Genomic DNA, 72,089 nt, shown 5'->3' with positions numbered 1-72,089 from the left:
AGAGTCAGTTTCAAAGCCACAGAGTGGAAGGTCCTTGGGTGGAAGAAGCTATGGGCCCAGTCCTCCAAGGGGCTCTGTGGGCTTGACTCTGCAAGGTGCTCAGCATCTTTTTCTCACACTGAAATCAACAAAGGTCCCTTGGACTCAAGGTCACTAAGAAATACACAGGACGAGAACAGCTCTTTGCAAGATCAGACAATGTCAGTGCAAAGTATTACAATGACTGAGTTCTGTCACTCTATATTTAGTGCTTCGCAGAGTTGAACATTAGAAAGAGAAACTGGAATGTAGAAAATATTGGAATCATGTATAGAAAATTACTAATTAAATAATGTAAAGAATATTTGGCCAATTTGCTGAATGTGTTCAAGTATTCCCTACATTATTTCATAGATTTGTTATGGCAATGGAATCTACGTACATAGCTGACCTGCTATAATAAGGAAGAATATTTATATCAACATGGGAAGTTAGAGCCCAAGATCATTAAAAAGAACCCTAAGTCAGCTCTAGCTGTGAAGTGCAAAAGTGAAGTAAAATAATCTTACAACCACAACAGAGCTAATTCCTCCTTTCCTTTCTAAAAAAATTAATTTAGCCCTATTCAAGAAAAGCATAATAGAACATTAAGGGGGGGGGGATGGAAGTGGAAGGAGAGAGAGAATGTAACATATGGAGTATAATAAAACAAGTAATCAAAGCAGAAGTGTTCAAAGACATTTTGTACGGTAGGTGTATTCATTATATATACAGTGGAGATGTAGCATTATAACAAAAAGGAATAATTGTATTTTTCTGCTCTCCTGGTTGTTTTTGTGGGGTTGCTTCAATTATACTCTGTGACAGGAAGACTCCCTCCAAAGTGTTTGGTTTCTCAATAATTTATCATACTCAGGCTGAGAGCCTGAGTGAGGCATTTTGAAAAAAAAATGTTTACATTGAAATAAATACATTGAAATGTTCCTACTATGTATATTAAACAGTTCCTGTTGATATCTTTTTAAGGATAAAGATGGCTTAAGCTTCAGAGAGAAACCACTGAAAAGAAACACAGTAAGATGTAGAAGAGAAGAATGGTAGATATAGAGGGAAAGGTAAACAAAGAAGAAAAATCCACTTTACTAAAAATAGCCATTACCAGATAGGAGCTGCTGCTTCCAGAAGAGCTGATCCAAGCAACATGAAGTAGAGAGGATATTGTTATTTGGGACTGAATTGCCTGATAAAAGGAAGAAAAAATAAAAGCAAACATTTTAATACAACAAAGAAGATAAGGGATATATTTGTCCAAAATATTTCAGGTTTTGTTTTTAGTTGGCAAGACCAACTAACACAAACTTAGGTTTGGAATTCAAATTTTACAGGAAATCAAGCTTCCCTCCATGCCCTCTCCTTCCTTTTTCTTGTATTTCTTCATTTATTTGGCTCAGTGTAGATTCTGGATGGTCTTTGCCAAAAGTCTTTTAGGATCCAAGGCATTGTCCCAAACCTTGCCTACATTCTTCCTTTAGGGAGCCCACTGAAATTCCAGCCTGCATGTCTCACCCATGTTCTGGAAGGACCACATTTAGCATTCACTATGCCATTCAGTTTTTCTGCTTTCTGCTAGTACTTTACTGATGCTGAAACCACAGCTGATCATGCTGACCAATAGTGTCTCATTGTTTTCTTGTATTCCCCCATCAGTCTGTCTGTATCCATCTGTTGTTTCTTGTCTTATACTTACATTTAAGTTCTCTGAAGTAGGGATCCTCTTTTTGTTCTGTGTTTGTACAGCGCCTAGCACAATGAGGTGCTGGGTCATGACTGGGGCTCCTTGGTGCTACCACACTATAAATAATACAATAAATCATGGTGACAATTTGCATCAATTTGTGGTGACTTCCAGTGTGGCTTTAAAGTTTCAACCATAATGAATAGATCCTTTGGATGTCACAGTGATATTTAAAAAGATCCTATAGCTCCATTTGATTACATTCTTCCTTATGTAAGGCGAGTAAGGAAAATAGCTTTAAAAATGTAGTGCATAGAGAAACTAACAAGACAAAATCCTCCTTTTAAAAGAATTGGGGGCAGGAATGGAAACACACACACACACACACACCTTGTTTTCTACTGTTGTTTTGGCATTCAAAGTTGTGAAAGCATGTACAGATTAAATCTTCTGTTGAAATCAAAGCCTTTAAATAATTATAGATCATTTTACTGCTGGAAATACTGATGAGATGGTTTCAAGTCACAGTACTAACAAGTGTTAATCATATTTTGGAGCATTGTTCAGATCCGGGTACTCTGAGGCTTGTGTGCACTCTACCGTAATTAAGTTGCACTATCAAAACACTTCCAATAGTTTTGATATCCTTTAAGTACATGTGACAAGCTGCTATAGTGTCTCTGCGCTGTCAGTGAAATTACCATGTGCAGTACCCGTAGGTGTTTCATATCTGTTTAATGAGAATGGTGAAACTATAATTACGGTGGATTTGCTCCACTGTGTGATCACAAGAAAATAGCTTTCATTTATGTGAAAAATGAATACAAATCTTTAACATATATTTGAAGAGAAATGACATACTTCTGTCAAAATAAAACATTGTCACATTTTGTGAAAGAATCTGATTCAAACAAGTGGTAGGCAAAAAGAAAATAGTGCACAGACTAACGAACACCAGTGATTTACTGTCTGACTTTTGCTAAATATTATAGGTAAAATGTAACACATCGAGCAGCACTTCCTCCTTCCATGAGATCTCATTTTGATGTTTAGTTATGTAGAGAGAAATTGCATGAAGGACAGCATAGTCTGAGTACTATATAAGCACTGTTGGCAATTCCATAGTTAGGGCTCAGTTGAAATGTGCATTTATAAGAGAATTAAAATCCCTTTGTTTTACAGGTTGTAACAGGGCAGGCTTCACTCCATCCTGAGATCCCACACAAACAGCCTGGGATGCTTTCTGTTGATTAGCACCTCTCTGAGTTTTATTTATGTCACCTTCACCAAACCACCATTGTGATCCTATGCAGCAAGTCTACCTACAGTTTCCCCTAGTCTTCAGCCCTTTCTCCAAGGAAAGAAAGAGATCTCACCTGAGATCTTATTTCCTCTAGATTCTTCTAGCCTCTTCTCTTTTACTTCCTTCCAGTGCTGTATAGCTAGCCTTTCAGCCTATGGGATAAGTAGCTCCTTAGCTCGTCAGCCCCACCTCCTCTAGTCTGGTTAGGTAATTAAGTACTCCACTCCTCCATCAGGCCTTTTCTGGGGAAATTAATTAATGTTTAAGTGAGCAGAGAGGTGGATCAGCTACCAGTTTTCAGCGGTCTGTCACACTGCTACTGCTCAAATAAATTTGTTAGTCTCTAAGGTGCCACAAGTACTCCTTTTCTACACTTGTACAATGAAGCCCTGTGAAATCAATCCAGCTGAAAAACAGGCATTAGAGAAGGCAAGTGACACCCTCCCCCCGCCCTGCCCCAGTCTATGATAAGACTGAGGATGTGATATAATTTGTGGCTTTTTTATGTGTCTGAATCTTCCTTTTCCTCTCTCCCCAATCTCCCATCCTCCTCCTTGGTGACTTCAGTTTTCATGTTGATGTCCCACTTGAGCCATTAGCAGCCTCATCTCCTCCTGTTATTTTATATTATGGATCAACTTTCCCTCTCAGCAAAATAGCTGTTTTGTTGCTTTTGTTAGGTTCTGCATATTCTGAACATGCCATGGCAGGCACATAAATATATAATGCAGGCTGGATTCAATCCATGTATGTTTGGCACTTCTGGCACAGACACTTATTTAAGCCAAGATTTTCCAAAACAGAAGCCAAGCTGTATCCTTCCACTGATTTGCCACTTTTATGAGCTAAGGTTGAACTGGGGTTTAAAGCAAAGAGCCAACATTATTTAGACATGCAGCAGGGATACAATTAATTTGTATTTTGAGTTCTAAACATTGATCATGTCATTTTCATATATACAAAGATGGCAGAAGGGGGAAAGTCTTGTGGCCATTGAGTTTCTCATTTTTCCAGTGTACAGTACTATAGCCCTCATTATTACTATGTCACATGCACAGAATTCCATGTCTCATTACACATAAAAAGAGGGTCAGATAAATGAAACAGCAATAAGGAGTTCATAGATAAAAGCATGCTCTGCATGTGTGGTACTTTAACTACAGATATAAACAGGAGTACAGCCAACATTATTGCTCACTGTTTCTTCTCTGTGCTGCAGGCTTGTTCTCTTCAGAAAATTAAATGGCCTACTAATATATGACCTTATTCCTAAATTATTTCATAAGAGCTAAATGTCAGCAAATAAGCTGCAATTGTTGTTGCCATGGTGAAAGTCAGTTTTCTAAGCAACAGTTTTGCACAGAATGTGATTTTTCTAAAATATGTAAACAATTCGGAGTAATAACTATTCCTTAATGCTATTGAATATCCATTGCTTAGGACAGAGGAATGGGAAGGTCAGTGGCATGTGTACTATTTATAATAGAGGCAAATTGCAATTAAATACAAACCACAGCAAAACGCCTATTGATATAATGAATCACTTTGCTATTCAAAATGTGTGTGTGTGTACACGTGTATGTACATAGAAAGACACACAGCTATAAAACACGCCCAACTAGAAGGGAAACCTTGAGGAAAGCAAAATTAAATTGCAAGTTGAGAATGGAAGTGTTCATTAAAAATAATTTTAGAAGTATGGTACTTGCCATTAAAAAGTCTAAATTTGCCAATAATAACTTGCATTTGAGACACCACAGATTTCCATTATGCTTGGAATATATAATAAATTTAATATCTCAGATACTGGTGGTAGTTGGTGGTAACTGTTGACTTCTTAATGTCTTCTGCTGTGGATAATGCAAGAAGGTTGAAGCCAAGATATAAGCACATATAAAAGGGCATGGACTTTGTAAATCCTGGTCTGGTCAATATAGTAGACTTTGATATTTGGTATATGTTGGGAAGAACACATACTGAGATAAATGTAAGAGGCAGTATGTAATATTCATAGATATTTAATAAGTGAGAGAAATATAGTTTTTCTTTTTTAAGTCATGTTGTATAAATTATATTCAAAGATGTTGATCCTGTGTGTATAAGACTGAATTTCAGCATCATAGTCTTCTTATTATTCTTACTAGCATGAGAAGTAAGATATTTCTCTTTTATTCACCTGGAAGAGCTTCTGCCTCTGGACTGGAGCACTGGCTATCTTTTATTAAGTTAGTGGGAACTGTCACTGGGTGAGAGAGAGAGAGAATGACTCTGTAATCCAGTGGCTAGGGCACCCATGTAAGAGATGGGAGACCCTGTTCTAATCACATTTTATCCAGCATGCAGCAATTTCAACTGAGGGAGCTCCCACCTCAGGATAGTCCATAGCTGAGAGGTTAGGGCCTTCTCATGAGACAGAGGAGACCCCCCTGTTCAGATCCTGCAGCCTGGACTTAGGTGTCTATCTCTGAGAGAGAAGTAGGGCTTAGTACACATGCCTGTTGTTGGCATCTCCCATTGGCTAGCGTTAAGTGGCTTCCTGCCTATTGTGCCGGCTTTTTGAATCACAGCCTACAGTACCTATCTCTCCCCATTCATTGTTTAGGAGCCTAGGTCCTTTACTCAGGCATTGCAGATTTCAGTGTTGTTCCTGTGACTTTTAGGCACCTAAAAGTTAGGCACTTGTGATGCTCAGCGTTGCAATGCCTAAGACCCTTTATGGATCCCATTGTTGGTTTCCATTCCCACCCTCCAGTATCTTTCCCAAACAACATCCACCTGCAAGCCAGTTAATGGAGTAAGGCTAAGCCCATTACAATATATTTAGATTCAAAATGAATGTTGGGAGTCCAGCTATAAGAAACCATAACATGTACAAGTCTAACCACTGTATTTGATTATGAATTTATTCTTTATATTCTGCTTGAGGGTTTGGGTCTTTTGTTGGTAACTTTTATGTTTCTTCAGATTGTTTCAGAATCTGTGGCTCCAAGCCTCTGTGTATGACGGGCTCTCTCACAGTATGCCCTTTCTTCCCTACAAACTGAGTTATTTATAACTGCCCCGCCTCTGGCAATCAATGTGAGGTGTCCGAGTTTGGCTTCATATAGGAATTGCTCACATGGCCGTTTCTCTGTCCACTCAACTCAGACTAGCTGCACACCTGTCTTTTCTAAAGCACATTCGTTCAATTAGCACTATGGCAGACCCTCCGAATTATCCTAGGTGCAGCATAGGCAGAAGCAAAGCATTTTTCCATGTACTGCCCATAAGTGGTCTTTACCCTGAACTAAAGCAGCTATCTTTGAGGGTAAGAAGGCACCTTAATTTCACTCACTTGGTCTATCTAGTGCTAATATGCTGGATTTTGTGGGAATTTATCTGCTAAACACTGAGCTAGACCATCGCTAATCCATTCCACAGAGGCAGCTTTGAGATGTTAACAACTATTGGTCAGTCTTGGATTAAAGACAGATCTTCATTTGAGGGATTGAATCCTTGGTCATGGTACCAGGGCAGCTGAAACAAAGCTGTCAGTCAAGGTAGGAATTACACAAACAAACTGCTACTTTAGAAGTTCTTCCTGTGCACTTGAAGGAAGAGCCTTTAGGAACTCTCCTTCACTCTTTTGTCCCATCTGGGCTTTTGCTGTTATCTTCAGAATGCCTTTGTTTTTAATACAAATGGCCAGGAGTGAACCTCTTATTTGATATTAATGCAAACAAAAGTATTTTCTCACACTTCTTGTTGACAGCACTATTTCTGGCTCAGTGCTTAAAAAGATTTTTCCGTCGGCCTATCTCAGCATGAGAGTTCTGTCAGCTTGCTGGGGCTAACAAGAACAAGACAAGCAGGCTAAATCTCCTGACAAACCTAGGTAAAGGTAAAGGCTAAATTCAAGAGGTACTCAACATATGTGGTTCTGCTATCTTCTTCTCACATGCAGCAATACTTCAGCATTTATGAGGGGTGAAGACATCAGTTAATGAGCCCTGGCCTACTGGAGAAGTCCTCCCAAAATGTCCATCCCACTAACCCAGAGTAAAAAATAGGCAACGTATTTGCTAATCCCTATATTGGTGCAGTACAAAGGTCTCAGGGACCCTGAAGTCATCAAGATAACAGTAGAAAAGTGTTGAGTTCCCCATAATGTAATGCTGAGTTCAAATTTGCACTTAAAGCAGGGATTCAACCTCTTCATTTTGTATGAAAAATTCAATGTATTCTCCCCAAATTTACAACATTTAATCTCTCAGTACGGAATACATTTCTAAGTAAATCCAATAATTATGTAATGAGTTAAAATTAAGAGTAAACTGGGACTTTCATAAATTTGGCATCAATGGCAGTCTTTTTCCATAATCTTAACAGAATGACACAGGAACTTTGAAATTCCCGCATTGTTAAAGTTAATTGAAAACCTGTCCATTAGGCTACATATGAAGACAATTATTAATTTGAAGCTAAATTATGAATTACTGTATCTAATTGTTATGATTATATAGGCTATAGACAACTACTGTAAATAGCTCAGGGTTATTCTCTAGTGGGACTATTGTGATATCGGAGGTAACTCAACCACCTACCAGCTTTGTTCTACAGCTAATTCGCATGCAAACATTCTATTGATTGTAATGTTTCCACCCCATGAGTAAAATTGTACAGATGTGTGAAGAAGATTTCTCATTGGTAGACTAAGAGCACACCTGCTCTTTATAGCTCTGTGGTTACATATTAGCTTGGATACCAGTGCTTGAAAAGCTTGCCCTATCTCTGCTGCCTCAGCCCTATTACACATTGAGACCACTCTGCTAGAAGAATGAGGCAGAATGGGAGGATCCCTTCAAGCACTGAGTCATTGGGATTCTGGGACTTGGCTCTCCCTGCTCCTCTTTTGCAAAGCACCAATCTCAATAGCAATCTATTAAACCAATTTCAAATTAAGGCCACATTCACTAATACAGAAGAAACTGCACCATCTGTTCAAGAAACTCCCTAAAGATACACAAGAACAAATCCACACAGACACACCCTGAGAGCTCTGACCTGGGGTATTCTATCTGCTTCCCAAGATCCATAATCCTGGGAATCCTGGATGCCCCATCATCTCAGGCGTTGGCACTCTTACAGCAGAATTGTCTGGCTATTTAGACTCTCTCCTCAGAACCTACACCGCCAGTGCTCCCAGCTATCTTCAAGACACCACTGACTTCCTCAGAAAACTACAATCCATCGGTGATTCCAGAAAACACCATCCTAGCCACTATGGATGTAGAAGCCCTCTACACCAACATTCCACACAAAGATGGATTACAAGCCGTCAGGAACAGTATCTCCGATGATGTCATGGCAAACCTGGTGACAGAACTTTGTGACTTTGTCGTCAGCCACAGCCATTTCAGATTTGGGGACGATTATACCTTCAAGTCAGTGGCACTGCTATGGGTACCTGCATGGCCCCACAGTATGCCAACATTTTTACGGCTGACTTAGAACAATGTTTCCTCATCTCTCGTACACAAGTGCCCCTCTTCTACTTGTGCTACATTGACAATATCGTCATCATCTGGACCCACAGGAAGGAGGCCCTTGAGGAATTCCACTGAGACTTCAACAATTTCCACCCCATCATCAACCTCAGCCTGGACCAGTCCACATGAAATCCATTTCTGGACACTACAGTGCAGATAAGAGATGGACACATAACCATCACCCTATACCGGAAACCTATTGACCACTATACTTACTACATGCCTCTAGCTTTCATCCAGAACACACCACACAATCCATCGTCTACAGCCAAGCCCTAAGATACAACCGCATTTGCTCCAATTCCTCAGACAGGGACTGACACCTTCAGGATCTCTTTCAAGCATTCTTAAAACTACAGTCCCCACCTAAGGAAGTGAAGAAACAGACTGACAGAGCCAGATGGGTACCCAGAAGTCACCTACTACAGGACAGGTCCAACAAAGAAAGTAATAGAACACCACTGGCCATCACCTACAGCCCCCACCTAAAGCCTCTCCAGCACATCATCAGGGATCTACAACCTACCATGGAAGACAATCCCTCACTCTCACAAACCTTGGGAGGCAGACCAGTCTTCGCTTACAGACAGCCCCCCAACCTGAGGCAAATACTCACCAGCAACCACACATCACACAACAGAAACACCAACCCAGGAACCATCCCCTGCAACAAACCATGTTGCCAACTCTGTCCACATACATACTCAAGTGACACCATCAAAGGACGTAATCACATCAGCCACACCATAAGGGGCTCGTTCACTTGCACATCCACTAATGTCATATATGCCATCATTTGCCAGCAATGCCCCTCTGCCATGTACATTGGCCAAACCAGACAGTCTCTACGCAAACGAATAAATGGACACAAATCTCACATCAGGAATCATAACATTCAAAAACCAGTAGGTATCCTGTTGTTAATTGATTTTTCTTGTTCGACTGACCTCAGACTTGGTAATGCAACCCCCATCCTTGAAGGTCTTCCAAAACTGCAATAGAGGGTGGCGCTTAAGAACTTCATTAGCCAAGTACTCCCCACAGTCTGACCACTTGCGGGAGTAAAGTGTGCAGGGGTTAACCTCAAAACCAGTATTTATGAAAGACCTCACAAACAGTGAAAATAGTTGTTAATATATGATTAGCTCAGTAGACTGTGGGAATGTCCACACTGCAATTAAGAACCTGTGGCTGGCCCATGGCAGCCAGCTCGGGCTTTTGGGGCTTGGTCTGCAGGACTGTTTTAATGCTTTGTAGACTTCTGGGTTTGGGCTGGAGCCCAAGCTCTGAGACCCTCCCACCACAAAGGGTCCCAAAGCCCAAGCTCCAGCCCAAGCTTGGAAGTGTACACCACAATGAAATAGCTCCACAGCCTGAGTCAGATGGCACAGGCCAGCTGCAGGTTTTTCTTTGCTGTATAGACATACCAAAGGGTGGGAAAGAAAACAGAAGAGTGAAGTGACTGGCTAAAGACCACACAACAGGCCAGTGGTACAGCCAGGAGTAGAGCTCCAACTTTCTGACTCCTAGTCCACTGTCCTAGTCTTGTCATATTTAAGGCCCCAGTGTAGGAAAGTACCTGAGTACATACTGAATGGTAAGTATGTGCCAAGTGCACTGCTGAACTGGGGACTAAATCAATAGCAACACTCAAATTGACTAGGTTGGAGGCAGAGCTCCAGCCAGTAGGGGCCGATACCGTAGCAGCTGCAGCAGGGACCTCCTGATGACACGGATCATATAATCTAAGTGTTTTCTATAGTCTCTGCTCTGAACATTCTTCCCCAACAGCTTACTAGCTCTTTGTTAGGAGGCCTGCCCCCCACTAGTCTCCTCATCTCTACCTACCCCCATCTGCTATCTATGCTTTATTCTTTCCCTCTATTGATCTTGCTCCCTTCACTGTCCCCTCTCTCTTCTTGTTGTCGTTCTGTGCAGTTAATTTTCACCTAATAAAATCCCACTGGTTTTATTTCCCCCAATGAAATAAAACCAAACCAACAACCTCATGGAATTAACATGATATTTGTATTCTCTGCTCACTCGGCTTGTATGTTGCATTGATTTCCGTCACTCCTTGTCTGTCTTCTCTATTTAGACTGTAAGGTCTCTCTCACTCTGTACAATGCATAGCAAAATGGGGCCACAGTCTCGGATAGCACCCTTAAGCACTACAAAGATACAAATAATAATAGACTTCCATGGGATTAGACCATAAAAACTAATTGCTCTCTCTTTTTTGCACCTAGTTTTTCTTTCCTGGAATAGTGTTTTTTTCCTTTCTCTCCCCACAATGAGTAAGCTTCAGCTTACACTATAAGCTCTTTGGGGCTTGGACTTTCTCTTTGTTATATGTATGTACAGCTGTGACAGAGTAGGAATAGCCTAGAGCTAGCTCACCAGTTTGTGTGCTTTGTTTGTGCCAAATTGGGAGATAATTCATTAGGACTTGGTGAATAACCAGTTAACAAGGCAATTCAGCTGGTCAGCTGGGGACTGTTAAATGGGAGATAGAAAGGGACAGAGGGAGGCTGGAAAGAAGGGCAAAGAAGCCTGGCTTCTCAGAGACCTCTCTCCCCACCCTCTCACTCTGTGCTTGGGGGTTACATTGAAGCTTGGGAAAAGCCTTATGGTGATGGGCCATGAAGCTTCATAAGAAGTTGTAAATAAAACACACTGTGTTGAACTTACACAAGAGCGTACGAGGAGTGCATGCAAAGAGAAATGCAGTCTGAGGGAGCATGCGCAGTGACACTAGCACAATGGTGCTTTGGCCTCTTGATGCTACAGAAACACAGGCACTAAATAATAAAAGATGTTGCAGCTGCAGAATTGACCTTTTTCTTTTATTTCTCGCTCTGTCTTGAGTTAGAAATTTGGCTTCCTTGACAGTGAAAACTTGCAAAAATCTTCAAAAAGGCACCGTGTTTACTTATTGAATGAAACTTTCTGCTGGGCTTTGGAATGTAGGAAAAGTGATTCTGCTCTATCTTCCAAACGAGATATGTCTGTCTTGTGCCTCACTAACTTTTCATCTCACATCTGTAACAGTCTTTTCCCCCCTTCTCTGTACATCTTAAATTCTCTAGCCATCTTTTATTTTCTTCTGACCTTCTGACTATGCTATTTCAATGCTTTTGGTGGTTTTGAGATAGACTTTCAGGTTTCATTACTATATTATATAAATGTAACAAGTATTTATAACTAAGATATACAAGATAGGATATATGTAGCAGAGGCACTGCCAGACTCTTCAGAGGGGAATGAGAATTTTGACCTTGATGACAAATGAGGCACTCACAAAATTTGGTGATGGGCAGAGTTTAAAAATCAAGACAGAGAATGAAGCTGGTGAAAGGATTCAAGCAGTGTGGTAACATAATCAGAACAGGCAAGAAATAAGATTTTGGAAGGCAAGTAGCATAGTGGCAAATTGGGTCCAAAAATTTAGAAAAGTCCTAATTTTCTAGACATGACCTGGTCTCGGGAGTCCCAATTAAAATATTTTAATACCTTTTACATTATATCAGGTTTCATTGCGTGCAGTGTTACATGCTGGTTTCCAGTGCATTGCTCTCTTCTATTTCATCATGGCATGCTAAGACATACATCATTTTTATTGTAATACTCACAGGCTATTTACTCTCTCATCATGTTGTCATTAAACTTCAGTCTTGTTACTAGTACATTAGATGTCACCTGGCCCTATATTTATTGGAAACAAATTTGTGAAATAGACTGAATGATTCAGGGGACTGATAATGTTTTGTACCTTTTAGGTCAATAGTTCAAGTCTATCAATTTAGTGGTGATCTGTGTCGGTGGCCTCAGCCCAGTTCCTATTCGACAGGTGTCCAGCTGAGACACCAACAACTGGTTCTAATTGGCACCCTTTATAATAGATTCTGAGCAGCAAGGCCAAGGCTAAATAAGTATGGAAAACTAACTAACCCCTAGAGGTGGATCTGCCAAGGCAAGACTGAAACATGCTGGTGGAGCAAATAAGGAATCTTGCAGTTCATCTGTGGGTACAAGAGTATCATCTCCAAGGCTATCAACAACCACCTTTGAAACCCATCACCATGAAATATCACTCAACAAATTAAAATCTCTCTCTCTCTCTCTCTCCCTCTCCCCAATTTTTAGCCCTTGGAAGCATAAATAAGGCACTTATGTCTATAGTTAGTCACCTAAATAAGCGGCCTAATTTTCAAAGGTTCTGAGCACTTTAACTCCCATTGACAACACTGAAAGCAGTTAGGCTATTTAATGGAAATTTTCTGACACTTATAGAAAGCAAGAAAAGACTATAGCTGCTCTTCTGCCAGTATAATTGTACCTAATTTACATGAGAGAGGTTGAAAAATAAAATTTTAAATGTCTAATTTAGTTTTGTGATTGAACTCTGAGTTGATGATGAGGCATATAAGGAAAGAAATGATAAATTTGTCTCTTAATTTCACAATAAACCGAGAGATTATGCTGTTTAAAAAGATGAAAAAATGAGTACAGGTAAAGTATTTGATCTTGGGAGAAATTTGCCTCAGAGGTGGGAGGAGAATATCGAGCTACAAATATAACATTTTATTTTCTGAAAGTGTATAAATAACTTCAATCAGCAATTGACAAATTTCAGATGCTTTGGTAATTTGTTTTGGATTAGCTTCAAGAAAATGTGCAATCTTATCCAAACCTTGCAGCAGTTTTATCTCTATTATTATTTATTATTAGTTGTAGTATTTATTTTCTGCCACTTGCCTGCTGGGTGATGTTGGACAAGTCATCTCCCAGCTATGTGCCTCAATTTCCACATACATAAAATGGGGATAAGACTTGACCTTTGTAAACTGCTTGAGCTCTAGTGATGGAAAATGCTGTAACAGAGCAAGATGGTATTATTATATATTTATTATTAAGTATTATTTTATTTGTATTAAAATAGCACTTAGGCATCCCAACTGAGATCTGGACTCCAGCTAGACATTGTTTACAGATAACATAAGAGACAGCTCTTTAAGACAGGGCCTTATAGTCTAAATAGACAACCTAGACAAAGGGTGAAACAAATTAAATAATATCTCAGTTTTACAGATGGGAAACTGTGGCACAAAGAGATTAAATGATTTATCCAAGGACATACAAGAAGTCTGGGACGAACCAGGAATTAAATCCAGATCACTTGAGTGTCTGTCCAGTACCTTAGCCACAGGACTATCCAATATGTCAGTGCTAGGGGATAGGAAAAATTCAGTGTGGAAGATATAGAACAGTTGGGTCCCAGTCACAAAGGATGGATTTGGATAAGGTAAGCTATCCACCAAACCAAAAGCCCAGAGGGAGGATGACTGTTGTTACAGGGAGCAGTGATATCTTTCTTTGTGCCTGGCCGCTTCTAACTGCCAGCAAGACAGGAGTGGGGCTGTGGTCCCACCTGTCCCCTGCTCCTTGTGGAGCTACAGATGCTGTTCTTGTTCACTTAAGCTTTGTAGCCCACATTCAGCAAAACACATAAATTGATGCTTAACATTAAGCACAGGCTTAACTCCCATTGACTTTAATCAGCTTTAAGTCTGTTTTTCAGTGCATTGTAAAAGCAAGAACTGCCATTGTGCCTTGCCTCTCTACAGCAGCATAACGGCGAGAAGAAGGCTCCTTTCCCTCTCTTGTTCCTTGTTCCCCCTCTTGCACCTGCCAAGCTCAACTTGGATCTTTAGTTTTTCCATATGTTAATCTACAGGTTTTGGGGAATCAGTCTGACAGTTAGTTGCTTTTGCTTTACAGCTGTTTAAATAATCTTAATTCATATAAATTTGCAGGTTAAAAGAGGATTCTGTTCAACCTGGTCTCACTACAACATGAGTCTATTGTACCAAAAAAAAAAAAAAAAAAAAAAAAGGCTGCATTCCCCCCCCTTCCTACAGGAGCTTTTTAAAGATGGAAGTCATTATTTTGAAACACTTTTACAATACTTCAGAGGACCTATAGCTTAACTTTCTGCTGACAGTCTTTTTTTTTTTTTTTTAAGAGTAGGTACCCATGGCCTCCCACTAATCAATAATACCTTCTGAGTTACTTTTTTTGAAAGACAGTAATAAAGAACACAGAGTCTGTTTTTTAACTGATGGGAGAAAGGCCAGGAGGATAAACTTTTTGCAGATTTCCCAGTCAGTTGAAATACCTGGTACTATTTCTATAACAAGTGACAGGTTTCAGAGCAGCAGTCATGTTAGTCTGTATTCACAAAAAGAAAAGGAGTACTTGTGGCACCTTAGAGACTAACCAGTAAATAAATTTGTTAGTCTCTAAGGTGCCACAAGTGCTCAAGAAACTCCCTGAAAAAGCACAAAATCAAATCCGCACAGACACACCCCTGGAACCCCGACCTGGGATATTCTATCTACTACCCAAGATCCATAAACCTGGAAATCCTGGCCGCCCCATCATCTCAGGCATTGGCACCCTGACAGCAGGAATGTCTGGTTATGTAGACTCCTTCCTCAGGCCCTACGCTACCAGCACTCCCAGCTATCTTCAAGACACCACTGACTTCCTGAGGAAAATACAATCCATCGGTGATCTTCCTGATAACACCATCCTGGCCACCATGGATGTAGAAGCCCTCTACACCAACATTCCACACAAAGATGGACTACAAGCCCTAAGGAACAGTATCCCCGATAATGTCACGGCAAACCTGGTGGCTGAACTTTGTGACTTTGTCCTCACCCATAACTATTTCACATTTGGGGACAATGTATACCTTCAAATCAGCGGCACTGCTATGGGTACCCGCATGGCCCCACAGTATGCCAACATTTTTATGGCTGACTTAGAACAACACTTCCTCAGCTCTCGTCCCCTACTGCCCCTACTCTACTTGCGCTACATTGACAACATCTTCATGATCTGGACCCATGGAAAAGAAGCCCTTGAGGAATTCCACCATGATTTCAACAATTTCCATCCCACCATCAATCTCAGCCTGGACCAGTCCACACAACAGATCCACTTCCTGGACACTACAGTGCTAATAAGCGATGGTCACATAAACACCACCCTATACCGGAAACCTACTGACCGCTATTCCTACCTACATGCCTCCAGCTTTCACCCAGACCACACCACAAGGTCCATTGTCTACAGCCAAGCTCTGCGATACAACCGCATTTGCTCCAACCCCTCAGACAGAGACAAACATCTACAAGATCTCTATCAAGCATTCTTATAACTACAATACCCACCTGCTGAAGTGAAGAAACAGATTGACAGAGCCAGAAGAGTACCCAGAAGTCACCTACTACAGGGCAGGCTTAACAAAGAAAATAACAGAACGCCACTAGCCGTCACCTTCAGCCCCCAACTAAAACCTCTCCAACGCATTATCAAGGATCTACAACCTATCCTGAAGGATGACCCATCACTCTCACAAATCTTGGGAGACAGGCCAGTCCTTGCCTACAGACAGACCCCCATCCTGAAGCAAATACTCACCAGCAACCACATACCACACAACAGAACCACTAACCCAGGAATCTATCCTTGCAACAAAGCCCGTTGCCAACTGTGCCCACATATCTATTCAGGGGACACCATCACAGGGCCTAATAACATCAGCCACACTATCAGAGGCTCGTTCACCTGCACATCTACCAATGTGATATATGCCATCATGTGCAAGCAATGCCCCTCTGCCATGTACATTGGTCAAACTGGACAGTCTCTACGTAAAAGAATAAATGGGCACAAATCAGATGTCAAGAGTTATAACATTCATAAACCAGTCGGAGAACACTTCAATCTCTCTGGTCACGCGATTACAGACATGAAAGTTGCGATATTACAACAGAAAAACTCCAAAACCAGACTCCAGCGAGAGACTGCTGAATTGGAATTCATTTGCAAATTGGATACAATTAACTTAGGCGTGAATAGAGACTGGGAGTGGCTAAGTCATTATGCAAGGTAACCTATTTCCCCTTGTTTCCCCCCCCCCCCCCCCACTGTTCCTCAGACGTTCTTGTTAAACCCTGGATTTGTGCTGGAAATGGCCCACCTTGATTATCATACACATTGTAAGGAGAATGATCACTTTAGATAAGCTATTACCAGCAGGAGAGTGGGGTGGGGGGAGAGAAAACCTTTTGTAGTGATAAACACCCATTTTTTCATGGTCTGCGTGTATAAAAACATCTTCACTGTATTTTCCACTTTATGCATCCGATGAAGTGAGCTGTAGCTCACGAAAGCTTATGCTCAAATAAATTGGTTAGTCTCTAAGGTGCCACAAGTACTCCTTTTCTTTTTGCGAATACAGACTAACCCGGCTGCTACTCTGAAACCTGTCAGATACAATGGCTCACTAGTCCAATCCACCCTAACCAGCTCATGCCTATTGGCCTGCTAGAACAGGTATCAGCAGTTCCATTCAAGTCCACTTGCACACCAAGGCTAACAAGCCTGGGCTACTTGGATTCGAAATCAGTGTTTTTCTTCTCCTCAACAGACTTGTCTGAAGAGGTTAAGTGAGCTCTGTGTGCTCTGGCTTGAATTCAGTTTCCCTTCTCCGAGATACTGTTGGTTCAGTATTCACTATTAAGATCAGGGCCCTGTACTGGGCATTGTACAAACACAAGATAAAAGCCAGTCTCTGCCCCCCCGCCAAAACTTACAATGTAAGGCCCTGATACTGCAACTTGTTCTGCACAGGTGGACCCCTGCCCATTGCGGGTAAGGGCAGCGTAAGGGTTTCTGTGTGTGGAACAAGTTGCAGGATCATAGCCTAAACAGGGTACATACTCTCAAGTACTCCAGGGCAATAATATTCAATGCAACCCTTCTGGGTTTCCACAAGCTAGGCTATCCCCTTGGGAAATGTGCCTCTGTGCTATACAGGACTGGCTATAATCAACAAAAGATTACAATGGTAAAGTTACTATGGGAGGCAGATGATAGACTGCTAAAGAAAATAACGCTGGAATGGCAACTCAAGGAAAAATATTTTTCTATGCATGGGGCAGGTGCAATATGGCCAGTAGCAATGCGAGATTCTACACATTATCCCATCAGTGTCTCAACCCTTCCTTATAGGGGGCATCTCAAGGAGTTTGACTAGTTTGTCTATTAATTCCTTAGTCTGTCTAATCAAACAGCCAGTAAGTGTGCCCATTAGTGCCAGATATGCTAGTGTTTTTGTGATGTGCAATGCTCACCTGTTGACTGGGAACTGGGCTCAGACAGCCCACTTACTCCATGGACAGAGAATCTGCAGAATAGCTTGAAATTTGCGTTTAGCAGAAATGCTTCATTTTGTAACATTACTACATTTACATAAAGTGACAACAGAAAGTGTTGTCATGCTGCAAAGTTAATCTAATTACTCCAGGTCTTCTGCCTATAATTAACATTCAGATACCAGGCATATTATGCTGAAAAAATCTTAAAACTGTACTTTACATAAAGACAGAAGGTAAAATTACTGCTATCTTTGCAGTAATTCACATTGTGCATAGAGTACAGGCATTTTGAATGCCCATCCACTATCTGGGAGTTCTAACTGATCAGCACTTCACAGGATTGAGCCCTTGGCATCTGTTTTTTAATACTGTCCCGTGAACAATATCAAACATAGAGTGGATGATTTTGTATACTTGACACTTGTAGCACTGAAGTATTTTAATGGTGTCTTAAATCCATAGTGGAACTTCCATTCTTAACCCTGGTGTATGTTGCTTAAAACACTACAAAAATTAATTTTGGAGGTTGCAGTTTCTGAGCTTGCTCTGAGCTTGCTCAGAAGTAAATTTGTTAGGGTGAAATTTTATGAAATTCCATTCAGCTCATTTCTTTCCCAAGTTTGGAGGTGGTGGTGGGGAAATCTGTTAAATTTGTTCACATTCTTTTTCTGTTCCTAGATCTCTCTAAAATGGCTTTGTTTTAAGTTTCTGGCTTTGAGCATATAAAGTTATTAGTGATTTAAAACAGGTCCCAATCAGAGGAGAAACTCACAGACTTGGGAGGTAATCATGACACTGAATTGTGGTATAATGTATTGACGTGGTATCACATCACCTTGCGGATATGGCATGCAGTATGGGGAGTGGAAAAGAACCAAAAGAAAAGATTTTACTGCAAGGGATCTCAGTCCTCAGTTAGACCTGCAATGGACTTGATTTTCAGAGGTGCTGTGAACCGTTTACTTTGAAGTCACTGATAACTGGGAGATGGTACATATAGCTATTGCTATAGAGGCCCCTGTCTTCCCATGGCTGGCTAAGCTCACTTTAGGAAAGAAACTGAAGCTGGTGTGGAATGTAAGAGTAATATCTCACTGTGACCACACTCATGATCCATGTCCCCCACAGTGGACTTCACATTTCCCAGTGAAGCTTAAGGTGTTGCTTCTGACCTATAAAACCATAATTAATGTAGGGCCTACCTACCCGCGAGACACCTCTCTCCCTGTGTAACAGGTCAGCAGAAGTGTTTGAGCTGAAGTCTTATTGGTGTACACAAGTAAGGGGCTGATGACAGGACATTCTTAGTCTGAAATAGATTAAATTCAGGGCATGCTACTCATCATTTTCCCCAGGCATTTGAGAACAGGAAGGGATTACTGAGGGTCTGCATAATCTGATTTTTAGAGTTGCCTAGTTATTGGGTTAGATGAAAGTGTACTGTTGCACTTTAATTATATTTAGATAATCATTTTTGTTGTATATTTTCAGTTACACCAATGGTGCCTAGAGCTTATGGGTAGTTGCACTTTTTGCTCATATAAATAAGTGTGTGTGTGTGTATATATATATCTATATCTAGATAGATAAATAGATATTACTTAAAACTCTGCCTCAATATACAGAAGAATCAGGGCCTTTAATAAATTAAAAGCATATACACAAACTGATTTTATGCTTGCTTTCTTTCTTTTTTTGTTCCCATTTTTCTCTTTCATGACTACTTCCAATTAATTTGTGTGCATTCTGCTTTGGTGTTCAGGAAAGGCCTAAATACATTTCTGACCTCTTGGCGTGTGGGACCTGAGGGTTTAGCCTGACAGATTTTTTTTTTTTTTTAAGAAACTGTTTCCTTTGCACTTGCTGGATTCATATCTGACAGGTAGCCTTAGGATTCAAACAGTTTGTGAGGTTTCAAAAATAAATGCATTTATGAGTTAATTCACTGAACCGGAATTATACATGTTACTCTTGAGAGTCCATCTTACTGTTAAAGTTTTAAAAGGGATGTACATATATCAAGGTTCCTTCCCCACTCTGATCTCTAGGGTACAGATGTGGGCACCTGCATGAAAGACCCCCTAAGCTTATTTTTACCAGCTTAGGTTAAAAACTTCCCCAAGGTACAAACTTTGCCTCGTCCTTGAACCATGTGCTGCCACCATCAAGCGTTTTAAACAAAGAACAGGGAAAGAGCCCACTTGGAGACGTCTTCCCCAAAAATATCCCCCCAAGCCCTACACTCCCTTTCCTGGGGAAGGCTTGATAAGAATCCTCACCAAAATGTACAGGGGAACACAGACCCAAACCCTTGGATCTTAAGAACAATGAAAAATCAATCAGGTTCTTCAAAGAAGAATTTTAATTAAAGAAAAGGTAAAAGAATCACCTCTGTAAAATCAGGATGGTAAATACTTTACAGGGTAATCAGATTTAAAACAGAGAGAATCCCTTTAGGCAAAACCTTAAGTTACACAAAAACAAAAATATACATTCCATCCAGCACTGCTTATTTTACCAGCCATTAAACAAACAAACAAAAAAAATCTAATGCATTTCTAGCTAAATTACTTATTAACTTAACACAAGTTGTAAAGCTGCATTCCTAATCTGTTCCCGGCAAAAGCACCACACAAACAAACAAAAACCATTTGTCCCATCCCCCCTCCAGACTTAAAAGTATCTTGTCCCCTTATTGGTCATTTTGGGTCAGGTGCCAGCAAGGTTGTCTTAGCTTCTTAACCCTTTACAGGTAAAAGGTTTTGCCTCTGGCCAGAAGGAATTTTATAGCACTGTATACAAAAAGGTAGTTACCCTTCCCTTTAAATTTATAACAACCCATTTTTAACCTTTTCACATAGGTCAGCTTTTCTAAACATTTCATCATTTTTCATTGCTCTCCTCTGGACTGTCCCCAATTTGTCCACATCTTTCCTAAAGTGTGGTGACCAGAATTGGACACAGAACAGCAGCTGAGGTCTACCAGTACTGAGTAGAGCAGGTCAGTTACCTCCCATAGTTTACAGTCTTATTAATACACCGAAGAATGTTATTAACCTTTTTCATAGCTGCAACACATTGACTCTTTCAATTTGTAATCCACTAGAATCACCAGATCCTCTTCAGCAGTACTACCACCTAGCCAGTTATTCCCCATTTTGTAGTTGATTTTTTTTTCTTATAAGTGTAGTACTTTGCACTTGTCTTTATTGAATTTCTTCATGTTGATTTCAGACCAATTATTTAATTTGTCAAGGCCATCTTCAATTTGTAATGGCCATTTTGAATTCTAATCCTGTGCTCCAAATCGCTTGAAACCCCTTCCAGTTTGTTGTAACCTGCAAATTTTATAAGCATACTCTCCATTCCATTATCCAAATAATTAATGAAAATCTTAAATAGTACTAGACTCAGGACTCACCCCTTCAGGGTCCCACTAGGTATGCCCTGTCACCTATCAATCATTGATAACTACTCTAGTATGGTCTTTCAACCAGTTGAGCACCTACCTTATAGTAGTTTCATCTAGACGTAATTTCCTTAGTTTGCTTATGAGAATGTTATGTTGGACCATGTCAAAACCCTTACTAATACTATTTCTTGACAAATCCATTATGGCTATTCTTTATAACCCTATTGTCCTTTAGGCTCTTACAAATTGGTTGCTTAATAATTTGTTCCAGTATCTTTCCAGGTATTGAAGTTAGACTGATTGTTCTATAATTCCCTGGGTCCTCATTGTTCCTTTTCTTTAAAGATAGGTACTATGTCTTCTCTTCTTCAGTCCTATGGGACCTGACCCATCCTCCAGGAATTCCTGAAGATATTCTCCAAAGGTTCTGATATTGCTTCAGCTAATTCCTTAAGTACCCAACGGTGAATTTCATGAGCCCCTGCCAACTTGAATACATTTAACTTATCTAAATATTCTTTAGCCTTTTCTTTCCCTCTTTTGGCTTGCATTCCTTTCTTCTTATTGTTAATATTTATTGTGTTGTGTATCTGGTCACCATTTACATTTTTAGTGAGGATTGAAGCGAAACAGCCATTAAACACCTCAGTCTTTTTTGTGTCAACAGTTATTAGCTCTCCTTCACCACTAAGTGGAGGATCTATTCTTTCTTCCATCCTTCTCTTGCTTCTAATATATTTAAAGAATGTTTCCTTATTGCTTTTTATGTCCCTTGCTAGTTATAACTCATTTTGTGCCTTAACTTTTCTGATTTTGTGCTTACATGCTTGTGCTATTCTTTTGTACTCCTCCTTAGTAATTCTTCCAAATTTCCACTTTTTTAGGATTCCTTTTTGATTTTCAGTTAATAAAAGTTCTCCTAATGGAGTCATAATGGCCTCCTATCTTTCCTTCACATCAGGATAGTGTACATTGTGCCTTTAATATTGTCTGCTTGAGAAAATTCCTTTTTTCCTAAGTTTTTCTTCCCATGGGATCTTACCTACCAGTTCTCTGAGTTTGTTAATGTCTGTATTTATTTAAGTCCTTTGTCCTTATTCTGCCGATTCCACTCTTTCTTTTTCTTTGAATCATTAAATTGACTGTTTCATGATCATTTCCCCCCAAATTGTCTTCCACCTTCAGATTCACTACCAATCCCTCCCTGTTGGTCAGAATCAAGTCTTAAATGGTCTGGTTACTTCCTCCATGTTTGGGACCAAAACTTTGCCTCAAGTAGAAAAATACATTGGAATCTTTGTGTTTTTGCTGCATAACTTTTACAACAGATGTCTGCATAATTAAAATCCCTCATTACTACCAGGTCTTTTGTTTTGGATATTTCATTTATTAGTTCTAGAAATGCCTCATCCATCTCCTCGTCCTGATTTGGTGGTTTATAGTAGACCTCTACCATAACATCACCCCTAAATTTTTACCCCTTTTATCTTTATCCAGAGTCTCACAATTGATCTGCTTCTCACCTCCTTCTGGACCTCAGGACATATATGTATTCTTGATATATAACAGAACACATCATCCTTTTTCACCCTGCTTTTCCTTCCTGAACAAGCTTTACATCTACACCGGGTAGAATTAGTGGGGGAAGCAAAAGTGGATGGGAATCTGGGAGGCAGTGACCATGAGTTGGTTGAGTTCAGGATCCTGACGCAGGGAAGAAAGGTAAGCAGCAGGATACGGACCCTGGACTTCAGGAAAGCAGACTTCGACTCCCTCAGGGAACAGATGGCCAGGATCCCCTGGGGGACTAACATGAAGGGGAAGGGAGTCCAGGAGAGCTGGCTGTATTTCAAGGAATCCCTGTTGAGGTTACAGGGACAAACCATCCCGATGAGTCGAAAGAATAATAAATATGGCAGGCGACCAGCTTGGCTTAATGGTGAAATCCTAGCGGATCTTAAACATAAAAAAGAAGCTTACAAGAAGTGGAAGATTGGACATATGACCAGGGAAGAGTATAAAAATATTGCTCGGGCATGTAGGAAAGATATCAGGAGGGCCAAATCGCACCTGGAGCTGCAGCTAGCAAGAGATGTCAAGAGTAACAAGAAGGGTTTCTTCAGGTATGTTGGCAACAAGAAGAAAGCCAAGGAAAGTGTGGGCCCCTTACTGAATGAGGGAGGCAACCTAGTGACAGAGGATGTAGAAAAAGCTAATGTACTCAATGCTTTTTTCGCCTCTGTTTTCACTAACAAGGTCAGCTCCCAGACTGCTGTGCTGGGCATCACAAAATGGGGAAGAGATGGCCAGCCCTCTGTGGAGATAGAGGTGGTTAGGGACTATTTAGAAAAGCTAGACGTGCACAAGTCCATGGGGCCGGACGAGTTGCATCCGAGAGTGCTGAAGGAATTGGCGGCTGTGATTGCAGAGCCCTTGGTCATTATCTTTGAAAACTCGTGGCGAACGGGGGAAGTCCCGGATGACTGGAAAAAGGCTAATGTAGTGCCAATCTTTAAAAAAGGGAAGAAGGAGGATCCTGGGAACTACAGGCCAGTCAGCCTCACCTCAGTCCCTGGAAAAATCATGGAGCAGGTCTTCAAGGAATCAATCCTGAAGCACTTGCATGAGAGGAAAGTGATCAGGAACAGTCAGCATGGATTCACCAAGGGAAGGTCATGCCTGACTAATCTAATCGCCTTCTATGATGAGATTACTGGTTCTGTGGATGAAGGGAAAGCAGTGGATGTATTGTTTCTTGACTTTAGCAAAGCTTTTGACACGGTCTCCCACAGTATTCTTGTCAGCAAGTTAAGGAAGTATGGGCTGGATGAATGCACTATAAGGTGAGTAGAAAGCTGGCTAGATTGTCGGGCTCAACGGGTAGTGATCAATGGCTCCATGTCTAGTTGGCAGCCGGTGTCAAGTGGAGTGCCCCAGGGGTCGGTCCTGGGGCCGGTTTTGTTCAATATCTTCAAAAATGATCTGGAGGATGGTGTGGATTGCATTCTCAGCAAATTTGCGGATGATACTAAACTGGGAGGAGTGGTAGATACGCTGGAGGGGAGGGATAGGATACAGAAGGACCTAGACAAATTGGAGGATTGGGCCAAAAGAAATCTGATGAGGTTCAATAAGGATAAGTGCAGGGTCCTGCACTTAGGATGGAAGAATCCAATGCACCGCTACAGACTAGGGACCGAATGGCTAGGCAGCAGCTCTGCGGAAAAGGACCTAGGGGTGACAGTGGACGAGAAGCTGGATATGAGTCAGCAGTGTGCCCTTGTTGCCAAGAAGGCCAATGGCATTTTGGGATGTATAAGTAAGGGCATAGCGAGCAGATCGAGGGACGTGATCGTTCCCCTCTATTCGACACTGGTGAGGCCTCATCTGGAGTACTGTGTCCAGTTTTGGGCCCCACACTACAAGAAGGATGTGGATAAATTGGAGAGAGTCCAGCGAAGGGCAACAAAAATGATTAGGGGTCTAGAGCACATGACTTATGAGGAGAGGCTGAGGGAGCTGGGATTGTTTAGTCTGCAGAAGAGAAGAATGAGGGGGGATTTGATAGCTGCTTTCAACTACCTGAAAGGGGGTTCCAAAGAGGATGGCTCTAGACTGTTCTCAATGGTAGCAGATGACAGAACGAGGAGTAATGGTCTCAAGTTGCAATGGGGGAGGTTTAGATTGGATATTAGGAAAAACTTTTTCACTAAGAGGGTGGTGAAACACTGGAATGCGTTACCTAGGGAGGTGGTAGAATCTCCTTCCTTAGAGGTTTTTAAGGTCAGGCTTGACAAAGCCCTGGCTGGGATGATTTAACTGGGAATTGGTCCTGCTTCGAGCAGGGGGTTGGACTAGATGACCTTCTGGGGTCCCTTCCAACCCTGATATTCTATGATTCTATGATTCTATGATCTAGTCCTCTATTAAAGTTGCCTTTTTTATGCCTGTGAGCTTTTGTCATCTGTCCCCGCTTTATAACCCTTCAGTGAGTTTTCTCAAGTCACTGACTGATTATAAATGTGCTTGTACCATTATTATACAAAAAATATTTTTAATTAAACTTTGTCTTCAGGGTCACTACATCACAAATATATTCTACACAAAGAACAAGATAACAAATGAGTGATATGATAGGTTTGCATTATTAGGTTATTGTTTAATTTAGTATTTATTATTAACAATTATTAACAATTTATATAGCACCCTAGGTTTACATGCCTTGTTTACATACAATTTCGAGTAATCCATCCCCTGTCATTCTATCCCAGCTTTATTTCCATTGCAAATTTCATGTAGCAGCATGCAAAATATCACAGGATGGCCACTGCAAAAGGTTTTTCTTTTCTCCTGCTGATAATAGCTCACCTTAACTGATCACTCTCGTTATAGTGGGTATGGCAACACATATTTTTTCATGTTCTCTGTGTGTATATATATATCTTCCTACTGTATTTGCCACTGCATGCATCCGATGAAGTGGGTTTTAGCCCACGAAAGCTTACGCTCAAATAAATTTGTTAGTCTCTAAGGTGCCACAAGTACTCCTCGTTCTTTTTACTACAACTTTTGCCGCTATTAACCACCATAGTCCATCATGGTTCCTTACAAACCTGGGAGAGGTTCCTTACAAACCTGTGTTCTGAGCAGGATTCACAAAACAGAGAGAGTGACAAGGGAATGGAAGAAAATATTTAATAACATAGTCTCCTAGCCCTTTTGACTTTCAGTGGAAGGCTCCTGTGGAACTGGCCAAAACAAACTTCTGCAGCTATGGCTGATTGTCAAAATGATTCAAAGGGGAAAAAAAAAAAACAGAGTAGAAAGCTGTCATGTGGGCTTGCAGTGGGCGCATATAATTTTGTGTGTATACAGCCTAAGGTAGGAAGATCTACTATTTTGCTTTATTTACATTGCAAATTTCATGTAGCAGCATGCAAAATATCACACCAGACACACTCTAATGAATTTTCCAGTCCTTTCTATCCCTAAATATATTTTTTACCTCTTTATTTCAGTTTTGGAAAGCATAGTCCTTAGAAACAAAGGGGCAGATCTTTAGTCTACACCAGCTGAGGATCTTTCCTTAAGACCAGGGAAAAAGGAAGTGAACAAATATTTTTGTGACAAAACTTTTGTTTGACCTGTACCAGGACAAAACATGAATAATTCACTTTTTCCCATTTTTCCGTGATACTTCCCCTCAAAGGCATTTGATATTTCAGAGACAATTTATGATTCAAGTAAGGCAGAAATTACATAAGTCCTAAACGATATCTTTCTGAACGTTGATGTTCTCATCTCTACAAAAACCACCAGTATAGTAGACAAATGCATTTAGGGATTTGGTGCTATTTACTTCTAACAACTCTTATTTTCACTGTTATTTAAAGAGAGAGAAAGGTGATGTGAATAAGTGAAACTAATTTCTTTATTTGGAAAATCAAACCTCTTTGTATGTGCCATGGCATGTAGGTAGCTATTTTATCACATCTGAGAACAGGGTAGGGAACATTATTAAGGGACACTGAAGGCAATAGAATAGAGAGAATTTATTTTATTTTCAGAGATTGAAAATGGGCATCTCCAGGTCCTTTTTACGCTCTAGCCCTCTATGATTCTGAGATAAAAAAAAAAACAAGGTAAGAAGTGGAAATAACCTAAAAGATATTTTTTCTAATGTGAACTTGGTTGACTAAATTATGGTAACACTATTCACGGTTGAGTATGGATTTATACAAGGGCATTTAGCATGTTCCTATTCAGAAGTAGGAAGCCATAAGGAAGGTTGTTTTTGTTTTTGCTGTAATGTTTGAAACAAAACAAATTAATATTCCTCTTCCTCTCCTTCTAGAGACAAAATGTTGTTTTAAGACCATTGGGAGGCATTGTCTGGGGCACTATAGAACTGTAACATCCAGTTGCAGAAACTCAAAGTTCATTTCTATATTCTAGATGTGCAGGCTCTCATAAACACATGCACTAGGTTGAAAAGTCTTTGGCTCATTCATTTATAGCAGCTAATTTTACAAGATACTCAGCAATGCACACCCACATATCTGAGATTAGAACTGAGCCCTAAAGGTTTCCTATCACCCACCATCAAAGAAATATGTGTTGAAAATGGCTAAACAAACAAAACAAACTTCTGTTTGTTTAGGTGAATTCAAAAAATCATATTTGTAGGCACTAAGAGTATTTCTACACTGCAATTACACACCGGCGGCTGGCCATGCCAGCTGACTCATGCTCACAGGACTCAGGTTAAGGGGCTGTTTAATTGCAGTGTAGACTTCTGGTCTTGGCTTAAAGCCTGGGCTCTAGGACCCTGCAATGTGGGAGGCTGAGCTCCAGGAACCTGAGTCAGCTGGCATGGGCCAGCCTTGAGTTTTTATTTGCAGAGGTAACATAACCTAAAAGGTCAGTCCTGCAAAAACTTAAACAGATGAGTAACTTGACTCAAATGATTACTACCACTGAGTCAATGGACCTACTCACACAAGTACAGTTACTCATTTGCATGAGTCTTTGCAGGATTAGACCCTAAATTACTTTCCTATCCACCGACCCCCCAATCAACATTGCACTTGTTGGGAGTTTTGGTTAATAGCCCTGCTAGAGATACAGTATATGCTGCTAGGAAGGAAAATTCCACCCTAATTTCTTTACAGTATTTATCATAATATTTTATCTAACAGATGAAGTATCTAATTTTTCATTCCTATGGAAAACAATTAGTAGTGGGTATTTTAAAAAGTCCCATAACTCCATTATAACTGCTATCTACAGTTCAGTAGTAGCTAAATTACTGTTACTCAGTCTAATTACTTAGTCTTCAAGAAAAAATAAAAGTAAAAAAAACCCGAACAAAAACCACCTGTTTGTGAATTGAATGCTTATAGGGGAGTGACAGCCAAGAGACTGGAACCCTCAGTTTATCCATAGAGTAGGGACACTCCAAGCAGCGGCTGTATAGGTTTCTCTATCAATGAACCTCAATTCTTACTTAGAAGGTGAAAGCATAGTTTAATCTTGGTCCCACTCAATCCTTTTCCCCTTTACCAAGATTTTCAATTAGTGCAAATTGTAGCAATTTATGAGATCTAACAGAGAGTGGAATGAGATATTGAAACAAACATCCAATTTCCTATATAGGATACCAAACAAACATAAGATGGCAATCACTTTTAGGCCCAGATCTTCAAAGGTATTTAAGTATATGACTGACACACATTGTTTATAGCTCAAGCCATAGAAATCAGTGAAGTCAGTTTAACTTTACGGTCGCTTTCAGGTTTCTAATGCTGCAATGTTTGGGTTTCAGATACTTCAGGGGACTATTTGTTTTTTTGAGAACAACCATTTTTAATGGATTTTTTTGTGTGGAAACAGTTATATTTCTCTTAGGCTTTATAAAAGTCTGTTTTTACGAAATTTAAGCTGACGGTGTCCATTTCAGAACATTAGAAAATAATGTCTCTAGATTTATTTTTTTACCCCAAGGGTAACTGAAAATCAAAAAGAAACTATTACAAAATATCTAGAACATAGAAAACAAAGAGGAAAGGGGAATGTTTTGGGTGGGAAGGGCAGAGGAAAGACACCGTCTACTAGCTTATGCATAAATAACACAAATAAAATTGAACTGTCAAATATATATATATATATATATATATATATATTTGTTTTAGGAAATAGGATTAATTAGTAAAAGGCAAAAGGACGAGCATAAAAATCACAGCACAAGTACTACAACCTATTGTATGACTTTGTCATATAGAGACTAATCATTAACTTCCAAAACAGCAGACCAAACATCCTGCAATGCATCAGTGCTAATATTACACTGAAAAGTAACTCACCCAGGTGTGGCACGGCACACTGAGACCACTGTACCATTGACAAATAATTGTATTTGTCACTCAGCACCTGTACATGAATCGGATACAAGGTTCAAGTCTTACTATATGTGCTCCAGCATCACTAAAAACCAAAACAAAAAATACTTCTAGATTGAGAGGCATCACAATTTTAAACACAATTTTAAGGTCTCAAGTCATGCAAACCTCTGTGGCTATAGATAAATTGCTTATAATACTCACAAAAAAACTACATTAAAAGAACATTATTAGGGTTGCAAAGTCAAGGACTCAAAAATTAGGAAATGCCAGAATTAAGGTTGTCTGTGCAACCTTAATTCGGCCCTCTTATGCATATGCATTTTGATACAATCTTTAATTCTATTATTACATTTTTCCCTCCCAGGATCCGTGCCTCGTACAATATACAGAACAAATGGTGCTCACTCAGGGAACTGCTCTTCAATGTTTTGTTCTCTTTTCACTATTCAACGTATGGCCCTGGCCTTATTTGCAACACACTATGAAAACTCTGCTCTGAAGACAGAATTATGTATCTACTCTTGGACTTTTTTCTATGGCTATAGTACTGAGAGCCTCACAGATACGAATTAATTTATTTTCACAACATCCTTCTGAGCTGAGGAGGGGGCTATTATTGTCCCATTTTAAAGACAGGGAACTGAGACACAGAGAAATGAAGATCAAACATTTCCATGAATTTTGGGTGCCCCAATCCCAGTTTCTTGTCATACCCATCTTCTTTCTTTCCCTACCGACTACAGCCCCCTCTCCCCCACCTCCTTGTTAAGTTGCAGGGGTTGTACCTAGTCCCAGCTTCCCCTGTCTTTGGCTCCCATTCCCCTTGCTTGACCAGTTGCAGTCTAGCAAAAGGAGTCTGATGAATCTACTTTTCCCTCTCCCTGATCTGGCATTTGCCCCTAATGCATTTCAGTCATGCAGCTTCCTCCTCCAATCTCACTGGGAGCCAGTACGGGAGGCATTGAGAGCACAGGAAAGAAAGTCTCCCTGCTCTCCGTTCAGGTGCCCACCCTGGCCTAGAGCAGTGATTACAAGGGAAAGCCTTTGGGCTGCAGCATGTCCAGTTGCTCTGTGGGGATGGCATGTGCCATGTGCAGTCTGGTCAGCACTAGGAACTGTGAGAGACTCTTGAGCATGCTCAGTAAGGAGAAAATGTCTTAAACTGCAACAAGTCTCCACTGACCAGGTGCAAATTGTGATTTCTCGAAGGCTTATCACTTGGCCAAATTGGGGTGGATTGTCAGCTCAAAACTAGCAAATCTCTCCGGGCTCTGTTTCCAGATGTCATAAGCCCTTTTTCAGCTTTGACAGACAGTGAGATACAAGCTTAAAAATAACATCATCCTGACAACCATCTTGTTTTGTATTCCTCCTTGTTTTGTCTTGCCTGTCAAAGGAATATGATATCAATCTCACAGCAAGAAAATAGTGCTCTGAGGGGAAACCTTTTATGGGTTATATTCACACTCTTTAATTATGCCACTTGAGTAAGAACGAATAACTGTTAAAAATAGCACCAGTGGATTAAAGCCTGCAGGAAATCAGTGGTGTATAAATATTTTCCAAATTAGATCACTGAACAAAGCTAGCTGGGAAGTTCAACATTTTTAAAATGTCTCTTCACACCAGTACAAGGACCAGTTGAATATTGTGTCTGTCTCAGAGTGCTACCAGCACATTTTCCAGCATACATTGACAGGAGACAAGCTGTCAAATATATCTGACATTACTTATGTTGCAGAATAAGAGAACCATGCTTCTGGGTTAGTAGAGGTCTTGAATGTTTGCAGAGCCAGTGCCTCCTCTGAAGTGCATTTGTCTATGTACAGAACAATTTGCTGTCCCATAAATGTATTAGCACCATCTTTTATTAAGGTTGCCTGATGCTGTGGGTCAGGGATGTGCCTTTTGCCATCCATGTGACAGTCCATTCAAATTTGGCTAAGTTATGAGCCTTTAAAAAAAATTGACAGTTCGCTCATGCTCAGTATAGACTTGCTAGAACTCTGCAGCTAAATTCACCAAAGATTCTATCTGCACTGAGAATGATCCAGCCCAGGGCTGAAGCAATGCAACTGGACTTTCCCTGCTATCACACTCCCAGGCTGCTGTGGGCTGGAGCTGGGTACGAGACGTAATAGCAGAGAGACTTTTCCTCTTTGGCTTTCAGTGCCACTCCCACCCCCACCACCCGCTGATACACAAGCAGTGTGGAGAAGAAGCTGCCTGATTTGAATACAAAGGGGACAAGAGCAGACTGTGACAAGGAGCATGGGGAGGAAGACTTGGACTACAAGCTGGCAGAGGGAAGAAGATGGGGAATCTGGGACTTGGAGTTAGAAGTAAAGACTGGGATTGGCTGGATAAAGAGACTAGAATTGGGAGATAGGGAGGGAAATCGGGAGATAGAATGGGAATCACTAGGTCAGGGGAAAGTCAGATAGATTGAAGAGCTAAAGGAGAAGAACAGAACTGTCTGAGCAAGGAGATGGGGGGGGGTGGAAACTGGTGGTGTGGAGAGACAGATCTGAGAAGGAGCCAGGTTGTGGGGGAAGAAGTAGGACTGGGTGGGCAAATAGATTAGGACAAGAAGCTAAGGGTAGGGGGACACTGACATTGGATAAGGAGCCCAAGGAGAGAGGCTGAGACTGGGATCCGGTGAGGATGGGGAATGTGGAGTGGGAGGGCAGCTGTAGGCTGGGAGTATGGACAGAAACAGATCAGATGAGAAATCAGGAGGGCAGAAATGGGATTAACTGGATAAGAAGAGGGAGGCATGTAGCTAGGGAGACAGGGGAGGGGAGGGAAACTGGAAATGGCTGGGCAAGAAGAAGGGAACAGACTAGACTGTACAAGGAAATTGAGACTGGGATGAATAGTCTCCGGAGCGGAGACTGGGACTGTCTAGGTGAGGAGAAGAGAACTGGGACAAGGACAGGTTGGAGGCAATGGGCCAAAAGCTTGGGGGAAATGGGCAGAGGAGTCTGAGCTCACTAGAGCACACTTTCTTCCAGAAACTGCAAAATTATATAAAATTCATTTCTGTACTATCAAGAAATATCAATGAAACACACTGGCACCCCATGTGCCTCATTCCTCTCCAATGCCAGTCCACATACAGGATGACAACCTACTCATGCTATCATTTACTTTGTTAGCTCAAGAGGTAGAGATCTGTGGGGTAGATCTTAAGGTTCCAACCCTATGTGGGTGTCAATCTTATGCCACATGATGGAATTTCTGTTTGCATTTTAAACACCTATGAAATTGTGTGTGTGTGTGTGTGTACACATACACACACACACACACAAAGTTATGTTAAAAGAACATTATTAAGGTTGGAAAGTCAAGCACGGAAAAGTTATGAAATATCAGAATTATGGTGCTCACGCAACCTTAATTTAGCCCTCTTCTGCATATGTATTCACACAGTTGTTAATTACGTGATCACATATTATTTTTTCCACAGGACTTTTGCATCATTTAGTGCACAGAATGGACCTACTGATTGTTTAGTGAAGGAAATGGGTGTCTGTTGGAATCCTGCTTCATTTGTTGCAGAAATTTGGAGATGTGTAATGAATGAGACAAGGAGTTGCAGAAAGAGAAAGGAAGGGGAGGGGAAAGCAGTTGAATGTGGCCCTGGAGAAATGGATTCTATACATGTCTCTGCAACATAGTTCCTGTGTGATGCTGGGCAATTCACTTAAACCAAACTTTTCACAGAGGGTCACTACTTGCATGTTACTCATTTTCTGGGGCCCGACCTAAAACCCTAGGATCTGATTAGCAGAAGTACTGAGCATTTGCAGACAGTAGGACCCTGCATGGAGGCAGGGTCCTAGATCCCGGGCTCTAGCCCGAGCCTGGATCCCTACAGGTTTATTGCCCTGCAAGCCTTATTCAGCTGATGGGGGCCAGCCATGGGTGTTTTATTGCAGTGTAGACATACCCTAGGGATATGTCTAGGGGTTCCCCGATCTTACACTGGTATAAAACAGAACTAGCTTCACTGAAGTCAATGGAGTTACCACAGTGCAAAATCAGAATCGGGACGATTTCCTACATCTATATACTGTAGGTAAGCACTTTCATCAATGGTCTACAATTGCATAATGTACATTATTTCATGGATGAAATAAAATATTAATATCCAAAGCAATAAGAATGTGAAAAAAGTTTCCTGACATAATCTAAAATATATCCTGGCAATGGAGGAGATTTTGGGAGTAGAAGGTACATAGAAAAATATTAAATTTTCCCTCCAAAAGTATTTCAGCTACTGTAAGTTGTCCCACTATTTGGCTAGACCAGAGAATGAAAAGCAGATCTGAATTAGGGAATCTAGAGAACTAACATGAACATGATGAAGACGTGTCAGACAATCTTGTTTTATATAATATTACACACAAGCACACACAAATGTTAGAAGAACTTTATTAAGATGGTAAAGTCAAGTACTCAACAAGTTAGGAAAAGACAGAGTTAAGTTCCCCCTTAATTCAATCCCCTTGTGTGTATGCATTTTTTATGATCTCTTTAATTACATGCTCACATGCTATTCAGTGCACAGGGAGGGCAGCACTCACTTATGACCAGATATTCAGTATTTTGTTTGCTCCTCATTCTTCAGTCTGTGGCCCATGCAGTATCTGTGGCACACTATTCAAACCCTGCTCTGTAGCCAAAATTATTTATCTCCTCGTGGGGTTTTGTTTGACACTCATCAATACAGTACCTGAGTGTCTCACAAACATTAATTTATTTTCACCACGCCTCTGTGAAATAAGGCAATATTATTTCCATTTTACAGATGGGAACTGGGGCACAGAGAGATTAAAATCATAAGTATCCACTAATTCTTGTTGCCCAATTTGAGACATCTAAGGTATGTCTACACTGAAATGTAAGCCAGGGTTCAAACTCAGGCTCAAGCCAAACCCCCATTTGGTCTACACACATATTGCACTAACCCAGGGCTTGGACCCACAGTCACAGGACCCCATAGTGGAGGAGTATCGAGCCTGAGTCAACCCAGGACCAAAGGGTCAAACCCTATTGCTTTGCAGTGTAGACACAGCCCATCCTGACTCATGATCTGGAAAACTGCCAAAAGTATTCCACAATCCCACAGCTGACTTTTTGTTCTCTGGACAGTCAAGTTTGGTGGACAGTCAAGGTTTTCCACATGGCACAAAGGGCAAGAGTGGCCACATTTTGGGAGGGTGCCAGGAAGTCTGGGATATGGGTAGTTGGACTCAGGCCTACATAATACAGTGTAGATGCTGGAAGCCCAGGTTGGGAATCAAGGTTCAATAATTCCGAACCTGGGGTTACAAAGGAATGTAGATGCTCAAATCCCAGGTTAACAATCCCAGGATCTGCTAACTCAAGTTTTACTAACCCTGGGCTTACATTGCAGTGGGTATTATCTTACTTACAGGAGACCCCAGAGGATCCTAAGAGTTGGGCACACAAATCCCATTGAAATTCAGTAGGAGTTAAGCAACTAACTCACCATCTCTTTTGAAAATCCCAGACATAACTGTAATGTATGCCATCAGTACCACTGTATTTCTATGTATACATTAATATTTATGTATATCACTTCCCTTCCTTCCCTTTGTTACTCTAATGTGTTTATTTCAAATAAACAAACAAACAAAGACAGTGTCTAGGTGCTATGCTGTCTGCCAAACACACGGGCCTTCAAAATAACAGCAAAATAACACAAGTTAATGGAGCCCAAACTACCAAGGCTGGGAAGCATTTTTCTATTCTATTTTATACAGGTTCTTACACCATGTTCATCACCATAATATCTAATGCAGTACTGATAGGGACTCAAAGACAACATAACTAACTTCTGTTCCATGTTTTTTCCTCCTCTCCTCCTCAGGGAGAAGTGTGTGCAGTGGAGAGTCTTGTTTTAGATATTTTTATTATTTACACACACACACACTCTTAAATATATATATTAGGGAAGGTAGTGAGGCGTGTGATGGTCCTTTGTTTCTGTGGGACTTCATTCCATTATCTTGGGCTGTTGTGACATTCCCTTGGGTACAATCTGGACTGTTGAACAGCTGTGTCCATGAATTCTCCAAATTGGGGTGCTTTCTACACTGATTCATTGTGAGAGCAACCACTCCTGCTCTACTCAGACACAGTCTCCAGCATGTAAATTACTCCCAGCTAAACTGTATGAGTGCTATGGCCAGCCACTCTTGAATTACACTGAAGAAAAACACCAGCAAATTCCCAGTCCCATTTTGTATTTGTACATTTGATTGTTTCTCTGTAAATATAGTATTGTCTTTATTGAATTTTATCTTGTTGATTTCATACCAATTCTCCAATTTGTCTAGGTCATTTTGAATTGTAATCCTGTCCTCCAAAGAGCTGGCAACACCCGTCTTGGTATGATCTACAAATTATGTAAGCATGCTCTCCACTCCATTTATCTAAGGCATTAATGAAAATATTGAATAGTACCAGATCCCGGACAGACCTCTGTGGGAACCAGACTAGACATGTCGTCCCAGGCTGACAATGAAGCATTGATAACTACTCTTTGACTATTTTTTTTCAACCAGCCGTGTGCCCAATATCTTGTGGGACTGTATCAAAAGCCTTGCTAAAATCAAGCCTACTGCTTCCCCACCCATCCACTAAGCCAGTAACCCTGTCAAAGAAGGAAATTAGGTTGGTTTGGCATGATTTACTTTTGACAAATCCATGATGGCAATTCTTTATAATCTAATGTCCTCTAGGTTCTTAAAGATTGATTTTAATAATTTGTTCCAGTATCTTTCTAGATATTGAAATTAGACTGACTGGTCTATAATTCCCTGGGTCTTCATTGTTCCCCTTTTAAAAGGCAGGTATTATGTCTGCCCTTCTTCAGTCCTTTGGGACCTCACCCATTTTCCAGGAGTTCTTGAAGATATTCTCTAAAGGTTCTAAGGTTGATTCACCTAGTCCCTTGAGTATTCTAGGGTGAATTACATCAGGCCTTGCAATGTATTGAAATATTTTCTAATCTGTTATTTCCCTATTTTGGCTCGTGTTCCTTTCCACTTATTGTTAATATTAATTGTGTTGTGTATCTGGTCAAAATTAACCTTTTTAGTGAAGACTGACATAAAATAGGCATTAAACAGCACAGCCTTGTTGGTATTCTCCATTACTAGCTCTTTTTTCCCTGTTAAGTAGTGGACCTATACTTTCCTTCATCTTGCACTTGCTTCTAATATATTTATAGAACCCCTTCATATTGCCTTGTATGTCCCTTGCTAGATATAACTCATTTTGTGCCTTAGCCTTTCTGATTTTGTCCCTATCTGCTTGCGCTCCTCTTTTGTACTCATGTTTCTAGTTTTTGGCAGGATTCTTTTTTGATTTTCAGGTCATTAAAGAGCTTCCGAGGCAGCCATATTTGCCTGTTATTATTCCTATCTTTCCTTCACATCAGGAGACTTTACTGCTATGTTGGTGGCCCTTCATTTAATGTGATGTAATTTGTGAAGAAGACACTATACCAATATAAAATAACACACCACCCTTCATGTTCTATAGTCCACCAAATTAAAAACATTTAAAGGTACATCTTGTACTATCAGCCCGACTCGTACTGTACATCGTCTGATAGAGCATAAGTCAAGTTAGATCAATGATGGTAATGGTGTTCTCAGGATGACTACAGAAATGGATGTCTCCAATACTGAGAAAATATATTTATTTTTCAAAATAAAATAGCCAAGACAATGTTCCTCCCAGATATCAGTAGTCCTGAAGGTCAGTATGAACTAAGGGCCTTTAGAACTGGAACAGTGGTGGTTGGAACGAACCACTGTTACAACCAGTTTTGTAGACCAGAATTAGCTGTCAGCATTTGCTCAACAAGACAGCACAAACAGAAAGGGTGCTGTACATACGAAATACAGGGCAAGAGGAAAGATGTGGTAAACAGAGATCTCAGAAACAGGTTGAAAAACTGATTTTTGATGAGCTATTATAAGCAAACATTTCAGTGTATTAATAGAAAGCAAATTGTGAATTTATATTTACAAATATAAATCAGAAAGTGGATTCTAAGAATTATGTTCATCCAGTCAGAGAACAGATGTTTACCACATGGCCTACTATCTGTAGAACAATCAAAACAATGCAAATGTGACTCTATGTAATTCCTGAAAGTAATGCAGAAATTATTAAAGGAATTATGAAAGGAACTATTTTTTCTTGGGGGGGAGGGAATTCAACCAAATAGAAATATTTGTGTGTACAATTTGCAAACCTAAAATGAGGCAGCATTTATCAGATACATTCTTACAGATCATTTGTCCATCTCTAATAGTGCTCTGAGATTTACTAATTAAAAAGTACTATATATGATCTAGGTGTTGGTATTAATATCATGAAATATCAACACATTGTTATAGACGACTGGGGAGCCTTTCCTCCTGTAGATAAATTTTTGTGGGCTAATTATTGTTATTTATTATTGGTATTACTGCATTACTCACACTGGAGTTTCCAGGATTTTTGTAATAGTTGCCTGAATCCTGAAAACAGCTCCCCCCTTTTTGTGAATGATTTCTGAATAGTTTACAGATCTCTCTTATGTGGTAGACTGTTGATATCTCTAATTGCATTCAGAGATATAATAATTAATGAAGAAAAACATTTACCCGGCTTGGGCTCCAGTCCTGCAAGGGACTCTGTATCAGCAGACCCTTGCACCTCCCATCCTGGTTAGACAGACTCAAATTAGCTTCACTTGCGGGAGCACAGTGAAAATAGCAGTGTGGATGTTGTGGCTCTGGCTAGCTCAGACCCAGGGGATTAGATGGGCTTGAAAGCCCAAGCAGCAATGTCCACATTGCTATTTTTAGCACATTAGTTTGAATTGAGTGAGCTGGAGTCTGTCTACTCTGGCAGGTAGTCTGTCTACTCCTACCTGCAGTGTAGACATAGCCATTGGCTTTATTGGACTCTGTCTGAGAGCAGGAATCTGTATGCATGCAGCTCACTGCAGAACTGTGGCCTTATCATGGAACACATTTGCAGTCTTTCAGATCACCAGTGTAGGAACTAATGTGAAGGCAGTTCTGAGGAATATGCCTTTGGCCAGCATTGAATTTGAACTAAAGTCAATTTTTAACAGTCCTGCAATTTCACTTACATAAGAACAGCAACGCTGGGTCCATCTAGCCCTGTATCCTGTCTTCCTATAGTAATGTCAGGGACTGCAGGTCTCAAAGACTGTGCCACAGGCCTCTTCTGAACTAGTAAGTTCCAACCTGCTCCCCAGTGACCTGCTCACTGTCATCAGAATTGGAGCTGAACTGTGACAGAGGACTCCAGTCCTGGAATCTGACTGGCAGAATGCTGGAAGTCCTGACTAGTTCACAACTTCTGTACAAACCCAGCACAGGAACAAGTTGTCCATGCAACTGGGTTCTCCCTGCTTCTGGCTTTTTCCCCTGCAATACCTGTTCCCACTGTCTGCAGCTAATCTTCTGGTAACCTGACCCTGCCTGCCTCCTGGCATCTGACTCTCAGTTTGCCCTCTCACCTGTCTTGGACTCTGTCCTCCTGGTATTGGAGAGCCTGACTCCTACTCTGACCACTAGGTCAGACTGCCCATGTCCCAGTCATGACAAGTGGCTGGTGCCAGATGCTTCAGAGGGAATGAACATAAACAGGACAATTATCTTGTGATCCATCCCCTGTCATCCAGTCCAAAATTCTGGCAGTCAGAGGTTTAGGGACAACAAGAGCATGTGATTGCATTCCTGACAATCCCTGGCTAATAACTATTGATTGATCTGACCTCCATGAATTTATCTAATTCCTTTTGAAACCTAATTTATAGTTTTGGCCTTCACAACATCCCCTGACAAGGAGTTCCACAGGCTGACTGTATTATGTGAAGAAGTAGGACTTTTGTTTATTTTAAACCTGCTGCTTATTAATTTCATTGGGTGACCCCTGCTTCTTGTGTTATGTGAACGGGTAAATAACATTCCCTATTCACTTTCTCCACACCATTCATGATTTTATAGACCTCTGTCATAGCCCCAATTAAGTCATCTCTTTTCTAAGCTGAACAGTTCCAGTCTTTTTAATCTCTCCTCATGCAGAAGCTTTTCCATACCCCTAATAATTTTTATTACCTTTCTCTGTATTTTTTCACTTCTAGTGTATTTTTTTTGAGATGGCAGAAAACAGAGGTACACACAGTATTCATGGTGTGGGCGAACCATGGATTTATAGAGTGGCATCATGATATTTTTCTGTCTTATTATCTATCCCTTTCCTAATGGTTCCTAACATTGATAGCTTTTTCTGACTGCCGCTGCACACTGAGCAGATGTTTTCAGAGAACTATCCACGATGATTCCAAGATCCCTTTCTTGAGTGACAATAGCTATTTTAGAACCCATTGTTTTATATGTATAGTTAGGATAACGTTTTCCAATATGCATTATTTTGCACTTATCAACATTTAATTTCATCTGCAATTTTGTAGTCCAGTCCCGCAATTTTGTGAGATTCCTTGTAATTCTTCACAGTCAGCTTGGGACTTAACTGTCTTGAGTAATTTAGTATTGTCTGCAAACTTTGCCACCTCACTGTTTACCCATTTTTCCAAATGAATACGTTGAATAGCACTGGTCCCAATATAGATGTTTGGGGGACCCCAGTGTTTACTTCTTCCCATTGTGAAAACTGACTGTTTATTCCTACCCTTTGTTTCCTATCTTTTACCATCTACAGATCCATTTGAGCACCATCTCTCTTATCCCATGACTGCCTACTTTGCTTAAGAACTTTCAGTCATATTGCTGCAGGACACAGATCCACTCATGAGGCTAATTTCATTAATTATCTGATAGCTCATATTGTCAAAATGTTTTATCTGCTCTGACATATCAGCTTTTGTCAGATTGAAATGTACTATATGCTCAAAAATATTTGTAGAATACTTGGACCCCAAAATGAGCTTTCTGGGCAGTTGGGAGTGAGGTAAGTATAATGATAGTAGAAACCAATAAATGCATAATGCTAAGTTTAATTTATATATTCCCCTTCATATTAGCAGTAAGATTGTCCTCACATTGTTTTTAGAAGACACTACTGTTTTCCTCAGCTTGCATGTTAAAAAGTCAATCAGCCACCAAGCTCAGGCCTCTTCATTCCATTAAAGATAGCATGACAAAGTTCCTCCTCTACCTTGGTGGATCTTGCACTTATTGGCAGATTTGCTCGCCTTGGAGCTTCACGGCAGCCCTCAGCTTGGCCGTTTTTCTGAACCCACAGTCCAGGTCGACTCCTCCTTTGTCTGACCACGAGTTGGGAGCTTTGGGGGTAACCTGGGCCCGCCCTTTCCTCCGGGTTCCAGCCCAGGGCCCTGAGGAATGCAGCTGTCTAGAGTGCCTCCTGGAACAGCTGTGTGACAGCTACAACTCCCTGGGCTACTTCTCCATGGCCCCCTCCCAACAACTTCTTTATTCTCACCATAGGACCTTCCTCCTGGTGTCTGATAATACTTGTACTCCTCAGTCCTCTAACAGTCCGCGTTCTCACTCTCAGCTCCTAGTGCCTCTTGCTCCCAGCTCCTCACGTATGCACCACAAACTGAAGTGAGCTCCTTTTTAAACCCAGGTGCCCTGATTAGACTGCCTTAATTGATTCTAGCAGCTTCTTGATTGGCTGCAGGTGTTCTAATCAGCCTGTCTCTCTTAATTGTCTCCAGAAGGTTCCTGATTGTTCTGGAACCTTCCCTGTTACGGGAGACGGAATCGTTTTTCGCTCGCTCCTGAGCTATCTGCTTTCCTTTCTTTCCTAAAGCCCCCCGGCCCGGATTTTTCACACTTTTCCTTTCGCTTAGTTTCCCCCCCCCGCGTTTGGGCCGGACGCTTTGTTTTTTTGGTTTTGTTTTTTCCCGTTTTTCTGAGCTGCGTCAGTGGGCTGGCCGGCCGCCAGCACCCCCCCCACTGCCTGCTCCTGGACTTTGCTTTTTGCTTAATTGAAACCCCCAGAGGAGGGGGGGAGGACTGCCGACCCGCTGTCCGGAGAGGGGAGTGGACGCCCCCAGACCCAGCTGTCTTGTTTTTTGCCTGGACTTTTTCCTTATCATTACAACATTCCTAGCTGCCGAGAGCCTTGGGACAGAGCCAACAGCTGCAGCAGACGCCAGAGGCCGGAGAACTCGCCCGGGCAGCTATGAATCATCGTGGAGAGAGGCCGTAAGACTGAGGGATTTCTTTTGAATACTACCCTCGGGGGGGGGAGTTGACTGCGTTCCAGCTGCGTCTGTGGCGGCACAGGGGTGTAGCAGGGAGCTACCCCCAGATCCATCGGTGCCCCCAACCCCCCCACCGCTACTACAACTGTCACGGCCCCCGCTGCTTCGTCCCTGCTGGCAATCTGCCATCTGCCTTCGGATCCAGCTGTTTGCTTTGGACCTTGCCTTTCGGACCGGGCACAACAACCAACCAAACGAGACTCTTTGGACAATTGTGGTGGGTCGTCCTCCCTCCACCCCTCCCCCCCGGATTGTTTATCCCATAGCCTACCCCTACTACCGGACCCCGATTTTTGCCCCCCCCCCTCCTTCCAGTGTCTCCCTGTCTCTCCCTGCTTACAATGGCAGAGAAGGAGGGACGCAAGGCCCCTCCAACGAAATTGGTTGTCCCTCCCCCATCTACCCCCCTGCCCACCCCTCAAGATTTCCCCACCGCCTCCATTGTTAGAACCCCTGCCACCGCCCCTGCTGGGGCATCGGCAGTGGGAGGCACCGAGGCAATTACTACTGCTACTCTGGTTCTTGCCCCATTAGATTCTAGGAACCCCCCCCCAGTTAGACGGAAAAATCGAAGCGGGCCAAAAGGGAAGGGCCCCGCTAATGCCGCTGGGCCCTCCATGGCAGAGGCCGCCCCCACCACTGTGGCCTCGTCATCGGTCGTGGCACCCCTCCCAGCTGTTCCCTCCACCAGCTCTGCGACCGTCCCCCCCCCCGCCCCCCAGGACGTATGCCCGGGTGGCGACAGGCCCCCCCTCACCTGCCGCCTCCTCATCTCGCCCACCCACTGCCTCCGCTGCCATCACTAGCAACCGGGGCCCTCTTCCCGCCCTGACCAGGAAGCACGGTGTCCGTTGCCTCCTAGTGCCCGCCTCGCCCCACGTGGAGGCATACGTGCAGGCGTTGGCGAAAGTGGTAGGACCCATGGCCATTGTGGCGGCCTCCAAGATGTATGGGAAGGTCGTTTTCTTTCTGGCTTCGGAGACTGCCGCCCAGGAGGCGGTGGAGAAGGGCCTAGTGGTGGGGGGGGTGTTTCTCCCCCTAGAACCGCTAGAAGATCTGGGCGTTCGCTTCGTCCTCACCTCCGTTCCTCCCTTTTTACCTAACGTTGCCCTGTTACCTGCTCTCTCTGCCCTGGGGAAGCTTGTCTCTGCTATCAGCCCTCTCCCGTTAGGCTGCAAGGACCCCGCCCTCCGTCACGTCCTTTCGTTCCGCCGGCAAGTGCAGATTTCACTGCCGGCGGGGGTGCGTGACGGAGAGGCGCTCGAGGGGTCCTTCCTAGTTCCCTACCAGGGAGCCCGCTATAGGGTCTTTTATTCCACCGGAGAGGCCCGGTGCTACCTCTGCCGCTCGGCGGGGCATGTCCGCAGGGACTGCCCTTTGGCCCGGGGGAGAGGGGCACCTGAGACCCCCGAGACCCGGCGGGATATCGGCCCCGTCGTTGCCGACACCCCTGGCCACCCGGCACCTGAAACCACCCCTCCTCCCACCCGATCCACCGCTGCCCCCGTCCGGGCCCAAGAGGCACCTCTCCAACAACGCCCGGGCGACCACGGGAGTCCCACTCTTGCTGTAACCACCTCGGCGGAGCCTATGGAGGGGGGTGTGGCAGAGCTTTTACCTGGGTGCAGGAGAGGGCTCGCCCCAAGGAGAACCCCCCGCCCCGAATGCTGCCTTACCGCTACCCCCCCGAACCCCTGAATCCTCTGCCTCCGCGCCCCGCTCCGTCCCCTGCTACTCAACCCCCGGACGACGCCATGGAGGGCTGGACTGTAGTCCAGGGGAAGCGAGGCAAGCGGAGGGCTCGAGCTCCGCTGCATTCATCTGACGCGGAAGCCCCCCGGAAGACCAGGAAGGGAGGTACCGACCTTGAGCCTCCCGCCTCGGCCACGAGTGAGATCCATTCGCTGGTGTCGGGAGGTGAAGATAGACCAGCATTGGAGGGTGGAATCCCCCCCTCCGCGGGGGACCCTCCCCTCCGAAGCCCCGGAGGAAGCCCCTTCTAACCGGATACCACCTGAACTCCCTACGAACCCCGACGTGACCGTTGAGGCGGGCCCTAGCGGAGAGGCCCCTGGGGTGGTGGGAGTTGGCCTCTCCTCTGTGTATGCAGAGATTGAAGCCCTAGATTTGACCCCGGTCACCCAGGGAGGGGATGATTTACTGCCGGCCGGCCTCGATTTGGGCAATCTCACCCCAGGCCCCCTTTCCCCATGTTCTTTCCCCCTGACTGCCTTTCCGGGTGAGCACCCCACGGAAAGTGGTTTACCACCTGATGCCATGGCTGCCACGACCACCCCGGAGCCAGTACCCAGCATTCCTCGGAGCCCCCTCCCTTGCCCCTTAACCCCCGACCCTGCTCGGGAGGCACCTTCTTTCCGCTGCTCGCCTCCTGAAGCCCAGGGCCTTACCTCTGCCCCTGCCCCCACCCCTATTCCGGTTCAGTTTCCCTCCTCCTGCAAGGCTACCGCCGCCCCTGGGGTTATTTCTTTTCCGCCCTTTGCAGATTCCCCCCAGGGAGCAGTCTTTACGTTTTCTAGTTGCGACTCCTCAGGAGTTGCACCTTTCCCCCTGCCATCCCCGTCCACCCCAAGGCATGAGATGGAGTTAATAACCCCAGCCTGTCAGACACCCCGTCGGCGGTCCGCACCCTGCCTACCCGCCTTCGCGGACCACGAGGCTGTATCAAGAGCCCCACCAGGGACTGCTCTGGGAATTGTAACCCCACCCCCCCATGAGCTGCAGCATGCACTACGGGAGTTCTTAGAACGATGCCGTGGTGCCCGCGGTAGGGCACAGCTGGCTCTCCAGCAATGGGGGGACTTTGATCGACTCCTTCGGGCCGCGAGAGCCCTTATGAGGGAGGGCAGAGGGCAAGGGAAGAGCGGTGCCGCGGCCTACGAGCGGGCCCGCAGCTTCCGGAGAGATTTACTTACTCACGGGATGGGACACGGGTTACTACGCGACCCGCCGGGGGCCTTGAGCACCCCCACCAATGAGAACTCCCCACCCCCCCAGCCCTCCGCATGACACCTCTCCTTATTGTAACCCTGAACACCAGGGGCTGTAGGATGGCTCTCCGCAGGTCCCAGGTGCTCTCCTACCTTCGGGAGGGGGGGTACTCTGTGGTTTTCCTGCAGGAGACCCACACGGACCCAACCGCCGAGGATAGGTGGCGGCTGGAGTGGGGGGACGGGGTATACTTCAGCCACTGCACGACTTGGCAAGCTGGAGTGGCGACCCTGTTCTCCCCCACCCTGCGGCCCGAGGTGCTAGGGGTCACTGAGGCCGTGCCGGGCCACTTGTTGCACCTCCGAGTTCGTCTGGAGGGGCTCGTGGTCAATCTTGTTAATATCTATGCCCCGCAAGTGAGTTCACAGCGGCCACAATTCTACCAGCAGGTGTCCGAATTTCTCGACACCCTAGATTCACACGAGTGCCTGATCCTGGGAGGGGACTTTAACACCACCCTCGAGGAACGGGACCGCTCGGGGGCCGAGCCGAGCCCGGCCGCCGCGACCATTCTCCGAGACATAGTCGACTATCACTCCCTAGTGGACGTCTGGCGTGACCATCACCCAGATGATATTTCCACGTTTACCTTTGTTCGGGTGGAGGCCCATCGGTCACACCGCTCTCGGTTAGACCGTATTTACCTATCCCGTCTCCATCTTTCACAGGCCCACTCCTCCACCATTCGGCCGGCCCCTTTTTCCGACCATCATTTGGTTACCGTCACGGTCTCCCTCCGTGCAGAGGGACCGGGGCCGGCTTACTGGCATTTTAACAACAGCCTGTTGGAGGACGAGAGCTTTGTGATGTCCTTCCGGGAGTTTTGGTTGGCCTGGCGGGAGCAGTGGCGTGCCTTTCCCTCGGTGCGACGCTGGTGGGATTTAGGGAAGGTCCGCGCCAAGCTCTTCTGCCGCAACTACGCTCGGGGCACCAGTCGACGGAGAAATGCGGCGATAGAGCAGTTGGAACGGGAGGTCTTAGAGCTGGAGAGGCGCCTGGCCGCCAGCCCCGGGGACCCGTCCCTCTGCGGAGCGTGCCGGGAGAAGCGGGAGGAACTTCGAGCCCTCGAGGACCACCGGGCCCGGGGTGCCTTTGTCCGGTCCCGCATCCGCCTCCTTCGGGAGATGGATCGCGGCTCCCGCTTCTTCTACGCCCTGGAGAAAACGAGGGGGGCCAAAAAACACGTCACCTGCCTTCTAGCGGAAGACGGCACCCCCCTCACGGATCCGGAGGAGATGTGTGGGAGGGCCCGGGACTTCTACGCAAACCTTTTCTCCCCGGATCCGACCGATCCTGGCGCTTGCGGGGTGCTCTGGGAGGAACTCCCCACGGTCAGCGTGGGCGACCGAGACCGGCTAGAGCTGCCTCTCACCCTGGCCGAGTTCTCGGAAGCCCTCCGTCGCATGCCCACCAATAAATCTCCGGGCATGGATGGGCTGACCGTGGAGTTTTACCGTGCGTTCTGGGACATCCTTGGCCCAGACCTAGTCACTGTCTGGGCTGAGTCCCTGCAGAGCGGGGTCCTCCCTCTCTCGTGCAGACGAGCGGTGCTCGCCTTGCTGCCGAAGAAGGGGGACCTCCGCGACTTACGAAACTGGCGTCCCCTCTCACTCCTTAGCACAGATTACAAAATCGTAGCGAAAGCAATCTCGCTGCGGCTAGGGTCCGTGATGGCGGACGTGATTCACCCAGACCAGACCTATACTGTCCCGGGTCGCAGCATTTTTGACAACCTCTTTCTAGTCCGAGACCTTTTGGAACTCGGGCGGAGAGACGGTCTGTCGTTCGCCCTCCTGTCTCTCGATCAGGAGAAGGCTTTCGATAGAGTAGATCATGGGTACCTCCTGAGCACCCTGCGGGCGTTTGGATTCGGACCTCAGTTTGTGAGTTTTCTCCGGGTGCTGTATGCCTCCGCGGAGTGTTTGGTTAGGCTCAACTGGACCCTGACCGAACCGGTCAGCTTCGGGCGAGGGGTGCGGCAGGGGTGCCCCCTCTCAGGCCAGCTGTACGCTCTGGCGATCGAGCCTTTCCTCTGTCTCCTCCGCAGGAGGTTGACGGGGTTGGTGCTGCGGGAGCCGGAGCTGCGGCTGGTCCTGTCGGCGTACGCCGATGACGTCCTCCTCGTGGTCCAGGACCCGGGCGACTTGGCGCGAGTGGAGGCATGCCAAGCCATCTATTCGGCAGCCTCCTCCGCCCGAGTCAACTGGGTCAAGAGCTCTGGCTTGGCGGTGGGGGGCTGGCGGCAGGTAAGCTCCCTCCCACCTGCGCTTCAGACCATCCGGTGGAGTGCCGGCCCTCTGCTCTATCTCGGCGTTTACCTTTCTGCCACGCACCCTTCTCCGCCGGAGAACTGGCAAAATTTGGAAGGCGGCGTGATTGAGCGGATCAGGAAATGGACGAGGCTACTCCGATGTCTCTCCCTTCGAGGGAGAGCACTGGTGCTTAACCAACTAGTCCTGTCCACGCTCTGGTACCGGCTCAACACCCTAGCCCCGGCCCCGGGTTTCCTGTCCCACCTCCGGAGATTGATTCTGGAGTTCTTTTGGTCAGGATTGCACTGGGCCCCTGTTGGAGTTCTTCATTTGCCCCTGAAGGAAGGAGGGCAGGGCCTGAAGTGTCTGTACACTCAGGTCCGTGTTTTCCGCCTCCAGGCCCTGCAGAGGCTCCTTTATAGTGCAGGTAGTTCGACGTGGAGCATATTGGCGCATGCCTTCCTACGCCGCTTCCATGGGCTCCGATATGACCGGCAGCTCTTTTATCTTTGTCCGAGAGGTTTTCCGCGAGACCTCTCCGGGCTGCCGGATTTCTACCAGGACCTCCTCCGGACCTGGAAACTGTTTTCAACGACCAGGTCCGTGGCGGCCATCGTGGGGGCAGATCTCCTCACGGAGCCCCTGCTACACAACCCCCAACTTCGTGTGCAGGCGGCGGAGTCCCGCACGGTGCGCCAGAGGTTGGTCCTGGCGGGAGTTACGAGGGTCGGGGACCTCCTGGACTACGACCGGGGAGACTGGCTGGATCCCCCGACGCTCGCTCGACGCATGGGGCTCTCCAGCCTTCGCACCCCCCGGCGCGTGCTTCAGGAGGTGGAGGCCGCTTTGACCCCCGCCGCTCGGGCTTATGTTAGCCGAGCCTTGCGCGAGGGCGCACCCCGCCCATCCTCTACCCCAGGCCCGCCGGACCTTTCCATCGGGCCCCTACCCTGCCGATCCCAACACACCCCTCATCCTTTCACTGCAAGCCGGCTGCATGAACTGCAACCGGTCGGTTTTCAAGTTGCACCACGGCAATATTTATATACACTCACGCTTCATACCCTTCACGCCCGCACCCTGGTGTCCCGCCCCGATACAAAGTGGCGAGATCTCCTACCACCTTTGGAGGGTGAGCAACCTCGGTGGGCCAGCCTGTACTCCACCTTGGTCCCGAGGCCCGTCGGGGACATCAGTTGGCGGCTCCTCCACGGGGCTGTGAGCACGGGCGTGTTTTTGACACGGTTTACTTCCATCCCGGATACTTGTCCTTTTTGTAATGTGAGGGAAACCCTGGCGCATGTCTATTTAGAGTGTGCCAGATTGCAGCCCCTTTTTCGGCTCCTCACAAATCTTCTATTGCGCTTCTGGCTTCATTTTTCTCCCCACCTCTTCATCTACACACTCCCCATCCGTGGCCCCACCAAGTCGCGGGATCTCCTGGTTAACCTCCTCCTAGCTTTGGCTAAAACAGCCATTTATAAGACCAGAGAGCGGAGGTTGGCTCATGAGGCGTCCTGCGATTGTAGGGCCGTTTTCCGATCCTCAGTACATTCACGCATCCGGGCGGAGTTCCTCTGGGCGGCGTCCACCGACTCCCTTGACACCTTCGAGGAGCGGTGGGCGCTGTCCGGGGTTCTCTGCTCGGTGACCCCGTCCGGTTCCCTCCGCCTGACCCTCTGATTGAGGGATGGAGCGAGGGACGCCAGCCACAGCCGTTAGCTGCTGTGAATACCATCATTATTGTCATCTAGGAGGGGTCTTATAATACATGGGTGTACCCCCCTCCCTCCCAACCACCCACCCCACAGCCGTGCCCATCTTGTCGGGCACTCTCAGGAGAGGGAGGGTCGGTGACCCTGGGCGCGGCACTAGGTAACTCGAGGGGGTGGAAGACCACGAGTGTCGAGGAAGCCCCCCCGCTCTAGGCCACCAGGTAACTCAGGAGGGTGGAAGACCACGAGTGTCGAGGAAGCCCTCCCGCTCTGGGCCTGGGCTAACCTGAACACCTCTCCCTCCTGAAAGCTGTTGTGTTATATCTTTTGATTGCGTTGTTTTGTTGCTAAGTTTTTCTTTATCCTTTTGTAATTTCTGTAACTGATACAAATAAACTTCTTTTCTGTTTCAAAAAAAAAAAAAAAAAAAAAAAAAACCTTCCCTGTTACCTTACCCAGGAAAAAAAGGGACCCACTTAACCTGGGGCTAATATATCTGCCTTCTATTACTCTCCTGTAGCCTCCAGCCTGACCCTGTCACAGTAGGTAACACTAATACTGTCATCATCTAGAAGTGCACTGCCTCTATCAGGCACTTGCAGAAGACCTGTGCAATGCCTTCTGCATCACAGAATCCTGTAGTCATCCTTCACATGGGACAGATGGGCAGAGAAGCTTCTGTACCCTATGTGTCTTAGAGGAGACTTATGCACGGCTATGCATAGATCAGGATGGAGGAGGTTTCAGGGTCAAGGTTAGTGGATCCATTTTTAAGTAGATTCTGTGGCCTAAAGACTTCTGTACAGAACACATGGAAGGGCAGCATTCATTATTCTACCCCATAGTAGGCCCAAGACAGGGCCAGCTCTACCATTTTTGCCACCCCAAGCAGTGAAAAAACCTGTTGCCGCCAAATTGCCGCTGCGGCCGGTGGAATGGAGAAGCTGCCACCAAATTGCCACCGCTGTGGAAACTCTGCCGCCCCAAGCACCTGCTTGGGATGCTGGTGCTTGGAGTCGGCCCTGGCCCTAAAGCTGTAGAGGAGCTGCATTTCATGCCCGGAGCCCAACGACTGGTTGTAAAATGGATTCTGCTCTCCTACCCCTGTGGAATTCACTGCACTGCTGCACAAATCCCAACATAGTTTTGTGTAGGAATGGATGGTGAGACAGTGTAGTCGGCTCCTTAAAGGCAGTAGTGCCTAGTGGTCAGCCCACCTTGCCATGTGGCATGCCCATTTAAGGGTTTGAAAGGACCAATATAATGACCTAAGGGGGATGTGGAAGGAGAGGAAGCAGTCCTGGGAATGAACAGGGCTTGGGAGGAAATCCTGTCACTGCATCTTTAAGGGCTTGGGGTCAGGAGCCTTGCAGAAAGGGCTGGGCAGGGCTCTCTTCTCCCATCAACTGACTAGGAATGAGCTGGGAGAATGGGAAGGAGCATAAATGCTATCTCCTCCCTCATAGCTGGCAGTTGCCTGCAGACACTAAAGGGAGTAAGAAGGCGCCTGCAGGGCCCCAAGTTAGCATAGAGAAGACAGCAGCAGGGGAAAGTCTGCCTGCTGAGCCCTCCAGCCTGAGGGTGGAAGGACTGATCAGGAAGAGTGCAAGTTGGAGGAGAAGCTTCCTGAAGGTCTACAGTTGGTCTTAAAGTCCAAGTCCCGTGACGAGAGCTTGGGGCTTTTGTCTTAAGGAAAGGGACAAAGGGATTGTCTGAAGTACAATCTGGCTCTGGAAGGAAGGCTGGAGCCTCTGGATCAGGGGGAGGAAACTGACCAGAACTCTTATTTGGACCTGGAGTGGGTGTGAACTTCAGCAGCTAAACAAATGAATTACCGCTATAGAATGACAGGTTTCAGAGCGGTAGCCATGTTAGTCTGTATCAGCAAAAAGAACAGGAGGACTTGTGGCACTTTAGAGACTAACAAATTTATTTGAGCATAAGCTTTCATGCGCTAAAGCCCACTTCATCAGATGCATGCAGTGGAAAATACAGTTGGAAGAGAGATATATATATATACACAGAGAACATGAAAAAATGGGAGTTGCCATACCAACTCTAACGAGAGTAACGGTCAGTAGGTTTCCGGTATAGGGTGGTGTTTATGTGACCATTCCGGTATAGGGTGGTGTTTACCTACTGACCACTACTCTCATTCTTTTTGCTATAGAATGAGTGATTAGACCAGACCCCACAAAGGGGGTGTTAAACTAATCTGGTCTGGGTAACTGAATGGAGTGCAATGCACCTCCAGGGCGACAAGAGTATGCTAAAGAGGATCACCCTGTGGCAGATGAGTTCCACCTTTGATTCTTAATTACCGTGACATAACAAAGCTGAGCTAAGTTGTTCCAGTTCCTCCAAACCAAATCAAGGATGTGTATTAGAAAGTGCAGTTCTCCTTGGCTATACTGATAAGAAAAGAAAAACTTGGAGGGAGGAAGGAACTCTAACAGAGCGGTTGATAACAGCCACTCTGAACCTAATGCACAATGCTCACTTTAGGGCTTTAAATAATCTTTTGCTATTGAAACTCTAGATGCTCTTTGTGTACATGGCCGATACTTTTTTTTTGAAACTGTACTCATCTTGGCCTTTTAGCTCTTGTAACAATGAGTTCTACTGGCTCATTGTGTATTGTGTGAAAATAAACATATTTCCTTTTATTAGTTCTAACTTTGACTATCAGTTTTATATTCCCTTGCACTTGCATATTGAAATGGGTAAATAAAACTGACCAACTTTTCACTAGACTATGAATTATTTTGCATACTTTCATCCAAAAAAGAAACTGAAATGATTTAGACTGTACTTTGGAGAGGAGACATGAAAGTCTTTCCATGCCCCTGTTCAGTCTTATCATCTGACTCTGATTTCCCCATTTCTGTTATATCTTTTTTTTTATTTTCTTTTTTTTTTTGCCTCCAGAAGGATATATGCCTTTAAGAATTCCAGAAGATGTAAAATTCTCACTAGGCTGCATATTAATGAGACACACTGCATATTTCTGTTTTCCAAAGATTATCTGTACTGAATTTTAATAGTATCATAGAATTTTTCAGCTATTCATTTCTCCTGGAATTCTTTCAAAATGCTATTATTACTCTAAAACTGAAATTAGAAATATTCTAGCTACCTCTGCATATTAATTATTAATACAACTTCCTAAAGGATGCACTCTTGGCTTTTTGACTTATCAACTGCTATTTTCACCTGCCTTATAATATGAATATATAGGTTGCAGGTGTAGATGAACTGTCATGACCATTACTGTATGTGCATGCTTTCACCATCATTCAGCCTATATTCAGGGAATTCCAAATTGGTATATATTGCCATTTCACTGGGCAATCTGTTCCTCTTGGAATACAACTCTTACCTGTCGCAGGAGATGGTTAAAGGTCTGATATAAAGTCTATCAAAGTCAGTGGGAAAACTCCCATTGAACAGGTCACAAGAAATGTGAGTCATGCTAGAGATAACTGAGTGAGATGTAAATAAGTCCAGGGAAAATGCAGGCAAGGAAAAGAGAGAAGGCCTGATGAACAGACTCCAAGACTGAGGGAACTAATAAGATAGGAGTATAACAAGAAGAAGACAGGAGGACCATTAAGGGGGTTGGTATAGCACAAGAGAAAGTGACATAAGGGTGAAGACATTCTCGCTGTGCAAAAAGAAAGAATAACAAGACAATTGTGAAGGAAAAAATTGTTGCAGAATGCTGAGGGAACAGCTGTGAAGACTTTAGGAGCATTGGATATAATCAGGGAGAACTGAACAGAACTGTGTGAAATTTTTCCGACAAATTATTTATTTGACAAAAAATGCAATTTTGGTTGACCTGTACCTATTTGATTGAAATATGTTGGTGTCCGTCAAATTCACGTTCACAAAATGAACAGAAGAAATAGAGGAAGATGTAGGGGTGGTGGTGGTGCTGTTTCCCACCTCCACATAACTTTTAGTCCAGTGGTCAGCGCAGGAATCAGGGGTGTGGGAGATTCCTGTTCAAATTCCTGCTCTGGAACAGACCCAAAACAGACTTTTTCAATTCACCGAAAAAATTCAGATTTGGTTTGACCCAGACAGATGGTGTGAGTTTCACTTTTGTTTTTCCCACAATTGCAACTGAACTAAAAAATCAGTTATTTGCCCAACTCTAAGACTGAAATATTCTTGAAAGGTGAAGTGAACTTGGCAACTGAAGAGTTCCATTGCTAACTGAAAGACCTGGGTGCACATGTAGAGTTAAATGAGTGCATTTTCTGAATTCCAAACCCAAAGCATGATTTATAATGTAATGGGGGGAATTCTTCTATAGACACTTGAAACGATAAAAAACTGCATTCAGGCACCGAGATTCAACGACAGCAAAGCTTTTAACACGAGCCCTGCAATGCACTGCACAAAATACTTTCTCATCATATGCGATTTTCATCAGTTTGGTTGAGCAATCTATTAGAAAACAGAAGCTGTGATTAGTTTCTAGTGTCATGAGCAAAAACAAAAGAAGTTTGTTTTCTGCTTATATTATTGTTAATGAAAACAACTAAGATCAATCAAAGGGAATTGCTTAAACTGGAATCACATAATTAGCCTTTGGACAGAAGCACTTTATATAGTAAAAGCTGCAGAAACAATTACTATGAAAGGTCACAAGCCTTTCCAATTTCTTATCCACTGTTCTGGATAAACCTCATTGTTTTTATCTGAGAGACCTTTGTATAAAGATAATTCATTGTTCTTTATAGAGACCAGACTTCTCTGGATACTGTTTTATGTAATAATAAGCTCTCAATGGATGATTACTGTGAGGCAGTACACTATATGTACAGCTCCTGAGCTTACTGCTCAAGCTCTTGATAGGAATCCAAGAAACAGCTTTTAGTTTTATCAACATAGCGTTCTTCTGCAAGGTTCTGACCCTGCAGTATACAGACAGACTGCAGCACCCACACAGAGTCCAGTGAAGTCAGTATGGTTTTGTTGGGTGCAACAGTTTGTTTTCATGTTACTGGCACAGGACTAAGGCCTAAATAGCCACTCTAGTCATTTTAGAGTCGTGATGGTTCTATTTCCATTATTACTTGTGTTGTGGTAGTGCTTAGGAGCCCCTGACCTTATTGAACCACACAAATGCAGAACAAAAACAGCTTGCTATCTAAATATAAGACATGAGACAACCGGTAGAAACAGACAGACAGATGGGGGAGCACAAGGAAACAAAGAGACAACATTAACCAGCCTGACAGCTGGTACTCTGAGACCTCAGTCTGTATAACCATTGTCAGATTTAGCAATTGCTTTTCAACAGCATTAAAACAGGCTAAACATTTAAAGTGTTGCAAGTTTAGTGATAAAATGAAAGTGCTTTCACAAATGCTTTTATTTGTGCAATCTGTAAAGCAATCTGGAAGGCAAAGCGAGACACTTGCTATATTTGTTGGGATTTTAAGAAAGCTTTGTATTTTCGAAAGCTGGTCAAAATCTAAATTATAAGAATCAATGACATATTCAGCAAACTTAAACACATTTTCCAGCTTATGTTGAATTAGAATCTGTTTTTTTATCTTCTGTGGAATTATTTATAACATTGGAACATTTCCATTTTGAAAATGGAAAATTTTGAAAATGGAATGTTATGATTTAAAAATAATAGTCCCATCAGTTAAAAATTACACACACAAAATCAATGGAAACCAAAAGAACATCTACAGCTATAACAGGATGCATTTTTTCACTGAAAATTTCAGTCAAAATCTTTTTTTAAATGGAAAATTTCTTAAGCCTAAACGTTTTTACCAACATTTCCGCTTTTGTAAAGAACTGAAATTTGGTGTTGGTGTTTTTTCATCTGAAAGATTCTGACCAACTTTAATACTTACTTAGTGATTTTCATCTCAGGATATCAAGCCACTTTGCAAACATTAATTAAGCCTTACAAGGCTCATTTGCCATAAACAAATATTAATGGCTCTAATTTATAAAGAGGCAAAGTTAATTACTGAAAGTTACATAATGTCAGTGACAAAGCCAAGAAGAGGACCCAGGAGTCCTGGCTCCTATCTGCATGATCTAGCCACTAGACCATACTCCTTTTCTTCTATTCTTCTGTATGGGACTAGAAATTATTATGAACTGTTTTCTTCCTCCTACTTCTTGGACTACATGGTGAGGTTACTAGAGTTTTTGAATTCTTATGTAATGCAACAAATTATGTATTTAGATTAATGTCAAGTTGAGTGTATGAAATTTAAGATGTTCTTGTGGGAAAGACTCCATCTCCAGAATATGGCGAGGATCCTAACTCAGTTTATTTCTGATTAGATGAAAATATATAGCACAGTAAGCACCAATTTCAATAAGCTGAAGTGCAGTGTAGTTTCAAAGATGTTGTCATTCTTGTGGAAATATTGTCCATGTACAGTGCAGGAACATATTACCTGTGTTTTGTACCCATTTGTTTTCAGTTATGTTATAAAACACTGCTAATGCATCATAAAATATTGTTTTGCAATAGAATTCCTGAGATTCTGAAAACAAAGTTATATGCAAACATACCCTGCTGTATACCTGCTCTAAATTCAGTCCATAAAAAAACACCTTGAAATCAATTTCAGACTGTTAATTTCATAACTGTTCCTCTGTTCTGCTTCTTGCTTTTGAAAACAAACATACAAAGTTAAAAATGACTTCAAAAAATGTGACTAGTGAAAATATTTTTTCTATTTTTCCATGTCCAAACAGCATTTAAAGCATAACTACTTCAACCGTTGGCACACATTCACATGGAAAAGTTGGCATTTCATATTGATTAAAGAGATTGAATTGAATAGTTATAGGATATTTACTAGAACTTTACAAAAATAGGGATTTACTTATACCTATGTAGCTCTGGAGATTGCCAAAAACACAGCTCTATCCCATGCAAACTAGCAATTGGAATGAAACCATGGGATACCCGACTGGGTTGTGAACCTGGGAGCCCTTCAAAGCCAACTGGAAGAAGGCACACCATACCATAACTCATATCAGGCATGGCACACTCATTGCCCCAGTGTATTGTTGTCATAACCTATATCAAAAAGATGTTGTGTAAAGTATCATATGCAAACTAGTAAGATGCTGGTCTCAAAAATCAGTGTGTGACAGAGGCATAGGGTGTGTACAGAGAGTTATACATGTGTGCTGAAAATGTGTTTGACAGGCAGCACATAGGTCCAGGCTATCACAGACAAAGGAATGTGTATTTACTTGTCTAACCAGTTTGCAGGCAAAAGACAATGAAAAGTACAATTTCAGGTAAACAAAGCCATCAAGCTAGCAAGTGGGATAGGTGACAGCTTAACGATCATACTGGGAATGGATTCTACATGCCCAGGAAGCCTTCCTGGCTCTTGAAATAGAGACAATGAACTTTGGAGTGATATAAGGGAGGCAAAAAAATTGAGGCATTCATCACAAAGGGGAGCAGCACCCTTTGAGTTTATGGAAAGTGGATCCTCTTGACCTGGGAGGCAAGAGTAGCTGGTATGTGAGAAACCTGCTTAGGCAAAGATTATAACCTGCTGAAATTAAGTTTTATTCACTATAAAACATGTTTTGTTTGTTTTACTTGTAAATGTACTTGTTTCTTTTATTCTTGCTTATTACTATGTTCTCTGTTAATAAACTTACTATAAAACCATTTCAGTGCTGTGGATTAAAGTAAAGTGTAGCTCTTCAGCTAAACTAATAGGCCTTTGGTGTGATCTTTCTCTTTGGAGGCAGGGAACTTAACTTCTGAGCATCCAGTTAGAGGGATGGGAAACTGCATGGGGATGTCTCTGGGAAACTCAGGAATTGGGGTTCACTGATCGTTACCTGCAAGGCAAGGTTGGGGCTAGCAGAGTCCTGAAGAGTTTGCGGGAAAGCCAGGGAACCTGGTGTGTCTAGGAACTGACACGTAGCTTAGCAGCAGCAACACTCTCACTCGCTGAGGCTGAAAGGGGTAACCCAGTGGCTCACTGTTCTGGGAACCCCAAGCGGGACATCGCATAGGAGTTGAATGATTTTGCTGCAGTTAGGAATGACTGGGGTCAGTTATGTCCTGTAATTCAGAGGGATAAAGTTGGATGCTCCACAACTGAGAGAGGCACTTAACTCAGGCTTTGTGGATCCTATAATTATTCCAGTGATTTTTTTTTTGAGTCTAAAAGTTAAACACAGCAATTCTGAGAGTCACAATGCCTAAGTCCTTCTATGGATCAGGGTCAGCTAGCCTATTTTAGGTTTATGAATAACACCTACCTCCATGGTATCTAAAGAATATATAGAATTAAAGAGCACAGACTGTTTTTGGAGGATCACCAGTATAACACAGTAACTCAGCTAAATTCCCAGCTGAATTCTTTTTAATGTCCTCATTTCAATCTCTAATTTTGTTTCCCATATTTTGATTAAATTATAGAACTAGCTTTGCAAACATTTATGAAATCCATACTGAGCACTAATATAGACATCCAGGTTAAATGTGATATTAAACGCCAGAGGTCTAAGAGCGTAGGGGTAGGTTAAGAAGATAGTCAACATAGTGGCAAAAGATTCAGCATTTAACTTATTTTGACTTCTGTTTTTTTTTTTTGTTATTTTTTTTAACCACTATCCATTGGTTTTGTTAGATTTAAGATGATTTCTTATTTGATCTTGGTCCAGTGCTTCCCAGGTCTCTCATAGGAGGTCTAAGATCTTCTGAGGCTGCCTGCTATCCTGAAGCACCAATGGGGAAAACCCAGTGAAGACCTGTGGTACTTTGCATGTGGCAAATAGAAGAGGGAGCAACAACTGATCCCAGTGCTAGGTACCTGAGGCCTCAATTTTTTTAAGGCTGCCTGTCCAAGATTGGCACGCCTCAGAGGCGTTGCAGGGATGCCTGGGCCCAACGCTGCTCCTTAACCCTTTCTTGCTTGGTGTGGGGTTTGTACACTCTGTCAGAATGTATAGACACTTCCTGATTAATCTCTCACCTTTCTCACTGATTAATGTACCAGTTACTCCTGTTTTCACATAACAAATGCTTTATTGCTGTTTTAAAATCCAAATGAGAAAATAGTCCCTATTTTCCAAGAAACAAACCAAAAAATTACAATTCTGTCTTTATGGAGCTAGACTTAATTGATGTCTGGAAGCTAGAAATCCAATTATGAAAGACTTTACTTTTCATTCCAAGGTTCATAGACTCATACACTTTAAGCCCAGAAGGGATCATCATGATCATCTAGTCTGATTTTCTGCACATTGCAGGACACAGAACCTTGCTCATCCACTCCTGTAATAGACCCACAACCTCTGGCTGAGTTACTGAAGTCCTCAAATCATGATTTAAAGACTTCAAGTTACAAAGAATCCACCATTTACTCTACTTTAAACCTGCGAGTTACCCAGGCCCCATGCTGCAGAGAAAGGTGATTAAAACATCACTGTCTCTGCCAAACTAACCTGGGTGAAAATATTTTCCTGACCCCAGATATGGTGATCAGTTGGACACTGAGTATTTCAGAAAGACCCAACAGCCAGATCCCTGGGAAAGAATTCTTTTTAAGAACTCAGCACCCTCCTTATCTAGTGGTTGGGGATTTTTGCTACTAGCAGTCACAGATCAGCTACATACCATCATAGGCAGTCTCATCATACTATCCGCTCCATAAATGTATCAAGCTCAGTCTTGAAGCCAGTTAGGTTTTTTGCCCCCACTGCTCCCCTTGGAAGGCTGTTCCAGAACTCCACTCCTTTGATAGTTAGAAAGCTTTGTCTAATTTCAAGCCTTAACTTGTTGATGTCCAGTTTATAGCCATTTGTTCTTGTGACAACATTGGCACTTAACTTAAATAACTCCTCTCCCTCCTGGATATTTATCTCTCTAATGTATTTATAGAGAGCAATCATACCTCCCTTCAGCCTCTGTTTGGCTAGGCTAAAGAAGCCAAGCTCTTTGAGTCTCCTCTCATAAGGTAAGTTTTCCATTCATCTAATCATCCTACTAGCCCTCCTCTGTGCCTGTTCCTATTTGAATTCATCTTTCTTAAACATGGGAGACCCAGAATTGCACACAATATTCCAGATGAGGTCTCACCTGTGCCTTGTATAATGGTGTGGGAGGGTCCCAGAGCTCAGGCTCCAGCTCAAGCCCAGAAGTCTACGTAGCAATGAAACAGCCCTGCAGCCCAAACCCCATGAGCCTGAATCAGCTGGAATGAACCAGCCGCTGTTTTTTTCTTTGCTGCGTAGCCATACCCAAAGACTTGAGGACACAGGGCTTACACCTAAAATATACATGGTTTTCAGTAACATTGAAACAGGGAACAAATATTTAACATCTAACATATTCTTCTCAGGAATGTCGCAGTATATTTATGGTTAGAAGCAGGGGATGTCAAAAACCATGGCTGAAATCTTGGCTCTGAGGTCCATGGCAAAATTCCCACTGAATTCAGTGGAGCCATGACTTCACCCTATTATATGTAGATGGGACACTCTTCACTTCCATGACAAAAAAGGAAGCATTTGTTCACTTTATCAGTAAACATATCCAGTGATATTGTGAAATATGTGACAGTGAGGCAGCGTCCCCACAGGTTTTGTGAGAGGCTTTTCAGGCATACACTAGAGGAATTAACGTTGCAGGCATGTTGCAAACTAATAGGACCTTTTTCTCAGAACAATGGTCTTCCAAAAGAAACTATCTGCTTACTAAAAAGAACAGGAGGGCTTGTGGCCCCTTAGAGACTAACCAATTTATTTGAGCATCAGCTTTTGTGAGCTACAGCTCACGAAAGCTGATGCTCAATTAAATTGGTTAGTCTCTAAGGGGCCACAAGCCCTCCTGTTCTTTTTGCGGATACAGACTGACATGGCTGCTACTCTGAAACCTGTCTGCTTACTGTTGCTTCCAAAGAAACAAAGCTCAAGCTGAAGAAACTCAACTCAATTTAATTCTATCACATCCGTAGCACAGTTATCTCATATGACCAATATTTTTTTTAATTTGGATACATAGCCAGCCACATGCTTTCAAAAGATTCCAGCCGACTAATACCCTACCCATCTGACCTGCAACTACAATGGAAGAAAACAAAAAAAAACAACTGATACAGATGGACTCAGCTCTCTCCCATTTTAACTGAATCTATGATGCTAAATCTGAAACCCCTTTTGTATACCTTGAGCACGAGCCCCTTAACCCAAAGTTTTCATAATGATATCATTTATTATCTATTGGTTGAACCAAATCTATAAAAATCAGTGCCATTCCCCAAGTGCTGCATTTCCAACCAGGATTTCTACTTATATGGTGTAAAAAAGAAATACACATCATGTAACAATTTTATCTGGCACAGAAAGAGACTGAAAATCAGATGGTTGAGGCTCCTAAGACAGAAAAAGAGATATTAATTAACCTCTCTGACTGGACATGCTGTATCTAGGCAGCTGTAACTCACAGTGTTTGGAACGAGTTACAGAAGGTCAAAGCAACACTCCCACATGGCAAAGCATTGAAGCAGCATATTGCTTTCCTTTTAATCTTTCCAAACTGATTTATGGTGAAGACACTTGCCCCCAGGAGATCAAGAAACATGCTATTCTAGGATATTCTATCATATCTGATACCACAGATTTTCAACTGTTAGTATAAGTCCCCCAATGCTATGTCTGCTCGATTGTAATACCAGCAGTACTTCCAAACATGTAAGCAACAATTAATGACTTCACGACTTTATTCCTGTTTCTTTCTTATGCTGTTACTTCATCCACCTGCTAATATCTGATTTGTTGACTAAGGTCCTGGGCACCTTAAAAGCCTGTGGAAAGCAATAAGAATATAGGCGTAGGAAGTAGGGGTGCAGGGAGTGCTGCAACACCCCCAGGTTTTGCACCCGGGATCCTGGCCGCCAGCCTCGCGCCCTTGCCACCCAGCGTCCAGGCCACTGGTCCCGCGCCCCTGCCACACAGGGTCCCAGCCACTGGCCCAGTGCCCCTACTGAGTGGGGTCCCGGCCACCGGTCCGCATGCAGGGTCCCAGCTGTTGGCCCCATGCCTGTGGCTCCGCACCCGGTCCTAGCTGTGACCCCAGCCTGCCCCCCCACTTACCTCTGTCTGCATCCCCACCCTCCCAGAGCCATAACCCTGCTCCTGGCCCCAGCTCTAGGGAGCAATGAGGGGTGCGGACGGGGTAAGGAGGTGCACTTCAGCACCCCTGAATGAGAATTGACAATGGTCAGCACTGAGCCGAAAGGGCTCAATTCTGTTAGGTCAGAGCATCTTCAATTTCAACTGACATCCATGGAAGATACTACATAACTTGCATGATCGGGCACCTCCCACACTTGAGTCCTAATAGAGGAGTTCAAATTCCCTCCTCTCCAGACAATCTAACAGTGAGAAGGTACAAACGGAGTCTTAAAAGTTCTTTTCAGTCAGGGAATTTCACTGCTACTATGTTCAAAATTGCCCTTTCAGACATATCCCTACAATTTCAACGACAATTTATTTGAAATTGGTGTACAAAATAATGGATTTGGGCTAAAACAAATCTGATAAAGGGTAGAACACAGTAACTAAGGAAGTCTTTTGTACTGCACAACTAAAATTTCACTTTCATCAAAATGACAGAGAAAATAGATGTTAAGAACAGTAACATTTTGTCTTCTAGTCCACGGTATGCTACAGAAATTGCACAGGGTTTCAGAGTAAGCAGCAGTGACATTTGTCAAATTGTCAATTTTGTGTGAATTCACTGGGCTCTGTACAGTAATACGGAGCACAGATGACAGGTTCAGAGTTACAGATTTTAATTTCATGAAATCTCTCTTAAAGAATATTTTTAAACAACACTTTCAAAGTGTCTGACAGACACAGTTGCAGGTTTTCCTTTTTTCATATCAAAGAGAAATAGAAAACAGCCGGATATAAATCTGAAAAGTCTGTAAAGCAACAACTAATGAATTGTGTTAAACACACTATTTTCAAACCATCCAACTTGAGATAAGGTAAGGATAACTCAAGTTACTCTTATTTTGTTTATATTTCTGATATGTTCAAATGAATTAAGACTCCAGCAAGGGTGTAAATCCAAAGTAATTTTCTATCGCGATTTGTTTACTCCACACTAAATTATATCAAAAGACCATGGATTGAGATTTGTTTTAGATATTTTGCAATCTTTATATAAGGCTGTGACACTCCACACCCTAGGAGAGCACCCTGTGCCCCCCATATTCCTCATCTACATATAATTGCACATGAAGCATGCCATGTAAGGTATCAGCAGAAAGGTTATGATCTGCTGAAAGCCATTGTTCCCTCTAAATATGCATATCTTTAATGCATATAAAAGTATAAGAACTGTGCTGCACAGTTTTCACTAAAATATGCTGTGGGTTTGGGAATTGCCCTGATACTAGCTCTCCAGAGACAATGACAAGGGAGACACATCTGGGTATTGCTGCACCTGGGACTCAGCAGTGCCCACTGACATGCCTGGACTTGTGTTCTCCAAGCACATGGACTAAGGATATAAAACAGAACACAGTTGCCCCAGGCATGGCCTTTCTCCTTCACCCACCTATGCTACAAACAACAAGGACACTGAGAAGACCGAAGACTCCAACAGAGGGGATTAACCCAGATTTCAAGGGTGAGAACTGTGTACTATGAATTGCAATATCCAATGGGGTGAGAAAAACTGCTTACTCTAGATGTTGTCCAGTCTAATAGGGTTGACAGTTTAGACTGCGTGCTTATATTTATTTTATTTTATTTTATTTTATCTTATTTTATATTTTGGTAACTAACTCTGACTTTTTGCCTATCACTTATAATCACTTAAAATCTATCTTTTGTAGTCAATTAATTTGTTTAACTGTTTATCTTTACCAGTGAGTTTGCCTGAAGTGTTTGGTAAATCTGCTCAGGTTTACAAAGGCTGGTGTATATCCACTTTCCATTGATGAAGTGGTGAACCTCTTAATATATTTGCACTGCTTGTCTTGAGAAGTGCAAGACGGGATATTCCTGAAGTACAGTGCTGGAAGCTGGGGAGATTTGGCTGGTGCCTTTCTCTGTATGATTCATGAGTGGCTCTGGGAGCATTCATGCAATCTAGTTGGGTGTCGGGCTCCACGAGTGGTTATGCTGAGTGTTAACAGTGGCAAGGAAGGGTTTGCTGCTTGTCTACTATCAAAGCACTGTGAGAGACAGCCCAGGCTGGAGAGTGAAGGGGGCATAGCGGTCCCACAGTCCCAGTCTGCACCCCAGAGATCCCGTCACAAAGGCCAACTCTGATTTCTATGATGCTTTAGCAAATCCACTGAATTCAGTGGAGATACTCTAGCTTTCAACTGGGGCATCTAAGAGAAGACAGTGGCCATTAATTAGGTTTTAGGTTTGTCTACTTCTTTACTGATCCTGAACATCTCTGTCAAAAGTGGAGGAAGAGATAATATAAGAGTTGTTATTAACATCAAATCTTTCTTGCCCTTTATTAAAGGAACTGTAACGTGAAATTGCAAGCGCAATAGCAAGGATTTTAATGAATCTCTGAACTCAGGGGTCATACCCTATGACTGGAGAATTGCTAATATAGTTCCTATATTTAATAAAGGGAAAAATGTGATCCAGGAAATTACAGGCCTGTTAGTTTGACCTTACTTTGAACAATTTTTGATAGAGAAAGTAGATGTGAATGATAATTGGGATAAAATATAAACATGATTTTACAAAAGGTAGATCATGCAAGACCATCCTGGTCTTCTTGAGAAGGTAACTGATTTTTTAGACAAAGGAAATGCAGTAGATCTGATCTACCTGGATTTCAGTAAGGCACTTGATACAGTTCCCCATGGGAAATTATTACATTGGAGAAGATGGGGATTAATATAAGAATTCAAAGGTAGATAAGGAACCGGTTAAAGGGGAGACTATCATCAGGTCATACTGAAAGATGAACTGTCAGGTTGGAGGGAGGTTGATAGTGAAGTTCCTCAGGGATTGGTCTTGGGACCAATCTTACTTAACATTTTTTATTACTGACCTTAGCAAAAAAAGTGGGAGTGTGCTAATAACATTTGAGACTGACACAAAGTTGGGAGGTCTTTCCAATATGGAGGAGGACTGGAGTATCATACAAGATGATCTGGATGACCTTGTAAACTGGAGTAATAGAAATGGGATGAAATTTAATAGTGCAAAGTGCAAGGTCATGCAGTTAGGGACTAACAACAAGTATTTTTTTCTATTCGCTGACATATCAGTTGGAAGTGACAGAGAAGGAGAAAGACCTGGTTGATCACAGGATGACTATGAGCCACCAATGGCGATAAATTGGCCATCAACAAGTTTAGGCTTGAAATTAGACAAAGGTTTCTAACCCTCAGAGGAGTGAAGTTCTGGAACAGCTTTCCAAAGGGAGTAGTGAGGGCAAAATATGGCTTCAAGACTAAGCTTGATAAGTTTATGGAGGGGATGTTATGATGAGACTGCCTACAATGTCATGTAGCTGATTTGCAACTTCTAGCAGCAAATATTTCCAATGGCTAGTGAATGGACACTAAATTGGGAGGGCTCTGAGTTCCTTCAGAGAATTACTTCCCAGGTATCTAGCTGGTGGGTCTTGCCCATATGCTCAGGGTCTAACTGATCAGCATATTTACAGTCAGGAAGGAATTTTCCCTGAGGTCAGATTGGCAGGGTCTCTCAGGTTTTTTCTCTTTCCTCTGCAGGATGGGGCACGGGTCACTTGCCAGTTTAAATGGACACGAATCAGACATGAAGAATTATAACATTCAAAAACCAGTCGGAGAAACTTCAGTCTCCCTGGACACTCAATAACAGACTTAAAAGTGGCAATTCTTCAACAAAAAAACTTCAAAAACAGACTCCAACGAGAAACTGCAGAACTGGAATTAATTTGCAAACTGGACACCATCAAATTAGACCTGAATAAAGACTGGGAGTGGATGGGTCACTACAAAAACTAATTTCCCCATACTAATTTCCCCCTACTGTTACTCACACCTTCTTTCAACTGTTTGAAATGGGCCACCCTGATTACATTGGCCTTATTACCACTACAAAAGTGATTTTTCCTCCCTTGGTATTCTACTGTTCAGAATAGCCCACTTCCGCTTTAATTGAATTGTCTTGTTAGAACTGACCCCACACTTGGTAAGGCAACTCCTATCTTTTCATGTACTGTGTACCTGCTGCATGTACCTGCCTGCTGTATTTTCCACTCCATGCATCTGATGAAGTGGGTTTTAGCCCACAAAAGCTTAAGCCCAAATAAATGTGTTAATCTCTAAGGTGCCACAAGTACTCTTCGTTGTTTTTGCTGCTACGGACTAACACGGCTACCACTCTGAAACCAGTTTAAACTAGTGTAAATAGTGGGTTCTGTCTCAGAGTAACTTGAAGTCTTTAAATCATGATTTGAGGACTTCAATAACTCAGCCAGAGGTTAGGAGTCTATTACAAGAGTGGGTGGGTGAAGTGCTGTGGCCTGCAATGTTTAGGAGGTCAGATTAGATAATTATGACAGTCCCTTCTGACCTTAAAGTCGATTGGTCTATGAAACCTTTGCTGTATGCAGATAAGCTCTGTTTCATTCTGTTAATAGCACAGCCACTGGGGAAAAATAGCTCCTTATGCAAGTTGTGTCATTTCAAAGAACTGTTTAAAACACTACAGAGGGGGCAAGGTGAAGTGTAGCCATGAGACGGGATGGATGCACTGTTCACAAACTCTTATCTTGCATTTCATAATGCGACTATGTTTTACTCATAACTAGTAACATATTGGGGGAAATCATCCTACACTCTATAATAAAAAAATGAAGATCAAGTTCACATTTTTCATTCCTTTTCCAGACCAATTCCTTATAACTTCTTCTTTTCACTCTCCCTACACCCATAAACAATTTTCAACACATACATTTCCTCCAGTAAGTGGAGATAATAATAGCTACCTCACAGTAGTGGTGTGAGGCTACATCTGTTGATTTTTATAAAGCAGTTCTATATCCTTGTAGGGAATGAGCTACATAAGTACAAATTACTGTTACAGCAGTTGTTATGATGTGGGCAAATGGTCTTCCATGTTCTTTTTCTGAGTGTGTGAGTAAATGTTCAGTCTTGGGAAGACATGCTATGTTGTTACTTTCCGGTTACGCAAGGTTCTCCTCGCCCTTGCCTCTGATTGGAGCAAATTCTTGAGGCAGAGTTGCTCCCTGGGAATTGGGGATTGGTGTTTGGCTGAGATCCTGAGAGAAGGGATTGCTCTGTGTGCTGTTTCTCTACCTTGTTCCATGACTGGTGTATATAGTGTAAAATAAGCAAGTTATATTTAGAATATACCCAATCTCTCTGTCACTGATTTTTCCTCCACTGGGAAACTGACCTGCAAGTTCCCAGGTGTTTGCTACTGCTCAGTGGAGGGGCAATGTTGGTGCCAGAATGGTGACATGGTGTCAGGACCATGAGCAACAGTATTATTAATTTTGTTACTGTACATTATCGCATATCACTATTAGATGATTCAAGTAGCTTGATTGATTTAGGAAAAACACACACACACACTTTGGAAGAACAGTTATTCTTCTATAAGAACAATATTATAGTAGATGTAAAGAAAAGGAATCAGAAGGGGTTAATGTTTTATGACCTAATTGAGCAAACATTTAAGGATAGCTTCATAGTTATGCAAATTATGTGTGGCTAGCCCTCTGTGTACCTACACAATGTTAATCAAACACACAGGACTGTGTATGTGCTGTCTTCACCACTCCCCACTCCTTGACTATGCAGACAATGGAACCCCAAGGAATTAGCCAACCAATTCCATTGGAATTCATGAGAGTTGAGTGCCTAACTCCGTGTGATCCCTTTGAAAATTCCAGTCTAAGTATAATTCTGCATTATTGAATATGGAAGCATATCTCCCACCAGTACAGGTTTCTTTTACTTGTGGATCTACAACTAACTGTCTTAATGGCACAGTGTGAAAGCTCTGGTTCCGCACAATCCTCTCATGCTTATGCTTTTTGTAGCTGCTACTTCTAATAACCTGAAAACAGTTTGCATTACTGCACAACTTTGAGTTATAAGCTAAAGGCCATGCTCCAGGTCTTCACATGCCAAGATGGAAAAAAAAAATATTTAAAATGCCTCCTTAAGTGGAGAGGTCACTGACCATTACAGTTTTTTGGCACTGGACTCCTGAAGGAAGAATCTTACAGACGTGACAGTGGTTCTGATCTATTTTTAAGCAAGATGCTGATCCTGCCCTGGGAAACAGTATATTGTACAAATGATAAAGCAACATTCAGATGTAGAGAGAGAGAGAGATTTTCTCTGCATCAGTCACAGTTAAAATACTAAAAACAAAACAGGAGAGATAAAATACCTTTTGTGCCAAATGCTGTACTGTACATCAGCACCACTTCAGAGGAATGGTTCTATTTTCAAAGTTCACCTTTCCTGTTTATATTTTATCAGTATTATTGGCCAGAATTTCACAAGAATTCAGAGCTAGATTTTTCGAGAGAACTCAGCTTCTAGTTAGGGACCAAACTAAGAGGCCTAAATGAGAGCTGAGCTCTTTTGAAAATCTGGCCATCTGTTTGCTCTCATCACACTGCTTTGGATGGACCCCCCTAAATGATAGTAATAAATATATGCCATCGCTCTGGTTGCCTTAGAGCTCACATTATGGCATACAGTTGTGAAATTCTCTCTGAAGCCTGGAGGCTTTTGGGAAGTATAATTTAATTAACTTCTTAACACTTAATGTTTTTAATCCACTTGTTTTTATCATTTAATTTTTCCCCCTTTAAAGATGTATGCATTCTCATTATAGTGAGACTAATTCATTGTATTCCTATTACCAAAGAATGTTGGATGTGCATGACTGATGGATGCATAGAGAGCAGATTGCATATTTACAAAGGCATTAAAGCTGAAGCAGCCTGTACTGCACTTAATACTTTTCCTTACCAGTGAGTTAATAATGTGTGTTATGAAACACAAGGCAATCCTTTCTTCAGTGCTGACACTGATAAATAAGGTTTTCAGTTGCTTCAGTCATTTCCTCATTTGCATTCTAATCCTTAGGGGAGAAACAATTAAAATTATTGCCAGTCTTTTCTTCTGACATTATGGGCTCATTGTTTGTTTGCCATTGCCATTTGGTCAGACTGGAACTCGGGGGAGAAATAGCCTAAATCAAAACGTTGCCAGATTTAAAGAGAAATAACACATGCTGGATGTGAGTTGTTCAATACTTACATTTCCATGGCCTTTTGCAAAAGAATATTTCCACATTGCCATTCGTATAAATAACACAGTTGCTGGAAGTGAGCCACCATGTTGTTTTTTTTTAAACAGAACTAAAGCCGGCCTTCATGTTCATAAGGTTGGTGAATACAAGGCCTGCTCCTGGGAGGCCTCTCAACTTGCATTGATTGCAGTGAGAAGAGAAACCAATCAGTGGTTTGCAGAGGGTGCTCAGACAGGATCAGATGGTTAAATCCTTTTTATCCATTTAATATTATGATTTTTAACACATGCATAGGAACTCACATACTCTCTCTGAGGGTGTACCTAACTGCAGCTAGAAGCGCACTTTCCAGAGTGGGTAAACGAACATGCTAGCTCTGCTGGAGACAGCATGCTAAAAACAGCAGAGAGGCCAGGGATAGCATCACAGTGGCTCAGGCTAACTGACCCAGTACATACCCAGAGGATCTAGGTAAGTTTGTACTCAGGTGGCTAGCCTGAACTGCCACTCTGGCTACCCCCCTCTGCCCCCCCACCAGCATGCTAGACAGAGCACAGCTAGTATGTGTCCATCTACTCAAGCTGGGAAGCACACTCGCAACTGTGCTACCAGCTAGGCAGGTATAAATAGTAGTGTAGCACAGGTCGCAGCAGTGTTCTGGCTAACTTGTGCTGAGTACAAACGTTCCTGAATCCCATGAGTATGTACTCAGCATGGTTAAGCCATGCTGCGGCTGCCTGTGTGACCATGCCTACACCAGTATTTATAATTGAAGTAGCTCTCATTGAGTTTAGTCTGCAGTGCAGACATAGCCATAGTCTGTCTCAGACTTATTTTATTGCTTCCTATTTGCTATCCAGATACATATTACACAAATAACCACTAGATGGCTCCTTCGAGCAGATATCAACATTTTCTTTCCTTTTGATGTTCAAATTAGAATTTACATGTTAGAAAATTCACCAAGTGTTAATAGTTAGGAAAAAGTAGAAACTCTTTGATAGTACATTACTAACGTAAAGAGTTGAGAACAGCAACTTAGAACTAAATAATAAATGTATGATGATAATGGGTCTTCACAGAACAAATAAAGACAGATTCCCTCCAGAGAAGAATTTAAAATCTATGGCCACATTGTGATATTTTTACAATGAATATTACAATTTGTTTGATTGTTTGTAGTATCTTAGAACCTCAGAACCCTAGCCCCAAGACCAGGACTCCATTGTGTTAGGTGCTGTACAAACACAGAACAAAAACACACAGACCCTGCTCCAAAGAGTTTACAATCTAAGCATGTACCTTACATTTACTTGTGGAGTAAGGTATTGCTCATTGTGAATATATCTGGCAGAGGTGGGGAAGAAACAGGATAATGTTGCAGTGTCACCAACTCTCAACTTATCGTGAGTTTTAGATCATGTATTTCTTAAAGCCTTAGCTCCTGGAGTCAACTGACTGTGAAAGAAGCTCAGTATTCATTAAAAAAAAAAATCACCATCAACAACTTACGTTTCTAGCCCTCCTGACTGTGGAGATATCTGGAACATGTAATCCCTAAAGGCTCAAAAACTAGATGGCAAATAAAAAATAAAATAATTTCCAGGTTTTGAATCCACTCTTGACTTTTGAGGGCCTAACTCATGATGTTTGAATGCTCAACATTATCAATACTGGGTGAGAAGAATAAATATTACATATCACAGTGACTGCAACCCTTTTAATTTTATTTTTTTACAAAGTTAATGTTAATTGTTTTAAATTAATGAAATCATAGTTGATAAAACAGTATGAAGTGGGATTTGAGTAGGAATTGAAGGGGAGAAATGGAGAACATTGAACTATTTTAAGAATAAAGAACAAATTACTTTCATTTTGCTCTCCAGATTAAGGCTGGACTGTCTTATAGTGTAGACGGATCAGGAAACTATTCCACTCCTGTGCACGTCCTTGCTGCCTTGCAATCTCACTTCACTTTTCTCCACCTGCAAAGCATCTTTCTCTTCTTTTCTTTTCGTTACTACTTATATCAGGTCAATAAAAAAATGAGCTCACAGTCTCAGCAGTAGTGTTTCTGTATACAATTATAGTTTTAGAAACCCACTTCCTAGACCATCCAAATCCCTTAAGATTCACTGAAAAATTTATGACAGGTTTCAGAGTAGCCGCCGTGTTAGTCTGTATTCGCAAAAAGAAAAGGAGTACTTGTGGCACCTTAGAGACTAACCAATTTATCTGAGCATAAGCTTTCATGAGCTACAGCTCAGTTATGCTCAAATAAATGTGTTAGTCTCTAAGGTGCCACAAGTCCTCCTTTTCTTTTTGAAAAATGTATCTTAGTTTATATTATGTTAAACTGAGTTCTCATCCATGTTAGACATAGCACTATTTGAGGGAGCTGTTTCACGGCAGCTCTAGCAGATTTGCAGCTCAACTCTGTCCAATAGTAAGAGCAGCTGGAAAAGGGCAAGGTCAGAGGTATCTGTGTAATACGTCTCAGAAGGGAAATGGGACAATACAGTGAAGCGAGCAGGGCAGCTGGGTTAAATTTGAGGAAGTGATGTTGCAATCTGGCACACAGAACAGGAGCTACTTCAATCAAGACTGGAGGTTTTGCAAATATAATCAAGCCAGCGTGAGCATCCATACGGCTAGAACATGTGTCTGAGGATCCCTCGGTGACTATTACAGCCACACCACTACCCAACAGCTCTGAGAGGCTAGTGCTCAATGGGCTGTGAGCCTTTTGGGGTAAAGTACCACTGAATATGCCACCCACAGAGACCCTGACTAGAAGAGCCCACCGTGATTGGTACAAGAATGCTATTTAAGGCTTTACAGGAAACACCTGGAGGCTGACTGTGCAACAAGGTAGGCCCCTGACATATTGCTGAGACAGACCCTACCTGACTCCTACTTCCTCACCTGGTTCTTTGTCCCTGGTCCCTGTTTCCTCACCTTGTTCCAGCCCTTTGCCAACCTCACTCCTTCCTCAGTCCCAGGCGAGCTCCTGCCTTCCCTACTCCAGATAACCTGGTTCTGACTCTCAACTCTGATTCTTGGCTCTGACTATGGTTCTGACCCTTTGTTCAGTTTCCTGATACATGTTCTGACCACTAGGCCTGGCTCCCATGCCCAATTCCTGACAGACAGTCCAGTGAAACCTGGGATTGTTCGGAGGCCTGATAGTGCCTAAGAGCCAACCTAGAATGGGTCCCATTGTTCTAGACACTGTACAAACACAGTAGGAGGAGGAGGTCCCTGCCCCTAAGAGTTTACACTCAAAATAAATAAAATGGACCCAGGGCTATAACACACAAGCAGAGTGAACAATGGGATGGTCGCAAATGGTGTGATGTTACACCCTCTATTCTTCATGGAAATATGGTTATGATATGAATGTAGTATGACTAAGATATACTTTGTGCAAGATGGCTCATGTGAGGTATCATTGGAAGGGTTATGATTTACTGAATGTGTTTATCCAATGTGTATGCACGTGTCATTTTTGTATCTGAAGCTGGGAATATTGACCATGTCTCTGTATTTTAAATGTACTACGCTGGATGAAGCCAAACAATGTCAGTGGCTTATTGAAGAAATATACCCAAACATAAGTATTTCCCCAGGAATTGTGTGCAATAGAAACCAGACAGAGATATCTCTATACAATGGGAACTGTTTGAACAGGTCACAGCAAAAAAAAACTTTCCAGCAAGTGGGGGGAAGATATAAAAGAGGGACAATGACAACATGACAGGTCCTCACTCTCCCCACAAACAACACACCTGAAAACACCTGAGGAACAAAGACTGAACTTTGAGAAGTGATGATCCCAGGCTAAGATCTTTAGCCTGTGTAAGAAAACCTGGGAAAGCCAACGCAACTTGTGCCTTAAGAATCTGCCAGCCTGTTTATTACTCAGGGTGAGAATTTGTTAATTTGTATCCTACCTATCTAGTGTGTTAAGGTCAGTCTGCGGTTTTGTTTATTTACTAAGGTAATCTGCTTTTTTCTGTTTGCTATCCTTTGAACCACTTAAAATCCATCTTTTGTAGTTGTTTAACTTATTTCTTGTTTAAAATATAACCCTGTTTATCTAATTCATAATGGGGATGGGGTTGGGGGGTATAAGAGGCTGTGCATACCTTCCTCCACTTTGAGGGAGGAGGCAGATTTCATAATATACCTTTGGTTCTGCACTCCAAGGGAGGCGGACACCTGGGTGCTGAGGCAAGTCCCTTAAGCTGAGCCTTCCCAGAACTGATTTCAGTGTCTTTTGTTTTGCAGTTGGGTATGGCCCTGTCTGTGTGTTTGCTGGAGGAGGCTTAATACCCTAGCTCAGTAAGACAGGTATAAAGGGTGCCTTGGTTGTCATAACAGGCGGGCTCAGTGGTA

The sequence above is a fragment of the Chelonia mydas genome, chromosome 2 (genome assembly GCF_015237465.2).
Source record: "Chelonia mydas isolate rCheMyd1 chromosome 2, rCheMyd1.pri.v2, whole genome shotgun sequence".
Classification (NCBI taxonomy): Eukaryota; Metazoa; Chordata; order Testudines; family Cheloniidae; genus Chelonia; species Chelonia mydas.
This window is presented reverse-complemented; position numbering follows the sequence as displayed.